Source organism: Blennius ocellaris (assembly GCF_963422515.1).
Source record: "Blennius ocellaris genome assembly, chromosome: 23".
Classification (NCBI taxonomy): domain Eukaryota; kingdom Metazoa; phylum Chordata; class Actinopteri; order Blenniiformes; family Blenniidae; genus Blennius; species Blennius ocellaris.
Genome location: NC_137672.1, coordinates 7,339,993 through 7,412,081, shown reverse-complemented (window position 1 = coordinate 7,412,081; position 72,089 = coordinate 7,339,993). Strand labels below are relative to the sequence as shown.

At 42.6% G+C, this 72,089-nt stretch overlaps 2 protein-coding genes across 4 annotated transcripts in view; one reads left to right on the top strand and one right to left on the bottom strand.

The window, feature by feature from the left end:
- alpk1 (alpha-kinase 1) overlaps window positions 1-4,042 on the bottom strand; it is an 11,129-nt gene extending 7,087 nt beyond the window's left edge. The window contains exons 1-9 of the mRNA XM_080518730.1: window positions 3,958-4,042; window positions 2,903-3,108; window positions 2,119-2,273; window positions 1,821-2,019; window positions 1,666-1,725; window positions 1,500-1,586; window positions 1,323-1,399; window positions 1,121-1,216; window positions 936-1,040 (exon numbers count right to left, since the gene is read on the bottom strand). Of these exons, the coding sequence (XP_080374856.1) occupies window positions 936-1,040; window positions 1,121-1,216; window positions 1,323-1,399; window positions 1,500-1,586; window positions 1,666-1,725; window positions 1,821-2,019; window positions 2,119-2,273; window positions 2,903-3,017 (894 nt within the window). The 5' untranslated portion in view covers window positions 3,018-3,108; window positions 3,958-4,042. The remainder of the gene's footprint in view (window positions 1-935; window positions 1,041-1,120; window positions 1,217-1,322; window positions 1,400-1,499; window positions 1,587-1,665; window positions 1,726-1,820; window positions 2,020-2,118; window positions 2,274-2,902; window positions 3,109-3,957) is intronic.
- An 18,527-nt stretch (window positions 4,043-22,569) lies between these two features.
- Window positions 22,570-57,962, top strand: LOC308146971 (RAS guanyl-releasing protein 2-like). Of its 3 annotated transcripts, none has more exons than XM_080519000.1 (16): window positions 22,570-22,688; window positions 22,792-22,894; window positions 23,089-23,145; window positions 23,735-23,866; window positions 24,229-24,379; window positions 25,449-25,622; window positions 29,780-29,896; window positions 30,292-30,573; window positions 38,013-38,087; window positions 38,186-38,305; window positions 39,555-39,670; window positions 39,774-39,915; window positions 47,568-47,604; window positions 53,138-53,296; window positions 55,045-55,107; window positions 56,647-57,962. In XM_080519000.1, exons 1-15 carry the CDS (start codon window positions 22,619-22,621, stop codon window positions 55,101-55,103), a joined length of 1,794 nt encoding a protein of 597 aa, XP_080375126.1. In that variant the 5' UTR covers window positions 22,570-22,618; the 3' UTR covers window positions 55,104-55,107; window positions 56,647-57,962. The 3 variants fall into 3 exon arrangements, with proteins under 3 accessions (XP_080375126.1, XP_080375125.1, XP_080375127.1); XM_080518999.1 differs by having other exon boundaries at window positions 38,183-38,305; XM_080519001.1 differs by lacking the exons at window positions 53,138-53,296; window positions 55,045-55,107; window positions 56,647-57,962 and adding an exon at window positions 47,674-52,904 and having other exon boundaries at window positions 38,183-38,305.
- Window positions 57,963-72,089: the final 14,127 nt, after the last annotated feature.

Genomic DNA, 72,089 nt, shown 5'->3' with positions numbered 1-72,089 from the left:
CTTAATTCTTAAAAATATGTTTACGGTCTATTCTTGTTTAAAAATGGTCTGTATTTCTTTCTCTTCATGGGGCATCTTTATAACCCATAGGCAAGGGGAAATGGAAATCAGGTTCCCATTTTCCATAATAACAGTCGCGCCACATTTCATTATGTAATAATGCTGCATTTTGTAAAAACTTGTTACATATTGCAACAGTTATTACTAAATGTGGTTGTTCCACTTTAATAATTTGGTGCATTATGTAACAAAGTTGGCCATTTATCCATATATGTGGTTCTATGTTTAATAATGAAAAAAAAAAAATCAAGATTCAGTTTACTAAAATTATATGTTACTCTTTTATGTTGCTCATGATCTGCCAACACAGTAATGGTTGAACGCAGGGCTCTGAATCAGGTTTACCTTTTCAGATTACCTGCCATTGTGGCTGGTAGATCTTTAAAGTTACAAGCCAATCAGTACTTCCACCAACCATTTCTATTTTCTTGAAGAAATTAAACCAGACTGTAAGTGCCAATGAGTACATTTGATCATTTTAACCCCACATTTCACAACAACTGTTGCAAAACAACTGTTGCAAAATGTCACAAGTTATTCCAAAATGCAGCAGATTACGACAAAATGTGGTGTTATTACATAATGAGTTGAAAATGTATTTACAGTTTTACACATGCACACCCGAATACATTATATCGGGGGTGTCAGGCTATTTTAAGTTCAGGGACCACAAACAGTTTCATCATGAGTGGGCGGGACTAGTAAAATAGTGCTTCAATAGAGTTTTTAATTGAGTTTTTCTTTGCAATACGTGATGAAAATGTTTGTATTTTGACTGTCACGACACAAAATGACTACAATCTGAACGTAAAGCCAACTTAAAGACAATTTCTGTATTGCGGCACTGTCAGTTGTCGGTTTCCCACAAGACTTACCACGTTGGTCAACACGTACAGTGACGTGTACTGACTGTACACCACGGCCATCTTCGCTGCCTGGGCGGCTGAGAGGAGGCGGTGGCTCCCATCCCCGAGTAAAGACTGTGCAAATGCAAAAAAAACCCAACTATAATTCAGAGTATAAAGAATAAAAAAAAAACCACAATTTCACTCAGACTTACAAAATCAATATTGGGATTGGTGCTGAAAGCACGGAAGTCCTCATCACTCATAGACACCAGGATGTTGGCCAGAATCCCCAGCGAGGTCCCGATGCCCTTTGAAGTCAACAGCAATGCAAAAACAAAGGTTTATAACCGTGTTAGCAAAGTTTACAGCCTCGCGGTATTAAAAAAACAAAATAAAAAGCCAACCCTCAGTGACCTTTTTATCAGGTTGAGGAAGTGAGTAGTAGCCAACTAGAGACGCCCAGATTAGGTCTGCTGCTTCTCGCCACAGGCCTGGAGAGAAGAAAAAAAAAAAGAAAGATCAGAAAGAAGCATAAAACAGAACCGACTCGATTGTAAAGATGCAGTAAAAAAAAATTAAAAATGATCTCACCCAGCTTTTGAAGAGTCATTCCTCGCACTTGCACGCTGACGGCCTGCACCAGCGCCTGCTCGCTTTCCGACTGGTACGCCCAGCAACCTGCAGCAGTGGGGCGCTCGTTCAGCTCGCAGTTCGCCGCCAGACGCCGTTAAGCGTGAGGGTAAGAGGGGATTTTTACCTGTCGTCCCGCGGTTATTGATCAAGCTGCTCAGGATGTACTCGGCCTTCTGCAGCTTGCCTGAAGGACCACGATGAGACGAGAGGACATGAATACATAACAAACCAATCAATCAATAAAAAAAAAAAAAAAAAATACATAAAGTGTCGCCGTACCGGAGTTGAGGTAGACCCTGGCCTGCCTGATGACCAGCTGCGGGGCGATCGGGGCGTCCCGGTGGCGCTCGTGCAGCAGCTTGGCGATCTTCAGCAACCTGCTGGATTCGTCGATCCAGTAGAGGAAGCGGTCCACGAGGAAGACCACCGCCAGCGCCGTGCGCGCCTCCTGGGCCAGGATGGAGGATTTCAGGACGGCCTGGCGGCAACAGGAAACACACACACACACACACACACACCGGTCCCAATGTGCTTTTCCTTTATAACATGACGTTCGGAGCAGGATGGGTTTTGGTACCAGGAGCTGGGGCAGGTGCTCGGCGATGAGATCGCTGAGGTTGGTCTTGTCAGCGGCGCTGACCGAGTGCTTGTACTGCCACTTCTCCGGCACAAAGGGCCACTTCATGTCCTCGGCCTCCTGCAGCAGAGAGGCCAGCTCTGCACACAGGGAGTCTGCAGGCCGAGGAAGAGGAGTGCTTTTAATCAAGAGTAATCACTTAATCAGTTAAAAACTGGAACTTCATATATAGAGGATTTTTTTTTTGGTCAAATACCATTTTTTTAATACACCATATATATTAGGATGAATGCTAAATGCTTATTTTAAGGTTCTACCGTCAATCATTCAATCAGTTAAATTTTTAAAAAATATTTTAAAATGGCTTAGATTTAAATAACAGGGTATTATATACAGAAACACACAGACAGGTGTAGAAAATACTTGAAGAAAACTCTTAAATCAAAAGTGTTGGAAAAACTACATATAATAACTATCTAAATTATTTAAATCAATCCTCAAATATGTATTATAGATTGAATCAAACACATACAATAAATAAAATGATAGCAACCGAAGAGTCAGAATGGTAAATAATAATGTTTTTTTTCTACTTTATTTCCATTTCATGTTTTTCAGTTGAATAAACAATACAAAAATCATGTCTTCTCCTTATACTACATTTCAATGGGAGAAGGTGTGTTGAAATGAGGGCACATAGAAAGAAAAAAGAATAAAATAAAACCCTCTCTGCTTCAGGTCCCGGGTTTAAACTGTGGCCGCACAGCACCACCTGGTGTCTGACCTTTGCAACTGCAGTGTTGGAGCCTGTGAGCCTCTGACAGCTGGTGGTCGTCCTGAAGTGTCCCTGCGGCCGTGAGGCACTCCTCCAGCAGAACCCCCACCTCCTCACTGTCCATTCCAGTCAACACGTGCGCTGCTTCTTGCCAGTACTGGGGGGGGGGGGGGGGGGGGGGGGGTTTCCGACTCTTATGCTGCTCTGCCCACTTCCTGTGTAATTAGAGGATTTCAAGGAGGGCGATTAGTCAGCAGGGATTTCACAATCTGGTCTGTTTTGCACATTTCAACATGCAAGAATATATCATCAGTTAACAAATTCCATTTAAAATAGCCTTAAAAGCACGACATCGTCTATATTATAGCTAAATGTACATTTCAAATAGATTAATATGCTTTATGCTTGAAATTATACAAATACAACTAAATTGGATTATTTTCCAGAGTGAAATTGAATTACACATTATTTGTATGTGAAGCAAGAATAATGACAACGTATTTAATAACTGGAGAAAAAAAACCACACCTGAAAGCTGAAACTGGGAACCTCCCATTGTGAAACTGGGAAGTGTCTTACAGTTCTCAGAAGTGAGTATGACGTCACTCATTATAATGCTAATGCAAATAAAAATGAACTCAAAACATGATAAATATAATTTGAAAAAGACAGACTAAGATAAACACCAGTATGTTTACAGGTGAGCAACTTCTGTAGATAATGTTGACTTCACAAGCATAATTTAGTTCATGTGTTAGATTAAAGGTGTGATTACAGTGTTATCTGACATTTTATCTACCTGTTTTGTTATTGTTATAGAAACACTCCAAACTAGGGAATTTGTACTTCATCAACTGGGAATGTTATGAGTTGCTGCACCATAAAACAGCATAATGTACAGGAGGAAGGTTTTAATTCATTTATAACAATTGCGAACTGAAAAAGACATATATTACGTCTACATCCATCTAGTATTTTATAGTATTCCATTTGACCTGTTCTAACGTTTTAAAAGAAATACTTTTTGCCGAAAAGAGTAATCAACCAGTGTGAAACAAACTTACTGTCAGGTGAGCCAACACGACTATAGTTATAGTCAAATAGGTGTTTATGATCGGTCGTCGCAGGAAATAACTATTAAAAACAAACAAACACGGACGCGTGTATCCCCTAAATGAATAATTAGTAGAGTAAAACGAAAGAGTGGAGGATTTAAAGTGTGTTTCTTCCTGAAGGGGCTGGATCACATCGTGCCGCGTTCATGGACCGTCGGAAATATCTCAATTCGACATGGGCTGCGTTTAAAGGCGAAGAAAGGTTAAACATACAACTACAAAAAAATTTAATTTATCCCACAAATATGAAGCAAAGCTCTGAACTTTGACTTGTTTTGGTGAATTCTTTCTTCATTCACTCTTTAGTCTTTGTCATTTGAGGAAGAGGTCATAAACAAGAATCTGTTTTACAATGCCTCCATAAAAATGACAAACTAAACAGATTGTTCAAGTATAACACACACACGCCAAAAGAAATACGTTGCATTTTTTCAAATGGGTGTTTCACATAACTATTAATTAAAATATTCCATACAATGATATATTTGTGTTTTTCTTTAATTATTAATATCTTTAATCTTTTTTATTATAGCTTATTTGCCTTAATGGTATTAGATTGTGATCTATCTATCTATCTATCTATCTATCTATCTATCTATCTATCTATCTATCATGATGATTCGGTTCATTATGGCTTTGAACGTATTTTCCTGTGGGGCTGAACGCAACATGTGACGATGCCTGCAGCAACAGGTAGCTGGACTCTCTGTGTGTGTGTGTGTGTGTGTGTGTGTGTGTGTGTGTGTGTGTGTGTGTGTGTGTGTGTGTGTGTGTGTGTGTGTGTGTGTGTGTGTGTGTGTGTGTGGGTGTGTTGAGAAATGAAATCCAATATGACAACCTGAAGAAAAATGCTGCACATTTTCCCTCTTTGCGCAATGTAACCTGTAACCTGGTGCATCACGTCCCTGGAAACAAACGCACACACCTGTGCAGTGTCACACACACAGTCCCCGGGCTCCGCATGGCTGGAGGTTGTGATGGCACCATTAATACTGAACATGCAGATGCAGCACTAATGAGGCATCATGTGTCTGATGGCGCAGAGCTCATTGTGATGGTGCGCAACGGCGCGCGTCTCCCTTCTCCCCCGCGCTGCACCACGAGCGCGCGCGCGCGCGTGTGTGTGTGTGTGTGTGTGTGAGTCCGGGGCTGTGGTGTTGCTGTGATACTACCAATAGGCGGGACTGTGGCTCTGCAGTGTGATGGTGTGTGCGCCGCACAGCTGGATCGCGCGCAGTAGAAGGTCTGGCACGCGGCTGTCCGCTCCAGCTGCGGACACAACGATCCGCTGTTTTGTTGTTGTTGTTGTTGCTTTTTCTTCTTCTGCCGCAACTTGCGCGCCTGGATGCGACTTTTGCGAAGACGTTGACGGCATCACCAGTTTCCAGATCGTCTACAAGACGGATCGTGTCGCGACGTCTTCTCTCACGACTTCTGGAGCACTTGAGATACTTGCTGATGTGAGGTCCCCCCCCCCACCAACCCCCCACCCCCCCTTCCCACCCCGCCACCCGGGTAACGCGCACCACCGCAGCCTCCCCCTGTCAGAGCATGGGACCCTCGGAACTCTCTAAAGGTAAGAGGAATGTGCGCGCGGGCGCGGCTCATTTTTGGACATTTTTACGCACGGCAGTTGGCCGCCGCGGTGAGACGCCGCGTCGGAGCTCTGTTGTTCGTCGTCCTCGCGATCGACTCGCGCGCGTCGGTATTTGTTGCAACAAAAGACCCATCGTGGTCCTGAGCGGACTTGTCGGATTGCGACAGGCAGCCCGTGGCCTCGCGCTCCTCGCCTCGACTCAGTGCGGAGTTATGAGAAAGTCGTTCCAGCTGTTTGTGTGCAGACGCGCAGCTGTGTGAGACGTTCGACTTGTTGAGTGGAGTCGGTGGTGATGAAGCTCGGGATGGATTGGGAGAATCGGTGCTCTTTTGCGGCTTAAAAGTTGCTTCAGCCACGGGCGACACGTTAAAAAGCTGCGTTGTACTGATGTGCAGACACGCACACACACGCGCGCACACACACACACACAGAAAGGAGGAGCATCGCCCGCTGTGCAGAGGAGGATGGAGGAATGTTCCTCCTGTTCCTAAATTTAGCCCGAGGGAGTGGCAGGCTCTTCATCCTGGTTCGGCTTGATGGTTCACGAAAGTCTGATGGTGACGTCACAATGTCAGGCCGATTAAGATTCAATAGGTCAGAGGTCACCATTACCTGGTCCCTAATGAGAGCTGCAGCAGCATCAGGGGTTTAGAACGTCTCCCGGTGCAGCGCTGCTGATTGCTGCCTCCTGTTTTAGTGTCACAGCAGCAGTATTTGACCAGTAAGCCGGCGCTGGCGGCCCGGGCTGGACATTTTGTGAGCTCTCGCAGCTCAGGTTTTGACGATTTCCTTCACCAGTGAGGGATTATTGGATTTGACACTGTGTAATGGAGTTTTAGTTGAACTGTCCTGCCACATCACATGATCACAGCGCACAATGTTTATTTTCCTCGTAAACTTTGAATGAATTGCTCTCACATTTTGGGCTATTTTCCCCCTCTTTCATTTATGTTTTCTTCATTTTTAACTCGGGCATCTTTTTTTTTGCATTTTCGGACACCCAGATACCCAAAACGGTTTGAAAGTTTTTCACTTCCACTTGAGTCGTGTGAACTGGGCCTCAGACAACTTCAAAACATATCGCACAGCATGAAGGTGTATTAAGCATTGAAATGTACAATAGAAGGCTTTTAATTTGGAATATGGGCTTATACTCTGGAAAAACCAAACGACTTTTGCTTGAAATATAGACTTTTCTCTCTTCTGAAACACTTTTAATTGTATCCGTTGACTTTTATAACTGAAATGAAGAGTGTGTTTGGTTTCAGCTGAATAAATAAGAACATTTAAAATCTCTGCATCTGGTGGAAGGGGGGGGCTTTTGTTTTTGAAATTCAATTTCAAACGCATTCCTTCTTGCATGAAACCATTGGAGGCTTTTGATGTGAAAGTTGGAGTTTTATTCCTCAATCTGAGACTGTGTGCAATTCGAACTTTGGCCACAGGATGCATTTTTTTGTTTCTTTTACTTTTTTTCAGTTCTGCGGACCAACTTCAACCCATTATTCTCACTCTTACTACAATCAGATGTGATTTTAAATGTCAATGAATTTGGCCCCGTTCCTGACGTCTTACACAGAGGAGGCAAAATGCTCACGAGTGATCGCGTCAATATTTGCCATGAGGTCAAATCGTGAAAACGGCGTTTTGCAGGAGCCACCTTATTGTTCTCAGTTTGGCCGATTTGAATATTGCACAGTGCTTCTTTTGTGCACTTGCCTCCAGCAGAGCAGATCCTGATCCCGGTGAGCGTCAGGCCTGTCAGCGCGCCACACGATCAATAACTCAAATAAGCCCAAAGTTCATTTTATCGCACGCCGTCTCATTTGACGGTCCGTCTCTTCAAAGTCACCCCCCCCCCCCCCGTGGCCTCTGTGATCTCACGCAGCCGACGACTGAAGTGGCGCTTTAAAACGGAGAGATGTTAGGGCTTTGAAAGAGACGGGATTTCAAGGATTAGAGCGGCCGTAGAATGGTGGAAAATTCAAGTAGCGGAGATTAGAAAAGAAAAGAAAAAAAGAAAAAAGAAAACCTCTGCATTGTCTGCTCTGCCTTGCTCTCTCTCTCTCTCTCTCTCTCTCTCTCTCCCTCTCCCCCCTGCTGCCGCAGTGCAATTACTCCTGGCCTCCTGAGCGGCCGCTCTTGATGTTTAGCATCACTTCCAGTCGCCTCCTGCACCTCGACCTGCAGCACTGTTGCACTTATCAGAGGAGCGAGCTGTAATTGCGAGAGCAACCAAGGCAAAAAACAAACAAAAAAAAAAAAAACTAACACAGGGACAGAGCGAGGAAGAGGATAACAACTCCACCAAAAAAAAAAGAAAAAAAAAAAGTCAAGCAGAGAGGAGAATAATTACAGGGAGCAGACAAAGACATGTGTGCTGGATAGTGGCCATGACGGGGGGCGAACGGTCCACTGCACCTTCTGCCTTTTCAGAAGCTCGTCTATTCATTTGGCGGTCCCGTGTCCTGCACTTTATATTATCGACACCGAGGCTGCCTGTTATTCATCTGTTTAGAGGAACTTTTAACGGCCCCCGTTGTGCAACATCAATGTTTACACTTGGGTGGTGGAGGCTGTGGAGGAGAAGCAGGTCATGTTGCATCCCAGTTGAAATCGCATAGCGATTGGCTGACATCAAACTCAAAGATGTGCAATGAAGGCCTCCTGGACAATTCACCGCAATATATTAGCGACTTCACTTCCACAGCATCTGAAGCAGGCGGCTTTGTTCCAACTGGCTGACGAGCCCACGCCGTTGATCTTGGTCACCTCTTCTTGACTTGTGTGTCTTTAGCCACCAGGTAAGCCATATTTGTAGAAGTGAAATAGGATCCACTGCTTCTCTTATGTGTCTGAAAGGAGCCGCGGTGCTTCTCGAGGAAACGAGAGGGTTATTTATAACAGCGGCAACTCACTTCGAGTTCTGTGGTTTACTTTTACGATTAAATGCACATTTCTCAAGAGATATTTCCCCTCTTGCAGTCAAGAGATCACTAAAGATCACTAAATCAACTTAAAGCCCACAAATGAGTTTGTTTTAATTGGAACAAGCTCGCCGTTGCAAACTAAAGTCTCGTTTTCTTCCCTCTGTGCCGCTCCAGCCACATGGCAGGGAAACATACTGCTCTTTATTTTAGGCGTCGAGAACACAATTCTCAGTCACATGCCATTACAACCAGAAGTTTATGCAAGTAGTTTTTAATAATATCCCCCCCCCCCCCCCTGCTAATAGTGCTCTTCAAATCAAACAGATTGGCACTATAGCTCATTAAAACGCCACAAAAGAGATTGTGAAGTGTACCGAGTAGGCAGAGCTGGACTCAAACGTGAACTGACTCCCACTTACTTGGAAGGACAACAGCAGTTTGGAAATTGTGGCGACTAACAACCCGATTGTAAATCTTGGCAAATAGGGTTTCTTGTCTGGCTCGTTTTGGAGAATGGGGCATCTTACATTGGCAAAGTCGCCGGTTCCCCCCCCCCCACACACACACACTTTCCACATCAGAGAGTCTCTGGAGGAAGAAGATGAACCCCAAGTTCCTCCCAGCACGGCAGCCATTACAAACATGTTGCTGCAGAAGCAGTGACAAAAAAATGCTGCATTAGTGAAATCTATTTACCTTTAATTGCGTATCAACCTTTCTTTTTCAAGTCGGGTCATGAAAGTTGAACTTTGTATATAAACTGCCTTGAATCTATCGTCTCTATCTCTATCGTCACCTCTCCGACGCGTTAAAAGCCATACAGACAAACCTGCGGGGGTCAGAACCGGCCCACCAGACGATCTAATCCGGCCCACCATGGGATTTTTGAAGTGTGAAGTATAAAAATGAAAACTGACAAGAGGCTGATCTAAAAACACTCGATTGGCAAAAATGACATTCAAAACCACCCTTGGTCAGAATTTGACTCCCAACATTAATGCATCTGTGGAGGTCACATGACGCAACACCTTTCACAGTAAAACAACGAGTCCAATTTATGTGAAGTGATACTTTAGACACATAAACTCAAAGCAATTTCCAGATGATGACAAATTGTTTTAATCCTGAATAAAAGTATGACATCCAGACACAGGTGACTAAGGGCTTTTTTGTGCTTTTTTTTGCAAACATAATAGTATCTGATTTCCTTTAATATGTATATTTCAGAATAGACTGGCAAATTCTTGCAGTTACAAAAGGATCAAAAGAAGGAAAGACTTTGACATTTGTCCATATCTGCAGTTTAACATGTTCTGTTTGACTTGTTCGGCCCTCCAGAGGTCAGATTAGGGTGGATGTGGCCCCTCAACTAAAATGAGTTTGACACCCCTGCTTTAGAGCCTTAAACTAGTTCGGAAAGGAAAAGTGTGGCAGCGGTAAATTTGTCTTTGTCTTGAATGGAATTGGGGGGGAAACTGGATCGTGGAGGGACCTGCTGGGTGGGAGGTGGTGAGTGATCGGTGACAGCCGTAGGGTTTGCTAATACTCTGTGGCGGGAGGCCTGTTTCCATTTCACAAAACACAACCGAAACCTTGCGGTGGAGTCCTGCAGATGCAGTCGTTTCTTTACCTTTGTTTTCGTAATGTTTGCCGTCTGTCTTCTCGCAAGCTCTCTTTTGTGCGAATGTGGATAATTATTAGTGTGTTATGAATGCAGGAAATTGAGGGTTTTTTTGGGGGGGGGGTACCGCTTAGGGACACGGGCTGTTTTTGTGCGGAGGAAAACACAAACAGGAACTTGACTGGGGCTGTTAGAAAGCCTGCCGGCGGTAATGAAGACGCAGCCGAATGTGAAACTTCCAAAATTTGCGAACAAAAGCGGCACAGAGCGAGTGTTGTGTAAAACCACTTTGCACAGCTCAGTGAGCACAACTCTGACGGGCAGGAGGAAGTGAGGAAGATAAACGCTGTGCGAGGGAGAAATTAGCCTGCAGATGTTGTGCCTTATTCAGCGACAAACCACAGATGTTCTCTATAAAAAAAAAACAAAAACCCAAGTTTGTAAAATTAAAGGAATTCCACTTTGCTCAGAGGCTTATCTCTATCCAGAGGCTGTTGTTGGGTCTGACATTTTCCTGCAAGGGCAACAGCCGTGCCTCCATCTTCCTCCTCCACGAAGGATTGGAGGACGATTCCTTTGGGCAATGAGAAATCATAAATATTTACCTACAGCAAGCAACAGTTTGCACAAGAACATTTAAACTGCTAACATTCCTTTAGTAAGTCTACAATAATTGTACTACAAGACTGACGCAGAAAGTGTAGCTGTAACTTGACAGGGTTATTGTTATTTTTGTTCTTGTCATAGGTTGTAGTGGTTAGGACTCTTTTTTTCCCCCTGTTGTGCACCAGATATTGATAAATCCGTTGACGTAAAGTCTGAGTTAGATTGTTCAGTCACTCATAGTGAAAGTGGTGGCTGTCAAACAGTCATAAACCGGCTCGCAAGAGGCTCAAATCAGACCAAACCACTGAAGCAAATTGTAAAAATCTCAAGGAAAGCATCGTATTTTCAGAAGAATTCCAAAGAGTGGTGGACACAACACAACACCGAGACCTGAGCTGAGACATCGATGCTGCTGCTCTGAAAGTTTACTCCCTTGAAGCAAAAATGCAAACAAGAATTCATCTCAGAGTCAAAGCCATGGTGTCAGGGTGAGTTCATAAAAACATGCATAATGCAACAGCTATAACAAGTTTATTTATTTATTTATATCATCATTTCAAAAAAAAAAAATGTGTATTTTGCACAAGGAGATATCATTAAAATTGAGATTGTGGTCATTTTCGATGGTAATTTTCCAAACGTATAGACATTTTCATCACATATAGTCTGTACATAACAGAAAAACTTTAACGCTTAAATCTGAAGGTCATTTTGACACTATTTTACGGGTAAAATGGGCTGAATGTGAAAGGGGAGTTTTAACCTGCTGATGTTTTACTGCTGCAGGAGTCATTCTGTGTGATCGGATTTGCGTTAAAATACATTCACAAGATACATTTGTTTATTCAGTCTTCCAGTGAACTAGTGTTATGAACTGTTGAGTGATACGGGCATATCGTCTGCATAATAGTTGAGCAACGATATGGATAAATATACCTGATGAAGGGAAATCCACTTTCTTTATATCTGCACATAACTCATTGGAAAACAAGCTACAAGCCTTGTAGTCTTGACAATATCATCAGATGTCAGACAATAAATGAAATACTAAACTCCCCGCGTGAAGAATTGTTGCATTCACTCTCCAGATATGACTCAGACAATATTTGAATCCGTGGATGATATGCCTGTTGCTTTAAATTTGGGGCCACAGATGAAGCTCTCTGTAACAACAGGATGTGAGATTCCTGACTTCAGCATTGCACCAGAATATGAACCCTGACCGTGGCTCCAGTTCATAAACGGCTGGCAGGGTGTTCCCTGGGTGGGACAACCCCTCAAACGCACTGTTGCGACAGGCAACAAATGTCTGTGTGTGTCACATTTGATCTTTTGCAACTCGGGTTGCAACACCAGGGCTGCCCATCAGTCAACCGGGGGCTTGAAGGGGGGAAGCTGCGTGAGGAGATAATCCACAAATGGAGGCCGGAGCTGGATGTTGAAGGAAAAAAAAAAAAAGTAATGATGCCGTGGTCGTCACATTTAGGAGAAAGGCCGAACGCAGTGCAAGAGCGTGTGTGATGCGGAGTGTGGACACACGCCCCTTTTGCCACATTTGACATAAACATACCAACACACCCTTCCGGTATTTGTTGTGGAGCAAACGTTCACATCTGGTAAGGAACGGCAGACGTTTGAGCAGGAAGCCTCCAAACAAAGCTTAGAAAACAATCTGATACAATGACACAGTGTGTGTGTGTGTGTGTGTGTGTGTGTGTGGGTAGGGGTCAGGAGGAGGTGTATTGTATTGAATATACAGCAGTGCCCTTTGAGCCTCCCACATGACACTTTTTTTTATTTGAAGTCGGAGATGTGAGATATGAGAAGGTGCCAGATGTGGAACAGGATGCATGGCTTGTCTTTCATTTCGGAGGACGTAATAAAACATTAGACTCTGGCAGCTGCTGCGTCCTCGTAAGAAGCGAGTAAAACATCGCTGTTCTTTTCAGTCTGTGTCAGTGAACGAGCACCTCTTAACTCCTTCAAAGCTTTCCGAGGAACACTCCACTTCTTCTCAGACATGTTGCAGTTTTTGGTGTTTTCCGTCAATACCCCCCCACCCACCCCCCCAATCGTCTTGTTTCTTCAGCCAGCCCAATCTGTCTGCGTTTGACTGAGCTGGAACGCACTTTTCCTTCCCTCCCAGTCTCTTTATCTATCATCCTCCATCCCTCCCTCCCTCCCTCCCTCCCTCCCTCCCTCGCTCGCTCCCTCCCCGAGGAGCAACCGTAGCCGCTAATCTCAGTTTGCAGCCGGTGCCCCCCCGCCGATGTGGCATTCTGCGTGTCCAAGGAAAAGGAAACGTTACCCTTCCTGCTCCCAGTGCCCCCGCAGCCTGTAAATAGTGCCTTCCACCAGCTCCCCCACCTACCCCCCCGGGAGAACTATATCTGTCCCATCATGCAGCACCCGAGCTACAACTTCCTGCAACAAACGGAGGGGTGTCGGGCAGCAGATAAGGCGGGAGTATCATGTGAAAAAGAAAGGTGGGGGTGGGGGTGTCTATGTGTTTACCATCTGTGAAGGAGAGAATAATGAGAATTCATCCCACTCACTTTGTCATCTTTTGTCAAAACTCCCAGATTCATCTGAAGAAGAGGCGAGTGTTTTTTGTTGGGGCTCTCCTGCCTGATCTTCTTTCCTCCCTTTAGTTCTGTGAACAAATTGTGACCACAGGAGGGTAAAACTAGAGTTGTCGCTCTGTCGTTTAACTTCCCAGCACGTAACTGTGGCATGCTAAACGCTACATGCTACATGCTACATGCTAAACACTTTCAGGGCTCCCACAAGAGGGATGCAAAATGCTAAATATGATTAAAGTATGACTGATGCACTCATTAACAGCGAGCTCGGTCCACAGTACACATGGTAGCACGCAGCTGGATGATACACACTACCCTCTGCGTTGTTGCTGCTTGCTATGCTTTTACAAGAGAACATGCGTTACGTAATCATAATAATAAGTGCTCCTATTGGTATTCAGCAAATAGCTAAAGAATAGCACTCATACTCTAAAAGTGCAGTCATACTTTAAAAAGTGGTATTGATGCATCCCTTGATAAAACTATTAATTATCTTATGAAAACAAACTCTTTTAGAACTGAATTCATTGGAAATATGATGGAAGCAAATCCATTGAAACCTCAGGTTTTCAACCTTCATTTCTCTAAATCTATAAAACAGTCGCAGCGACTGAAAACTACTTGAGATGAAGTGTGTGTGTGTGTGTGTGTGTGTGTGTGTGTGTGTGTGTGTGTGTGTGTGTGTGTGTGTGTTTGGAGAGCCACACTTTTAAAACCCCTGATTTATTCTCTCTTGTTAAAAAAACATTGCTCTGTCAGTTTATTTAAGGAAGTACATTGACTGGAAATGTTAATGTTAATGACAAAGTTCATTTTAAGATGGAAATCAAAGTCTGCTAGTTGAAGAAATTGTTTTGCTGACTTCACTTAGAACCTTTTGAAAGATGCACTCCGAAATGTGTTGAAGAATCAGACCATTCGATGTCTATAAATGAGAAGTTTGATCAGAAAAGTGGTTGCATAACATTTCACAGTCAATTCTACATTCGCAGGAATACATATATAGTCTCATATTTGCATATCTACTATGATTTGTTTCAAAGTCCTTTAACTTCTGCCACCATAACTTATTCTTTGAAGAAACTTCATCAGATATGCATTTGAAGTTTTTATATTTGCCTCATGCAGCACTTGAAGTTATAAACTATTTGTTGAGTTCGAAAAGCTTCAGCAGGTTGTGTTTGTTATTCTGAATCTACTTGTACTTTCTGGCTTTGGCACACGATTAAAGGAAAAACCCATTGACAGCGCAAATTATACTCAAGAGTAAAGTGAACTGTGGGAAAATGGAAAATGGAATAATAACAGTGAACAGGATAGAGATAAGAGGAAAAACACAGTCTGTCACTGAAAGAAATGTGGTTAATGGGAAATGTTTTGCTTTTTTTTTGTTTTTATAAAGAAAACCAAGCACAAGGTCGAAATTGTTATATTGTTTTTACTCATGGCCACAACCTGAATACTACCAGCCTGTAATCATGGGGAATCACTTCATATAGAAGTTCTGTACGATTTGTCAAAAACAAACTGCCTAATACCCGTTAAGATTTTCTGTGGTTTCAAACAGAGAAAATAACAGCAGATTCTTATAATTGATCGCACAGATTTCCAGTCATACTACAATCTAATTGAATTTGAAGGCTGATTAGCGGTTTATTATGCTGCTGAAAGAGCAGGTACATAGACTGTCCCAGTCCAGACGTGGCTCTCCAGCACCTGAAAAGGGTTAAAAATAAAAAAAAGGCGAAATAGGTAAACACAGAATTACACAATTAATACAAAATAAAAAAAAAAATACAAGAAAAACTGAAATGGCTACAAACAACTTGATTAAAAGGAAAAACAGCTAAAAAGGGTTAAACAGTTTAGATTCCTAAACCAGCTTAAACTGAGAGAACAAAAAAAGTCAGAATCAAAGAGCGAAAAAGAGTCAAAATGTTTGAAACTGTTAAAAACCTGTTAAAATGTTTACATTCTAAATTTTACTACTGAAACTTCAATACAACCAAAGACAGTTAATGCAACACGAGACAGGGTTTTTCCAGAAATGGTAAAAATATACAACTTCATGCACTGTGTTATCATGAAGAAGTTTACCATGTTAACATTTGATATGATAGGGAAAAAAACATCTCCTTTGGGCATAAAAGTTGCAGACCTCTAATCTCAGTCAGGTTGGTTTTATGTGTTAAAGTCTCACTGACATGAACATGAAGTTTTCGGAGTAGAACTTTAACCAGCCGAGCTCCAGCTGGTCTTCTAATCTCAAGCTTGCTGGGTTCATCTCCCTCTTTGCACGTTCCAGTGTGAAGCACTGATACTTGTACTCCTTCTTTAAAAAGTGGTATTGGTGCATCCATGGGTCAGATCCTTATATATGACCAATTTATTCACTTTCATTACAAAACCTTCAACAATGCTTCCTTGTCAGCACTTTCCACCAGTCATCCATGACGTTATGTTCCCCTATCGATGCAACTGGACCTGGTCTCACGTCTGGGAAGAGACTGAGATGCCTCCTACATGGACAAATGAGAATATGTGTAGACACACAATGACCACTGACCGGTGGAGTGAATAACACTGATTATCTCTTCACCGTGACACCTTTCAGCTTAGGTGATATATTTGGCAACATTTCCAAAGTGTGAAATTTAGAAAGCAAGCCTGAGTGTTTGAGCGAGTTTTGACCAAGACCAGTCAGATCATCTCCTCTCATTCATACACATTGTCCCTTGGAGGGCAAAACGCACAACTCAAGTCCAGGAAAAAGGATTCAGACGGTGCATTGAGAGCACAAACCGAAAAGGTTGGGAGTAATCCAACACTCAGGCAGCAGGACAAAGGGGGAACCTGAGAAGCGAGGTTAAAAGGCAGGCATGGAGGTGATGTGGATAAGAGATGCTGGAACGAAATATGCACAAGATGCAGTGAAGTATAGCCTGGTCAGTGTTAGCATGAGAATAGATATAACCTCTTTGAACCACGCGTTATACTCATTCAATCTGAAGAGATTATCATATTTGACTTGAATAAAGGTACTGACTCTTTTCGTATCGTCTAATATTGGAGAATTTATTTGGGCATTAACTTGGATGAATCAAACAGGTTTGACAGGTGTATATCTATTACCTGCTATCGACTCAACATTGGTGTACTTAAATGCTTTGAATAGGCACTTTCATGAAAAACGCTAAAATAAAATACATGCTTAAATCAGTGGGCAACCTCATATCTATTAACATGCTGTTTAGCAAGTTTAATAAGTCTGTTTATCAGGCAGTGTGCTTGTAGCTGACGCCAGTGAGAAATGGGGGTAATTATAATTCATCCAGAGTCGGCGATGACCCCATTTTTATGGCTCCGCCCCCCTTCAGTGTGCCGGCGGTGGCCGAGGGAAAGGTCGGGAGGATTAACCAAGTCATTAGTAAACATCAGCTGAGGCTTTTACAAAACTGCTGATCCATTCACGCACTCAAGTCCAGACCAAAGTAGTAAAACCACCAGCAAACCGACGAAAAAAGCCTGGACGTCGACCACAAACCAAGCAAAGGTGTGTCGGGCACGAGGAAAACAACTTGTATGTGTGTGTTTTGGTGTCTAATCACAGTGAATACAATTATAAATTTTTTGGCTCATGGCTGTTGTCCATGAGGAACAAAAAAAACTAAACTGGCTTTTTTCTTAAATGCCAGGTAGAGAGGACGGGAGCGAAATCAATGGCTGCAAGGAGACTGCGCATTAGCATCGGGGTATTTACCAGCATAGAAATGAGCCCATTATGGAGACGTCAATAGCGGGATGAATGTCATTATCTGCTTGCGTGTCAATGTCTCATCATCAGTCAGTGCGGGTGTCAGTGTCAGGGCAGGAAAAAGCCGTGAAGATTTATACCCCCAGCTTGGCTTTAATGCCATGGAAAAAGCTGGATTTGGCGTGTTCTCGCAGCCTTTAGACATGAAAAGAAGAGGGTTTATTTCGTTTGAACTCCCAGTTTAATTCTGATCAGCTAAAAAGCTCAAAATATTTGCAATTTGAATGTTTTGAGTTTTGCTTGTATGATATAAACACTTGTTTTTGTCGCGATATTGTCTCATCAAGGCTCAGAATTAGAATTAGGTAGAACATGCAAACCCCCACGCAAAATAATGATGAATAGGATGAATAATTCCTATTATTGTATAATATACTATTGTTTTTTCTGGTTAACTAATAAATCCAGAGTTAGTGAACTGTTGGTTTGTAACCTGCCTCAGTCAGAAAACGGTGAACTCTCCTCTTAATTATTATAATTTTTTTCAAATTTAAGCTCACTGAAATAGGCCAGCAGGAAAAAAGCGTTACCATTTTTTGCAAACCAGATGACGGGTAATGTACAAATGCTTGCGGTTCATATCCTTTTTTTTTTTCAAGCAAAAAGCTGAAAAGTTGAACAAAAATCTATATTTCTATTATAAATCAATTTGAAATGAAAGTATTGGTGTTTCAGTTATATTCTTTATAAGTAGAAGACACGCCCTGTGATTTTAACCAGTATTTATTGTTTAAATAGGCCTTTACAGCTTTGTTCACATTTACCTTTCACTTATTTGCAACACATTTTGAAAAATGATGAATTTGAACTCAGTCATGTAAAGCAATGATCACTTTACAGAGAGATTTTCAACGTATTACCTGTTTTACAGCGCAAGTGATAAACAACCCATGTTGATTTTCATGCCATGTCTTTGATGTATAAACGAACACGTTATCATCGTTGCTATTGTAATACCAACAAAAAGACCTATTAAAGTTTTGCACTTTTAAAAACCAGTGCAAACATGATAATGTGCACACACACTGTGGAAGCGCCGAAGCACATTTACTGTGTTGGTGTAGAATACTTCATGTTTATTCTCAGAGATTGATGAGCAATACATAATAGGATTTACTGTGTGTCACTTTTTTTCTTCTTTTTTTTGCTCTATCTGATTTAATAACTTTAATGAACTTAATATCTTCCTCCACCAACGTGTCCGTCTCCTCATTATAGCTCCATTCAATCACTTCACGGTGAAGACAAGTAAATTAACACAGAAGCAATTCAGTTTCAATTAGACTGCTCTTGTGGAAACGGGGTCGAGTGCACGGAAAACCATGGTGTCACATTTCTCAGTAATTCACCCGCAGAATGCACACAAAGTGGCAGCACAATATTATTGTGTGTAATCTCACACTCACGCTGCAGGATCCCAGTAAATCATGCCTTGACATTAATAATATTATGAATATTTTACTTTCTTCTGCTACTGCGGGAACTGCTGCATTTGACAAACTAGGCGTGTTCAAACCTCTGTGACAGTGTACACACACACGTGTCAGAAATGGCGAACCATTTTAATTTCTATGGTCAAAAATTCTTCAGGCTGCGGCAGCTTGGCGAGAATCTGATTGTTCGGCGTGAACAGGAAATGACGTGTAACTCTGCTCAACAGGCTGCAATGGGCCTAAAAATGTGTAGGTTTAATCAAAGACCTCTCTCAATCAAATCCATAAGCCAATATCCATACACTGAGATAGCGCCTCCTGCTGGCAACATGAAAAGCATGTTTGGACGGACAGACACAAGGCACAGAATTTGACATTTTTGACACCTGGGTGTCACAGTTAGCCCACATTTCCAGCGCACTCTGACCTGCACCAGACCTCAACATGCACCACATTCCAACCTGCGTGGGTGTGAGAGAACCGATTCAACGCCGCTTCAATTAGAATTGCAGCAGGAGCCACAAAACTAGAAAGCACCTGGCTAGACTTTCGTATAAAACACTATTTAAAACTTTGTCTTTTCTAGTTGGGTGTCTGTAAAGTGAGAAACGAGGAGAGCATAAATAGTTGCAATGTGGCTGTCGAGCAGGAAGGATGTGACCTTTTCACTGGCCAGTAAGGCAGCGGCGCTCTGCGGCTTCAGGATTGACCAGGCACCCGTCAGCTTCCCTTTATCCCCGCTGTGCCCCCATACCGCCCCCTAATCTGGCTGATCGATGGCCCCGGGCCGCCGTCACCAAGCAACCAAAGATGACACCAAAGCGCTCCCGGTGTGCCGCTACTTAACAATCAATCCGCCCGCTTCACGGCTATAGAAACAGTGTCGGAAATAACGCGGACGGGGGAAAACACTCGGAGAAAGGATAAAAAAAAAAAAAAAAAAGGCAGGAGCGGATAAATCAGTCTCGGAGAAAAGCCGCAGAATGAATCGCTCTCCGGGGTGAAGCCGAGTGCCCCCGTCAGCGGAGGTGATGAATGGCGTGTTCACGTGGAATAGTCAGATGGTATCACCATAATCAGAGCAGCCGCAGCCTGTGCTCCAGCTCAGACTGTAGTTAAAACCAGACACAGGTGGCACCAACAGACACTTTGCCCTCACATTTACAATCAGGGTAAATACAGTGATGCCCCTGCAGGAAAAAAAAAAACCCAACGGTGCTCGGATTACTCGATTTGAAGGATTGGATCTCAAAGTATATTCGACACATTTGGAAGGATTATCAAGTGTATTTGACATAAAAAACACAAGATATATCAATATATTTGACGCAATAATAAGGCGCTTCATACATGACTGCGGTGAGTGATGCGTTCAGGTGCTCGTTAACGTGTCGAAAACCTGCGTTGTGGCAATTTAACCAGCCGCGGGGCTCCTAGACTCGCAGTGCTATTGATATCAGTGCCATATAACACATTTTTAATGGATAATTAAAGGTTTTATTTCCTCCTCTGAACTGCCATAAGATCTGTCGCGGTCGCCGCCATCTTGGATGTTTTCCCTCCATGTCAAAAGAAGATCATTCCTCGTGAGAATAAAAACCCATATGATACGATACTGAATATATATGGACATACACAACATATATGAAACGTACTGTATATAAAATGTCGATTAGAAATAATATGTAAAGGTACATTGTACAGGATATATTTTCTCCCCAAAATCCTGAAATCGCATCCGTGGACGAGTTGTCCTCGAACCAAAAAAATAGGAGTCTCTCATCCGTGCTGTCAAAATGAAGACGTGGAAGTCATTCTGTCTGATCTTGATGAGTCTCTATTAATCATGGCTCTCATAAGATGGAAGGTCCGGTTCTATTCATGCTCTGTAAAGTGGTTGCATCTGTTTTCTTGGTGTGCAAATGAGATTAGATACAATCACATGCTGCAGTTGGCTGGTTGGTTGTTTTTTTAATTGTATTTAACATTATCAGGTAAATGCCACACAAAGGTAACTGTGTGGTTTGTGTTGAGGTCTGTGAAAAGTGATTCTTGGACAAAGATAGTTAGATAGACAGAAAGTTTACAATATTTTTATCCGTCCACCTTCTATGCTGCTTCCATCACATGTTGCTCTATTCATTCATTTCAATTGTAAAAACACGGTCAGCGAATCAGTTTCACGTCTTGTTTGCTTGATGATGTTTCACAAAGACGAAGGTAGAAGGATTTATCTACTCATTCACACATGTTGCAGACGTGTATTCTGTGTGTCATTCTGAGGGAGGTGCTGCAGGTTTTAGAGTTCGGCTCTGAAGCTGCTCTCTGGCTTGAACCGACTTCCTGCGGTGACCCCGGCGCCCCACCCCACCAACTTTCATGTCTATTTATAACCAGCGCTGCATCATTTGGGATCGCCCGTCACTTCTCTACACTTTATCTCCTCAGGCACAGATTGGAAGATTAATCCCACTTCCTCCTCATCAACATTGCTGCTCAGGGATTATAATTCCATGACTTTACCCCCCCCCCCCCCCCCCCCCCCCCCCCCAACATCTCTTTTCCATGTTCTCCTCCATCCCTGCAGAAGCGAGACAGCGCCGTGAAGCCTGTAATTGAGTGTGTCCACCCACCGTGCTGCGGCAGAGACAGTGCAGTGAAAGGCTTCATTGTGTCAGGAACAATGGATGCGTACACACACTCATCACGACCCTTCTGACACTCAGGGAGCCACAACATTCTGGAGCCATTAAGGCGATGGTGTTCAAGTGCGGGTATCTTGTTGCAGTGCTTCGCAGCCTAATAATGCCACCCGGGCGTCACATTAACTCATCAGCAATGCACAGAGGCAGAGCGATTGCGTGAATGCCGATTGGTGAAAAGTGAAAGGGACGACGCACGTGTTTTCGAGCGCTAAATAAACAGCATTTCAACGGCTCAGACAGGAACTGAGAAAAGCTGATGTACTTGGCTTTTTTTGCTCATCCTTTCATTACTGTGTACAACATGACATATGCAAACATGTCAAGAAGAGATAAATGGTGGTTTCCTGCTGATTGGGCCTGTGGTTTACTATCAGTCTCTCTTTAAAGCCACACGGCGGGGTGCCGGGTGTTCACCACGCCTCGCTGTAAAGTTCATGGTTGTGAAGAGTGGCTCTAAATGGGACCTCTGTAACTGTCACATAGCTGATATTTATCTCCAAGTTTTGTCTGCCGTTCTTTATCACTGAACTGATTCTTAATTTCTCTTTTAAGATTTTCTGCCGCCACCATACAGTGCTTTAACCCTCCCGGTGTCTTGAGGACAATTGAGACAATAAGGACATTAATGTCTCTTCTTTGGCCACTTTAACTTGTCTGTTAGTCAACTTCATATGGAGGAAATACTGCTTGAAAGCCTTGAGCAGTTTGATTTTGTTCGCCACAGGTCAAAGGTCAGGGCGGCTTCTTGATCGGGTGCCAGCTACATTTCACTGAATGGAAGTTGTTTTGCACCACGAGTGTGAAGCGTTGCACTTACAATTGTTAATATGGGTCTCGCTTATCAGAGATTAAAGAGTCCCAACAAAATAGTTCATCCGGGAGTGTCAGACATGAGGCCCGTGAGCCAAATCCGGCCTGCAAGATGCTTCAATCAGGCCAAAAAACACCAAGGTTTGAAAGAAAACGTTGATTTTTAACAGATAACGACACTGAGACCCGAGCTGAGGTGTCGGAGATGCTGCCATGTGCTTCTTCAAGTGGAACGCTTTCCGTCTCATCCTGACGTCTCTGTTTATTGAATTTTTTTTTTGGGTGGGGGGGTCAAACTGAGCTATCACGCAAGCAGTGGGTGACAGCGACAGACAGATCTGTGGAAAACAGCTCCACAGCATTACAGGCAGAGCAAACAGTTCATTACAGTTCGCCGCAAACGTCGAGCCTCTCTCAGCTTCGCTTTTACTCCCTTTTTGATCTCTTCCTCTCTTGTGTTTTCAGTGAGAGGCAACAAACCAACCACACAAGGGGGGGAATAAACAGCGACGATGGAGTCTATATTGTCAGAGCAGTCGGCCACGGTGGACGAGCTGGTGGAAGCGTGCATCCAAGCCTTCGGTTGGTCTTTTCAAAGCGTCGCTTCTTTCTCATGTATATTTAATTTGTACTACGGAAATCTTCCCGGTGATGAGTGACTACGTGTTTTTTCTTCCGTTTACAGATGAAAAGGGCACTTTGAAGGATGCGGCCGTGGTCCGGATGTTCCTAATGATGCACCCTTGGTACATCCCTTCGACAGAAATGGCGAAGAAGCTGGTGCTCAAGTATCCTTATGACCAGTCAAAGAATCGCTTGTTCTTTGAGGGTTCCAGTGATTATTTCTCCAGGCAACACAGAGCATTAGAATTAAAGTCACGTTTTGCTTTTTCCTTTCCTGTTTCCGTTGAGGTGGTCGTAGTGCTGATCACAAAACTAAACATTTCGACAAAGCCAGGTTGCACCTTGACTCGTGGATCAGATCTCAAGACGAGAGCTGCACCGCAGAGCGCCGGACGAGAATATGCCACCTCGTCAAGTAATAACTGCATAGTTCTAGTTCTAGTTAATTTATCAGCGTTGTCTTTTCTTCTGTTCAGACTTTGCTTGCAACATATGTTTTTGACACATTTTGCATCTCTTTATTATTTCTACCTGTATGCTGGGATCTGAAGGAGACCAAGATTAAATGTGAAGTCAACGGAGTAGATCATACAAACTAACGCCTCCAGGAGAGACCCCAGCTTGTTGAACCTCTTTTCTGGAATAAACCCCCCAGACTTCCCCTCGTATTTTTCCACAGATCGTCGAAGCACAGTGAAGATAGTTGTTGTCCTCGAGCTGTTTGTTTGAAAACACAAATCCCCTTTAAACCCGATTTTCCTTTATTTGGAGCAAAACTTCAATAATTCTAGGTTATCCAACCTGAAACACTGCGATTCCCAGTGGATAAAAGAAGACAAGCAGTCAACTCTGTTGCGTGGGTTCTTTATTCGCAGAAGAAAATTCAAGCTGATCCAAAATAGCTGACTGAAGCGTGTAGTGTTTGGAATCGTGTGGCCTGTAAACAACTTTACCTCCCTTTATCTGTCCTCTCTCTCTGAGTCTCCCTTTGTTCTCTCCTCCAGGTACTGGATTTCTGAGTTTCCTGCGGAGTTCAATCTGAACCCGGAGCTGGTGGACCAGATCAAAGACTATAAAGACCTCCTGACCACGGAGGGCAACGCGCGGCAGAGTCAGCTCATTGACCTGGACAGCGTGTGAGTGGAGAGTTGTGCCGTTGACAGCGTGACTGAACGCCTCCGTCTGCCTCTGTTTGTCTCAGCTCCGCCTTTTATTGGCCCGCTGCTGTGCTATGCCGGGTCAGCGACTCGTTCTTTCCCCATAAAATCCACTTCAGTGGGACTTAAAGTTCCCTTTAGTGCCCCATCAGAGGAGGCCTTTGTCGAGCTGAGCCTCGGTCAGAGAAGGATAACCTCCATGTTATGGGCTTGGCAGGAATTGTGGGACTTTTTGTAATGACGTTTCTTGCTTTGATTTCAAACTATCAATGCCCTTCTCAGTTCCTCATATAATCTATCATGGCTCGTATGAAGAATAAACTGCTCTCTCGCCCTCTCAGGCCGTCCTATAAATGGAAGCGGCAGGTTACTCAGCGGGTGCCGTCCGTGTCCAAGAAAAGGAAAATGTCTTTGCTGTTCGACCACCTGGACTCCTGCGAGCTGGCCGAGCACCTCACCTACCTGGAGTACAAATCCTTCTGCAAGATCCTGGTCAGTCAGTCAACTTTTAAATGTTTCAAGTTCATGGTGCCTCGGAGGAAATAGGAGTAAAAATCTACTTTTTAGTGGGTACTGGCCATCTCTGTCATCCATAAACAGTTTTGTCTTTGAGCTTTATCTTGGGAAGCAAAGACAAAGAGAAAGACAAAGCAAAGACAGGCACAGAAAGTGGTTAGAGGATGGAACAAAAAAGAAAAAGAGGTGAAAGGTATTGAGGCAAGTCTTAGCTATGTATCGTTACTTATGTAATAAACAATGTATTTCATGTATTTTGATTTGCAGCAAATAAATCTCGTAATCATCAAAAGTTTGTGCATGTTTTGTGCACAACTTTCAAGTAAAAATGCATCGTTTTTGAGTTTCCCGTTTACACGGCAACGTTTTGAAAACGATGTCCGTTTACACTGAAAAATGGCAGGAATGCATTTAACATGCAGAGTCACTAGTAGTGCTGCTTGTTTGTTGGTTTTTGTATTGAAACCACACACACTGCGCGAAGAGAACAACAAGCTATAATCATAAAAAATGGGAGAACACGGACATTCTAGTGGACAGACGCCCGAGTTGGATTGTTATTACTGCCGACTATAAAACTATCAAGTCCCAGGAGAATATGGACCGGCAGCCATCACAATCTGGAGGCAAACATTGTTATAGTCAGTCCAGTCCTGCATGTGCAGAAGAACTTTTTACCACGGCTGTGGTGAACAGCAGCAAAAATTGGTGGTCATGGGTATTACTTTGTTTTTACATTTTTTGTTTTTGAAAGAAAATGTTTTTTTTTTTTTATAAAGCAGAGTAAAATTAATAATTCCTTTCCTCAAACTTCTATACGTGAAATGATTGGAAGGATTGATCTACTAAAATATTAAAATGATCACCCAACTGCTGTGACAGTTGCAGACCATTTATAAAGATTTGTCAGGAAATTAATATCATTCCTTTAAAAACCTGTCCAATTATTATTTTTTTGTATGTCTCATGATGAGTAAAAGGATTTATTATATTTTAATTGGTGTAATAATAAGTACATCAGGTTTAAATGCCCCTCTCTGTTCAGTTCCAGGACTACCACAGCTTCGTGATGCACGGCTGCACGGTGGATAACCCCATCCTGGAGCGCTTCATCACGCTCTTCAACAGCGTCTCCCAGTGGATCCAGCTCATGGTGCTCAGCAAGCCCACCGCCCCACAGCGAGCCGCCGTCATCTCCCACTTCATCAGAGTGGCACAGGTCGGTCCGCCGCCACGGCTCAGACCCACGTTACAGAAAACTTGCAGCAAAAACAAGGGTGAACAGCTATGGTGCGTCTTTAATGGATCGCAGAAACACACTCAGTCGTGTCTGAATTCCCATTATGTGGCAGAGATTGTGGGGTGAGAAAAATGACAAAAAATGTGGTATAATGATGCTGCTGTCAGGGGAAAACCTTGCATCTCAAAATAGAGAAAAAAAAAAAAGCCAGCTGCTCCGCCGAGTGATGATACAGTGTTAGCATTATTCAAAGGCTGTTTCTACAGTTAAACCGTCTCCAGTAACATGTGTGTGTGTGGTGTATGTTTCACCGGTTGAAGCAGTTGCATATTCAGCCACGGAGACACACGAATGAGGATCTTTCGCCACGGCGTGACGTTGCTTCCTCATTACAGATGCACACATCACATCGGACCGTAGGGAGATCTTAACTCTTCAACTAAAACCTCAATCAAAGTACGACTGTCTTATATTCACAAATTCTAATAAACTACACTCATTTGCAATGTTGTGTAAAAATCATCAGTTAATATTTAGTAGAAGATGAGAAACGTCACCCTTTGGTAAAGTAGCGTACGTATATACGATCAAGCTTTGCAATCCAATATGGCTGCCATCTCATGAGGTAACAATATGCAAATTGAACGAGTGAATTTAATTCCATCGTCAACTTACATTGAAGATTTCTGTCATTTATACTCAAATAAAAAAAAAAAACCTGAATATGTTCCTGAAAGAAAGGCTGTTTTGAGACATTCGATTATGCTAATGCTAAAGCTAACAGAGAGCCGCTCTACAGTTGCGTCACTCGTAATCAGCTCGAAGCTTATTAAAGTCAGTAACTTGTTACCTTCTAAAAGCTAACCCAAACACGGTTTTTCAGTCAGTCTGCACGCTTCTAATCCTAATCTCAACCTCATCTCCCACAAATTCCTCCACGACGCTGCCAGCTCGCCGCCTTATAAGGCTCCCGGAGCATCTGTCTGGAGACTGTCATGCCTCCACTACAAAAACATCCCTTTAAACGGCATCCTGGGCTTCACAGTAATTGATTTGCTTTCAGCTTGATGTTATCATTTGCTTCAGTGTGCCAGATGGTCGGAGTTTTTCCTTCACTCGTCTCCACGGCGGAGCGGAGCGGGAGCTTCAGTCAGCCGGAGAGAGCCAGAGGAAGGATTTCTTTTTTTCTTTTTTCCTTCTTCTTTTTTTCCTTTTTTCATCTTAAAAGCGAGCAGCTGAAAGCTTCCTCATTACTGATTGCAAGCATACTTTGGAACTTGCCACGTTTAATGTTTTCATTCAGAATACGCGCCTTGTTATTTATTCATCATCAGGTTTCCTCGCTCCGCTCTGTCTGGGGTGGTGGGGGTGGTATCCCCCCCCCCCCCCCAGCACAGCCCCCTCTGACTGTTTCACACTCATTGATGCTCAGCACTTGGACTTGTTCCAGTGTTTCATGTCCCTGTGACACTGCGGAGGTGAGGACTGATACTGATAGTGAGCAGCTCTGCAGAAAGAACGACTTGCCAGGCTGCAACTTTTTTTCTACTCGGGGAGATTTTTAAATTGCCTCCGTGGCATTTGCACTGGTGGCAAAACAGTGACCTTCGTGCTTTTGACTGGAATATCTGCCTGGCTCCTTGATGGACTGTTGTGACATTTCCCGCAGATTTTCAGGTTCTGTTTTAATAACTTGGCGCTGATCTCCTGACTTTTCCCTCCGAGCCACCGTGGTTCAGTTCGCCCACTCCCACTGGGCTCAACCTCACCTTGTATTCAACTCTAATTAACACATTTTAGCACGCTGACATTTTAAGGTAAAGACGTGAAGCGGGATAATATCCACAGCCCAGGATCTGTGAAACATCACATTATTAGCTTCCTCCCTGTGACCCTGTTATCATTCTGCCAGCAGCATTTACCAAAGATCACAGACCCCTGCAGGTACAAACTGGCAATGCAAACACACCCCTGATTAGTAAGAACATCAAGCCACAACTCCATAAAAGGGTACATAGGAATCCATTATTTTGAAAAATAACCATTTAATGGGGGGGGAAAATGCTCATTTAGAGTCTGATGGCAGCAACAAATCACAACCAAAGCCTTGAAAAGAAGCTTAAAAGAGCACTTTAGGGAGTTTAAGTTAAGCAGGGTTAACTGCCATCTTTAAAACTGCAGTTAAGCATCAGAAAATCTGCACAGCAGTGTTACCAAGTGAACCAGTCCCTGAAAACTGAACTGACATGGTCCATTATCTTGGAGCCACTTTTGGTTTTCTTGTACTGCAAAGCCAGGCCACATTCAATCATCGCACAGTAACCAATGCAACACAGAAACCTCACATAAAGTCAGTTTTTTGCTCATGTAAAGCCACTGTTATAATCTCACCGCTCTGTTTATCGTCGATGCTATTGTGAAGACCAGCTTTTGTCTCTTCGCTCCTATTATTGCAGGGATGTGGAGAAAAGAAGTTCCCCGCAGAAGCGTGTTGACAGCACATGACACGTCAATGGGAAAGCACAGATTGTTAAAATATGAAACAACAGGAATAAGTAGGTCGCCAATAATGACGACAATATCGAGTATTTGCAAGTTGTGAAAGACTGATCAGTGAGGAGGCGCATGTCATTACATTCAGCTTTTTTGTTTAATCATTGATGGGTGCAGCAGTGATCCGGTATGGGTATCAGCCACCGTGACACGTTACCTGCACAGACTTCGGAATCAATTCTGCACCTGAACTTAACCTGCGACTGTAAAACCTGACCTGACCTGTAATTAAGTACTGGCTCAGAGCTGCTGCAGAGTGCAGGAGCCACAGGGGGAGCAAACGCTCAAGGTAATAAAGGCGCGACAAAAATAACTCAAAGAAAGCAAAGATCACCGTAAACGGCTTTCACCCTCATCTGTTGCTGCCTGCGACGTGTTTAATGTTTCTAAAGACTCTCCTTGGCTCCACCTGTTGATCTTGTATTGCTTCCACTAGTGGATGTGTACTGCGAACACATTCAGCTTGCAAACTGCTCCAACCCATCTCAGTTTGTCCCCCCCCCCTGCAACGCCCCCCCCCCCCTCCCCCCCCACCCGGGGATTTGGCTCATGCACTGTTTGATAATGACAAGCCGCTCCCTCCACCCCGACTCTCAAGTGGTGCCGCTGATGCAGAAAGTCATTTCGGCACATACATATAAGGGAGCTCATCAGTGCCGAAAACATGCACATTAATTCTGTGCCAATTTAAAACACCTCAACTTCTGACAGTTGGAGGCGCACGCAGGGACAGAAATTACACTCAAGCTGATTTCAAATGCATTCGGAGGCAGCGCAGAGGGGTAGTCTTAATGTACTTGACATTTCCCAAAGCTTCCCTCAGGGTGCGCCGGCCGCGTTCCATTTCAAGCTACCTATTGGGAGCACGCTGCGGATGACTCATGTTCATTACTTCTCTCTCTCTCTCTCTCTCTCTATCTCTCTCTCTTTTTTTGTTTTGACTCTGCAGACTTGCATTATAATTCAAAACTGCAAACATGAATCTTTCTTTCCGATCACAAAGCTCAGTTCGGGTTCATTTGCACATTGTTCTCTGTGAAAGGGGGCCTTTGATAAACGACCGGTGCCCGATAATACACGTTTATATTTATACCTTTTGTCAAACTGTTGTACTTGCTCCCACCGTGCCGACGGGTGAAACCTTTCCCACGACTCAGTGACAGCCACATGCAAGACAGCTATTCTCTGCAAATACCAGCTGCTCTTCCACTCTGCTCTGCAGATTGATTGGAAAGGGTGTTTGAGGCGAATCAAATGATCCCCTCTGGCAGCCCTCCCACGCAGCTGCAGCCCCATTGATTTCCAGTGAGGTGCCAGCAGGCTGAAGGGCAGCGTGGAGCCCTGCAGAGAGCCATTCACAAAGAGTTCGCCCAAGTTTGACACAGGCCTGTTGACAACATCATTGCTCATGAGCACGTTGTTCGTGTCCACTCCCAAACTTTCAACCAATCTCGATTCCTTTGGCGTTTGTTATTCACGTGGATCTCTTCGCTTTCGCTGATTTTGGGCACAGACTCACACTTGGACAAACTTTCTCCAACTTCCACCCTGACTCCACATATTCTGCCTTCCTCCGTCGACAGAAGCTGCTCCAGCTGCAGAACTTTAACACCCTGATGGCGGTGGTGGGCGGCCTGAGCAACAGCTCCATCTCTCGTCTCAAAGACACGGAAACCCACATCAGCGCGGAGACCAACAAGGTGCAGTGGCCGCTACCCTTAAAAAATTTTTTTTTTTTTAACCTCCATCTGGTCTAGCTGTCCTCAGGCCAATTCAATGTTCACCGCATGTACTTTGCAAAGAAGTTATGCCGAGTCTCTCCTCCCAGTGCTGCCAAGCTTCTAATCTGTGCCCATTACACCTACATACACGCTGCCTTTTTAAGACTATCAATTTCGAGCCACAGAGTTGAAATCAGCGGTTTGGGGGAGTTACAGTCTCTTTTCAGTTATGTAAGTCCATCTGGAGCAGAGATTTACACAACGTTTGTGATTCCTTTAATCTCTTGAGAGCAGCTTTGTCTTTCCTGCCAACTCCCATGTCCACCCCTTTCTCCTCCGACGCCTGTCTTCTTGTTTCATCTGCTCACCTTCAGGTTTTCAACAACTTGATTGAGCTGGTGACGTCGTGCGGGAACTACAGCCAGTACCGCAAGCGTTTCTCCGAGTGCTCGGGCTTCAGGTTCCCCATCCTTGGCGTGCACCTGAAGGACCTGATCGCGGTGCACGTGGCGCTGCCCGACTGGGCCGACAAGGAGAAGACGCGGGTGAACCTGGCCAAAACGCAGCAGCTCTACGCCATCCTCCAAGAGCTGGCGCTCATCCAGACCACACCCCCGAACGTCGACGCCAACACAGACCTGCTCAACTTGCTTACAGTGAGTTTAGAGAAAAAATAAGCGCTGCGATTCAACTGTTTGTTGAAGTAGAAGGAAGCACGACGGACGGACACATTGTGTGCAGACAGTGTAACGGGTCGCCTCTTTCATGCTCTTTCTCCTGCTGTGATTTGACTGGATGCTGGTCAAAAGGGACCGTCGCAGCCAAATGGGAGAGAAATCCATGAATAGACAAAAGCCGGAGAAAAGATGTCACCAAAAGGATTCAAAATGTGAACCTTTGAGCTCTAGAGTGAGAGACAGTTATCCACTATTTCAATTTTAGCACATAGATTGATACGAACAACAAAGCTTTATATGCAACAGATTTATATAGTTGTTTTTTTCCCCCCACCAGAATCTGTGCAGTCATAGATAAGCTGTTGTGGTCAAGAATTATGTAACAATGAAGAACAAAAATATTCTGTTTTCTAACTAACCTTCAGCTGGATTACAATGCTCATTGGTTTTCACTTAACACATTTTCAACTGTTTTGCTAATCCCAAAGCGCTTTATTACATTATGTCCCCATTCACATGCTCATAATGATGTATATCCACCTTCTTATTGATGAACTCTTCAACAAATTGGCACTGGGAGATGAGAGATGGATGGATGAATAGTTTGCGTGCAGTAGGATGAGTTATTTATGAGGCGATAGAAACACTTTCTGGTGACAATATATTATTTCTACAGAAACTAATGGAAAAAGGAAATGATCATAAAATTATAAATATGAACACTGATATATCTGAGACTTTGGGGAAAATTTCTTCTGAACGACTGAATATTTTTCATGTTGCGTGCTGAAAGCAGGCGGTAAAGATAAGGTTGAGGATGAAGAAACATTCACTCGGCTCTTGAGTTTTCAGATTGTAACACGAAGTAGCTTTGTTCGTTCGCACAATATAAATCAGCAGTTCCCAACCTGGGGCCCACAAAGTGCTTGTTAAAATTAGAAGTGCTCAAGTCACATAAAACTATAATGAGACACTTTCTTGAATCTTCGGCAGACCTATGAAACTGCTCAGTGCTCCTGCTTCTGGATTTGCTTCACTGTTGTGTTTTCACAACATAACAGATCAAAGATCCACAGCAGGCAGGGGGTCAAATAGAAGAGGCTCCAATCTTGCCGAACCACCAAGGAAATGGTAACGATGTCAAAGAGTACACTTGCTTTTGGACATTTCATGTATTTTGCACCAGAAGGTTCCATGAAAATTGGCTTTATGTTGAGTAATTGCTCAGTTTTGTGAAAACACTTCAATCACGTTATGCAGTGTGTTACAACAAAATGATCATGGCACTATTTTACCAGTTAGACCCCATAAAGGTGAACTTGAGCTTTTCTGTGACCCCTGAAATAAAACATGTTTGACACTCCTGATCTACAGCCTTTATCAGAGGAAGTCTGGAGGAGGATCCAATAAAAAAAAAAAAAAGGGTTGTGAAAACTCACTTGACAAAACAACCACTTTAAAGACTGGAGTGGACTATTTCTGTTTTTGAGAGCAGAAGAAATTATACAATCATTTTCTGGCTCCGGAAATTGAACTTTATGCTTAAAAAAGGGTGAGAGCCCTTTTCCATTTACACTCAAAGGATGGAAAGAGTGGGTTTTTTTTTTTCATGTTTTCTATTGCCACAATAATCATACTCTCATCCAGAACAAAGCGTCCTCACCGCTGAACTTTAAATTGTTAACCTGCGCCGAAACCTTTTCGACCATTCCGGTTCCCCATTGAACACTGGAGGGCTTCGCATGTCGGCTCTGAAACGACCCCGGGAGCCATTGCAGAGCAGATCACCTCTGTTACAGTGAAGCCTTCCACAAATAGCTCGCTTCAACCCATTCATCCTGTGTTTCCTGAAGTATTTAGTTTCAAATTGCTGGAGGAACAAAGTGGTGAGTTTAAAACCCTCACAGCCAAACTGTACTGTAGTTTTACTCGCTCAGTGTGAGAATCACAGCTGAAAAACCAAAAAGAACAATGGCGAAAAAAGGTTTAATGAATGTTCCTGAAACAAGTTTTAAGTTACTGCAAGCTACACTAATATCTATTACGAAATAAATATAAATAACAGTGCAAATATGGCATAGTTACAGTCATGGCAGTGGTGAGCTCTGCAAAAATCAGTGGACTATTTAAAAAGCATTTTTCAGTCAATAGACTGTAGCAGAGGCACGTTAAAAGCATCGTTCCTCCATCTCGCCGTAATAAACCAGCTCTTTACTGTACCCTTTGTTGGAAAAATATCAACGACTCTCTCAGGAGGGGGACTAATAGTCCATGTGTGTTTACATGTGTGGTATAGATTCACAATGACCCCGCTGCCCTCACTGACTGTGCCAGATAATGAAAGGATCATTGTGTTTCACTCCGTGGTATTTTCAGGGACACTGAGCGTGTCCACAAGTAGTGGATGGCCTTTGTTTTTCTGCAACACAATATTATTATATCATTAAGAAGCTCACATTTAATGAAACATCTTTTTACAAAACGTGACTAACTTTGAACGAGAGAACTGCAATATTCCAACATTATGCTTCAGTTCACCATCTGCTTACAGGTCACAGCAAATTTCTCTGACACTATTTGCACCTTCAAAGGTGTAAAACATTAATTCACATATAGCAGGAACTCAAAAAGTTGTTAAATTATGGAAATCATCTTTATAGTAGACACATTTCTACGTCAGTGTGGAAATGCTGGTCACCTGAAATGACTCACGTCATACAAACGGAATTGGAAATAAAGTAAGCCACGCCCCTGGTGGTCAAATTAATATATTGCAGTTAATCCCATAATTTTGATAATTAATTTCTCAAGTTTAACTTGGATTGGACTCAAATCATACATTTGACGAGAGGTGGTGTGTGTGAAGCGTTTGTAGGTGTGAGTTTCTGTCTCTCTTTGCTCTGAGGATTACTGCCGATTGTTTGCACTCCAGCTTGAAATCTGAGAAAGGCCACGTATTCACTTTTTTTTTTAATGTGTACACTTTTTTGCACAGACACTGATAAGAATTCCCAGAATTAGAGGAGGAAGGCTTCGGAGTGGTTGAAACAATCCCAAGAGATCAATTTCTCCATCTGAGTGAAGGTGTTGGTGTAAGATTGCAGCTGCTGTCTAGTTTTTTTTTTTTTTTTTTTTTGCCTCTTCTGCAAAGACAACTTGACTGGGTTTTGGAGCAAAGGGGCACAGAGCAGGTCTGCAGGACGGAGTCAATAACCAATTATCTTATTCCTGTGCTTATTGGAGTTGATCTAGTTTGAGTCCGGTTCGGCTGGCATAAGATGGAAAGAAAGTCAATAAAACCCACAAAATAATGAAAACAGGAAGGCGCGTGTGCAAAGAGGATGAAGATAATCCAACCGTGAAGGTTTTACTTCTAGTTTTTTCTCCTAGTTTTTTCTCTTTTCAATAATCATGATCAGTTTTTCTCCTAAAATTGTTCAGTCTTGAACAAGGTGAGTTGCTTTGTGTCAACGTCTGGCCTGAAATAGTGTAAGCACCATAAAATCAGTACGTCCAGACAAGGACGAAAACCCTTTGTCCTTCCGCGTTTACTTGTTCAACTCAATAAAAGACAGGAAACACAATTACCGTAAGAGAATGGCTCACAGGAAAGCAATTTCAGGCCAACAATGGATGCGGCGGACGATTGTTTGTGGCTGTTGGTTCCAACGTCTTAACAGGTGGGAGAAAATAAATGTGGCTCTCTCACCTGTTGCCATAGTGCTTAACATAATGGCTTCAGTTGTAAAAAACCCCCAAATGAACCAAAAAACCAAACATATGATGTACCTCAGAAATGAAGCCGATGGTGTGGTCTCAAGAAATACATTTAGGTTCAAGACAGACCTTTATGGACACGAGCTGATAATTCAGAAAGGGGCAACTCTCTCACATATTGAATAATTTCTTTGGAATTAGAATATGTATATATATATATTTTTAAGATGCAAATAGTTCTTTTGGCTTAATTTAACACAATTTGTAGAAATCTCATACATGGCCTTACTACAGGACAACAGAAATGAACTCAATTCTTGTACAATATATCATTTTCAGTAAGGATGCACAGATACCAGCATTCTTTATCAGGCAGGGAGTACTTGTACTTGTGAAAACTCATCAATACAACCTGTTGAGTACGACCTGACGTCATGAGTCAGCAACGTTGCCCGCAGGTACACAAGAGAGCATGAGCCATGTCAGCGGTTTAGAGATTGTTTAGTATGAATGGAAATGACAAAAGTAAGAAAGACTGTAAATTATGTTTTGGCAAAATGTGGAAAGGAGGTGAAAAATAGTTGATAGATTGATTGATAGATTTGGACCGGCAGAATTAGCCCGATGCCGCTCATTGTATCGGATTTGAGTCCGTGCTACATGCTACATGCTACATGCTAAAGAGTTTCCGGGCTCACGCACCCGCTGTGCTACATGCTAAACATAATTAAAGTACTGTATGACTGATACACTAAACAAGTTGGAGCATTTGTGCTGCACACAGCGAGCTTGGTCCCTCAGTCTACGCTACACAGTACAGTACACAGTACAGTCTACACTACACAGTACAGTCTACACTACACAGTACACTACACAGTACAGTCTACACTACACAGTACACATAAGCCAGTGTGTAGACAGACCCTGTGCGTACTGTACGGCTATTGGAGGTGTGTGTAGCATCGACACTGAGGTTGTGTGGAAGTGGTTCTTGGCGATGCATAACCTTTGCATATCGCTAGTGTATAGCGTATGAAATGGGCTTTATGACATTTAATAAGTACTCATATTGGTACTCAGTATCAGCTAAATGTTAGTACCCTTTAGAAAATTGTTGTAGGTGCATCCATAATTTTCAGGGTGAGCGAACATAATGAAGTCCAAAAGCATATATTCCAGTGCAAGAACACATTAAGTTGCAGGAGTTGTGTGTGTGCTCAATCCCAGCTCTTTATTTGACTACTTTACGAACCCAATTAAGAAATTAAATAATCAACATCCAGCAAACATCTCTGTCATTTTCAGATATTTGCTTGTTTGTCGGGCACATTTAAGCACGTTTCAAGTGAAAACACATATTTATTTCCATTTTTGTTCCAAAAAAGTTTCACGTTTACACGGCAAACCGAAATGGCAGAAACGCATACAATTATGTAACTTTCCTCTTGGGCCACTAGTGGGCGCTGTTGGCTGCATTTGCAATGAAACTATACACACTTGTGTGATCACCGTTAACAACGGCGAGTGGACAGACGTCCGTATGGACAGACGACCAAGTTGGATTGTTATTGCGGTGACTGCCAGCGACTAAACGACCGAGCCCCAGGAGAATATGGCCTGGGAGTCATGACAACCTGGAGGTAAACATTATTGTTATCGTCCCATCGACTCAGAGCGTTTTCCACAAGTTCCATCTTGGAAGCCGTTTTCAAAAAAGTTGTGATTTCAGTAGCTCCTGCCCACAAAATGCAATGAAAGTTTTCCGTTGTCACTTGAAAATGTTGCGTAAACAAGGCCCAAGTCTAAAACAAAGGGGCGATGAGCCACATGTAATAAGCAGGCTCGCGATAACATATAGAAATCCCACCAGTCTGCTCTGGTATGACAACTGGTAGAATGCAGGTTCCTAACAGAGCTTGACCCGTTCAGGACGCCACTGGACCTCTAAAGGTGTGCTGTGGTATCTAACACATGGATGTTAACAGTAAATCCTGAGAAGTAGCAAGGTGGGGCCTCAACAAACATGAACAAGACTCTTTATGCCGTTTTACTTCTTCTTGGACTTCATTTTTGTCTCCTGTCCAACACATCCAACATGTTCTCTTGATGTCTGCTATATATCACCAACACGTAGTACAGGTGCTATGATAACGAGTTCATTTCTTCATCTGTCAGTGGCTCTAGTGACATGGCCAATCTTTGTATATCGTGCACTCATGCTTTTCATTAAAGGTCACTCACTACCTGTGTGTGTCTCTCCAATTGGAATGTCTTTGGAAGTATCATCTGAGCAGCTTCATCCATTTATGTTTCTCTTATAAGATCAGCATTGGAATAGTTTTAGTGCAATTTATCCACCCATCTTTAAAGGGGACATATTATGAAAAACAAATGTAGTTTTTTTTTTTATGGATCATACACATATAATATGGCCTCTTGGCTGTCAAACTTTGAAAAAATATTTCTAAACTATGACTAAGAAAAATTACATGTGTTATTTTACACTGTTGAGTTGGGACACTTTCCATTGAATTACATTTTACGTATGATGAGACTGTCCTGGCAATTGAAGGCAAAAGCCTGTAAGTGTCCCCACACTGACTCCATCTCTAAGCTCTGTAGCTCAGGATGTTTTTAGACAATAAGACGTTCCAAGTCATTGTAAATCTCTTCATTTTGATCTCGTAAACAGCAGTTTATGTATTCTAACCTCTTCCCGTCAATTCTGGGCCGAAACATGTTGTTTGTTGTCCTGCAGCCTTATTACCTGACCGAAATATACCGGTTGCCATGGGGACAAAAACACTTTCCCTGCACAGGGTGTGTCGTTGAAATTGATGCTGTTGACATTCATCCTTTAGAGTTTTGGCTCAAAGCCGGTTACTAACATTTTATGAGGACAAAGAGTCATTTTTTGCATTTGACGACTGTTAAATGTTACAAGAAACGGCACAGGCAGTCAGAGATGGCGGCCAACAATCCTTTTAGAAGGTTTCGTTGCATTCTAATGTGACCAGGGTTTGAATGTGTGTGTGTGTGTGTGTTGGTGTGTGATTGATTGACAAAGCAAGTGGTGGGCGCTGATTGAGCTGGCACACGGCAGCCGAGGATTGGCTCTATGCATATCAGAGTTTTTTTTTTTTTTTAAACAATCAGCTGCCAGAAGCTCTCGGCTCCCTTTCACCTCTCCACCGCCAGCGGAGCCAGTGTGCAGGTGGTGCGTCTGTTGTGTGTGTTCTCGTGTGCAAATACCTGCGGAAAGCAAGTTAGTGTGACGACAACTGAATTAAACAGAGGATTGAGGCATTTAGTGTTAATTAGTTGTTTCTTTCAGCGCTGCACATAGTGCTCTGTCAGCAGTTTTTGTCATTGTCAAGGATTTAGTTTAGTGAATTGTCTTTTTTTTTTTTTTAAAGGAATTTCAAGGCCCACAAGTGTAATTTATTGTTTGTTTATTGTTTTTGGGCACCGCTCAGTTCTGAAGCCAAGGAAACTGCTGACTTTGTTATTTAAGACCGGTGCGGCTGGCCTTCTTGGGAGTGGGGAGAGCGATGAGCCCGAATCGTGTTATGTCTCGGTTCTCCTACCCAGGGGGACATAACAAACGGGAGTTTGCGCGTAAACAACTAGCAATACTTGATTTGTCTGCATTGGCTCTATGCAGAGACTCATACAATGTGGCGGTTCTCCACATCTCGCAGGTTTCTCTGGACCAGTACCACACAGAGGAGGAGATCTACCAGATGTCTCTCCAGCGAGAGCCGCGCAAGCCGGCGGTGAGAGGAGATGTCCCTCCTGCGATCCGACCTTTGACCCCCGCTCCACCGTTCTCTCCCGAGTCACGTTTGTGTGGTTTCCTCCCTCGCTGCAGCAGAACTCCAGCCCCGCCCCCGCGCCCGACCCCAAGCCCACCATGATCGATGAGTGGGCCGTGTCCGTGAAGCCCAACGCCGACCCGACAATCATCAAGAAGCACATCGAGAAGATGGTCGAGGTTCGTCTTCTGACGGCCGTGTGTCACCGGAAAGACCTCCTCAACCATTCGCCATTGTCATGAATTCATTTATTTCATTGAAAAACCAACCCTGCCACCTTTTTGGAGGTTTTATTTCCACGCTTTTTCTCAAACGAAAGAATTAGATGTCTCACAAGGGATTAAAACTTTATTAAACCTTAAATCCGTTCCTGACCCATGAGAAAATGCGAACAATATGTGGCTGTCAATCCAACGGCCAAGACGTGACGCACACTTTATGAGGTCTATCCGTCAATATGAGGGAATCCAACACGACACCTCTGCCGTGGATTCAGCTTTATGAAGCTTAGATTGGTTCTGTTTTCATTGAGCCTGTGTGTTATAGGGAGGGACTTTCATTTGGGAAACGGGTTTTCTAACATTTCAATCAAATCTGAACATAATAAAAGACCTTGAACTGTAGCGAAGCCCAGGTCAACATATGAATGTGCGGTTTAGGAAGCGAAACCTGTAAATATGTGGGGTGACTGTGTGTGTGTGTGTGTGTGTGTGTGTGTGTGTGTGTGTGTGTGTGTGTGTGTGTGTGTGTGTGTGTGTGTGTGTGTGTGTGTGTGTGTGTGTGTGTGTGTGTGTGTGTGTGTGTGTGTGTGTGTGTCTTTGTGTGTTAGCCTCAAGGCTAACTAAGGAACTGTATCTACTCAGAATGATAAGACAAAGTGTACACAAAAAAATAGAACAGGCACATATCAGTTATATTCCCAATCACACTCATGGCCTGTCATACATCTCCACATTGTTTTCAGTATTTCTGCAGTTGCTGCACGTAAACGGACATAATTTTCTTTCTTTTATTTATTTCAATCATGTTTTTTTACTTCGTCTTATGTTTCATGAAAATCTTCCATTGTTTGTTTACATAATTGAAGCACAAAGCAGATAAAACTTTTACACTTTACATCATGTAAATGGGGTCACGGAGAACATTGGATTTTTGGGGTTTTTAATTTATTTTACTACGTCACTTGACTTTTCAACACTTTGATATTGAAAGTTGCTTCAAATTCAGTCTTTCTGGAGAAAGTTGTGGTTTTGTTTCCTAACTTGCAGTCCAGTGAGTTCTATGACAGAACCTTTCTTGTAAATGTAGTAATGAGTAAAAGCAGTTGGGCAGTGCCGTCCTATATGTAATGGATCGACATAGGAATTGTTGTTTTGCTGCAATAGGTCACACTTTTCTTTGAGTTTGTCAATCTTTCTTTGCCCGCAGTCAGTTTTCAAGAACTTCGACACGGATGGTGACGGTCACATCTCCAGGGACGAGTTCGAGGCGATCCGGAACAACTTCCCTTACCTCAGCAAGTTTGGAGAACTGGACAAGAACCAGTGAGCAGATTTTATTGATCGCTCACACACCCAGCCCGGCCACGGTCTGTCTCCGACGGAACAGCTCACCTTCGTCTTTTTGTTTTTTCTTTTTTACCCACAGAGACGGGCAGATCAGCAGAGAGGAGATGATCGACTACTTTATACAAGCCAGCTCTCTGCTCAACTGCAAGATGGGCTTCATCCACACTTTCACTGAGGCCACCTACGTGAAGCCCACATTCTGCGAGCACTGCGCCGGCTTTGTGAGTTCACGCCCACCACTCACATGTGAACGTCGTCTTTGGGGGGGATTCTATGTCATTTGAAGGTTTTTTTTTTAATCTGAGCTGATTCTAAAATGACATAAAATAGTGAAATTAAAGCATTTTTAATAATCAGTATGCTTGGTTGGGGGATATCGTTACAGTTGGTTGTATCCCTTGTATCTCAAACTCAGTGAATAACTCACAAGATCAAACAAAGAAAAAGAAAAACTATTTATCATCTCGAGGTCTGAAAGTCTATTAATAATCCCAAACTATACTCAGTGAGGCTTCTTTTGCAAGGCATTAATGTCGTTGGACATTATTAATAAATGTATATTAAAAAGAACATGTTATTGAGAATGTGAAAATGATGCATGTTGCATTTTAAATGAATAATATACTAACAAATGGTAAGGGCCCGTTTATTCAGTTATGTGTTCAAGTAAAAACAACACATTTTCCTTGCTCTGACCTTGTCTCCATGGAAACGGGGTAAAAGACAACTTTTTGAAAGCACTCCGTCTGTCTATTACTGTCCCACTGCGCTCGTGGAAGTTTAGCACTTGGCTAGTATGAGTGAATGATTCGCTGCACGATATATAAACGCTTCTTAACCAAATACTGATCTTTTTCTTGACTTGCTATCAGATGCATTGATTCTCTTTATGTATCGATCGAGGGCCACGGGGTGAGTTCTGTGTTCATCCCACACATTCACCTGCTGCCACAGAATATTTACACTTTAATGTGTGTGTCGGCGGCGCGTGACGGCGCATTTCTCCCAGGCTCCTCCTGTCAGGTCAGGGCGACGCCAATTACTGCCAGCTACAGACACTCAAGGTGCATTCTGGGAAATAGGGGAGGAAGGTAATTGGGCAAGATGATAACAGTTGCATCTGTTCGACTGTGTGTGTGTGTGTGTGTGTGTGTGTGTGTGGGCCTCAGCATTCCCAAAAGTGTGGAAAAGCAGCTCTTGTGTTATTCAGACAGCGAGTCAGCGGTAATGAGAACAGGAAGGGAGCTCGTGTATCGACCCGGACGCCCCGTTTGTTCTTCTGCACTCCGTACAACCTACACACTGCTCAGAAGAGGCACACAGCGCAGATTATTTGTATGGGCTTTTATTAACATAGTCATGTCCTCCGGGAGAAACTGGGATTTACAACCGGCTCGATGGAGAAGCAGCAGGGAAAGGTGAGGTTTGGGAATATATCTATATATCTGTATGTATGTGTGGTTGAGGTTAGAAAAGCCAGGCACTTCCTCGCCCGCCTGCTTTGTACTTTTACGTCTGGCTTCTGTGGAAAAAAACAATGTTTTCCTTGTAAACCTCTTCGGTAATCCACAATGGTTACTCACCTCAAGTTCATCACATTTAGCCTCGGTGAGCTTTGCTAAATGTTTTGCATGTTTGGAGGATGCAGCGTGACTTTATCTGGAAGCTCCTTTTTTTTTTTTTTTCCCCTAACATACTGCAAGCAAGTATTTCCAGTTTGTGGAAATGTGCAGGGCAGAATACGAGGCCAGGCGATTCCAAGCTCGTTGTCAAGACTTCATTTTGCTGCAAAACTGTCAATTAGAGAACTTTACACAGTATTTGTACCTACAGGCTCTCTCTGTAGACATTACATATAAAAATAAAGCGAGAAATACATTGAGATTGCACTTGATGTTTAAAATTGTCAATTTTCTAATCAATAGCAAGTCACATACTCTTTTGTTTTTTTTGCAGACCTACTATTCTTCTGCACGCTAAAATACTTCAATCGATGTGTGTAGCGTGATATGAGTGGACCAGTATGCTAATATGACAATAGCAACACAGTCGCAGTATATTGGGCAACTTTATTAATGACTGTGCTTTGCAGGATTTGTCTGGTGAATATATAGGATCTCAATTCAAGCCAAGTTGGGATGCTGCATGAAATGTCAAAATAAGGCGAATGTAACATGTTTTTAAATGTATATTTAGGTGAAACTAAAAGAATGAGAATTAAATAAAATAAACTTTAATATGAGCATTTTAAATTCGACACCTTCCAAGGCTCCTCAATGGTAAAACACAGAGCTAATGGAAAGTATAGGACAGCTAATCAGGTCGATGCCAAACAGGTTAGCAACTTAAATGAGCTTCAGAATCAATATTTTCGAGGCAAAGTCACCCCAAAGTAAGTATAAGGAAGAGTTCATTATTCTGTCACACAGACAGCAAAGATAAATAAGTCGTGCAACAAATCAAGATTAGGATTTAAATTGGATTATCATCTATTTCTGGAGCGAGATCACCTCTAAGCGAGGCGGCAGATTCGGGCGAATGCACCGACTCTTAAATATGTGGAAATCTAATTCAGACAACCTCGGAGCAGGAAGATTGTGAACTTCCAATTGATGTTGTATAGCGTGGATAATTAGTCACTGACTCTGGTGATTGTGTTCGTTCTACTCTTAGACGTAACCGCTGCTTTTAGCACGGTGAACGAGAACAGTTTAATCTTGTGTCTGGAACAATGGGTGGGCATCAGGGGCACAGCAGCCGAGTGGTTCAGGTCCTCCCTCCAGAACTCTCTGTGTGTGTCAGCCTTGGAGACACCGTGTCCCTCTCGTGCGGCGTCCCACAAGGCTCAGTGTTCAGCCCTCATTCAGCACTTCATTCCATCGTTGTCAGATTTATGTGCCGCCCACAAAGAAAGAGCCATTTTCTGCAAGGCTATTATCAGAGTGTCTTGGCGACCTAAAGGCCCGAATGGTACTGAACTTTTTACATTTCGATCAAAAACAATACAGAAGTGACAGATTTTGTTGGCACCACTGGAACCCATCCCAGAGATCTGGGACATTTGGCTCAATGTTCTATTAAATGTGCGAACAGCCTTGCCCCACCCTACCTCCCTGACCTCATTCAGGTTTCCATTTGTATTTTGCACGATAGATGTCATTTCAATCTGGGGCTCCATGCTCTTCTTGAATAATACTGACCAAAGCCACACATGAGGCCTTGCAGTGAGAAGAAACACATTTAGGAGTCGATCAAAGAATATTCCATCACAGTAAAAGAGTCTAGGTGCTGAACTGGTTTGACGCAGTCTACCTTGAGAACATTTAAAATCCTGATTTACTGAGATCCTGTTTAAAGAGTGCTCAATCGCATGTTCAGGCAAATAGATTTTCAATTTACATCAACTAATAAAACCAAGACAGAGAAAAAAAACACAATATAGGAGATGATTTGACGCTCTGGGGAAAAGATCAGCAAAAGAGAAGCTTGAGAAAAGACTCCAATGGGTACAACACTGAAATTATCTTTGAAAAAAAAAAATCTACAAAGAGAAGTCACAAGGGGCCAGTTGAGGAAATGCCTCTCATCATGAAAACAGCACCTTCTCTGCTCAAGACGGAGCTGATTTGCATCTCTTTTACAATCAAGTTAAAAACAAAACAACATTTTACAATGAGCAATTTGGTTTCTTCAGTTCACATGCTCTTTGTTCGTGGTGAATTCGCTCCGTCCCAGGCTTTTTGGAATTATAGATATGTAGCATGCAGACTGGGGTCCGGGGGCTGTAACCATCCTCGCTCTTAAATCTCACTAATGACCGTACTATAGCTCACACATAAACCCAGTGAGTTGTGTTTTAGCAGAGATGATAAACTCTTTCTTGGCCCGGTGGTAGAGTTTCCGCGAGAACGCCTGACAAAATGTGGTAATTAGAGCCGGTCTGAGACACCGCTGGGCTACTATAATTGATTTTTCTTTTTTTTTTCAGTCATCCTAATTGGCTGCTGGCTGCAGTGTCACGTCTTACACGCAGATAGAGTAGAAATACCAGCATTTGTGTAGTGAATCAAAAATAAGAGTGAAAGACAGACTTTTTTTCTGGAAGAGAAAGGCTCATTAAATAGTCTGAAAGCACACAGAGCCTGTGTCGGGAAGTAAAGCATTAGCAGGGGGTGAACGCGGCGCATTTCATTCATGAAAGAACAATAATTGAACACGAATCCACTGAAGCTTCTGCAGGTCTTCAGATTCAGGCTGCTAACATTTATTAAAATGCCGAATAATAGGTAAAACACACAATTTACCCACTCCTGCTCTGAAGAAAAGAGGTCATTATAAAGTGATGAAGTCACAATACAGCAGATCTTTCTAGTTTTTTTTTCTTTTTTCTTCCCCCCACAATCCTGGTAATGATTGAAATGTCACTGTGTCCTCGGAAAACTGTCTATTGGCTCATTTTAAAACCCATTACTGAAAAAGAACCGAGTGAATTCAGCAAGTGGAAACTTTCCAAACTGTGTAAAAGTGTAATTTTACCATCTTGCGCTTTTTTTTTTGTCATTGGGACAGGATGACACGTCAGTATTTTATTTTTCCACAGATAAGGTTTGTAAGCTTAAGCATGAGATCTGTTTTTAGAAATGTACTATATTAAAAAAAAAATATATATATATATATATATATATATACCAAGTTTAAACAGGTTTTGATGAAAGACGAGGACAAGACAAACCTCGGATAAGGAGTTTGAGTGCTTGTGTAGCTCGAACGGTGGTGAGTTTGCAGCTTTGGAAATGCCTAACTCTAAAGCAATCGCCAAGATCTGCAGTCCATCATCTTAGTATTCAGCATTCAGATGCTTCCTGGAAGGGAAAGAAATTGAAATATCAATGAGAGAAATGTGTAAAGACTGAAAACAGGAGGCAGGACATAGAAACTCGTAGTCGAGCTACATCTCTGCCTTTCCCATGCAATAACTCATAATGTTGCTTTGTAAACACAAAACTTTTCTGAAATGTCTTTTTTTTACTTGAAACGTCGTCGTGTAAACGGGACCTTAAAGAAATGGACAGAAAGTGAGAGAAGCACCAGTCGGAGGGAATGTTCTCCCAACTCTTTGGCAATGTAAGAAAGGAACCCAGTGTAAAACACGGAGGAGGCACCATCATGCCGTAGGGCTGCTTTACCGCTATGGTATTATAGACTTTAAAAAAAGTCAGTGACTCATTTCAGTGAAAGATGTGTTACATCCAGCAGCTCAAGACAAAACATAGATTCTGTCGTCTTGACCAAAATCTTCAACTGCGGGATAAAACGATGTTTAGAGAGCGTCGGTGCTGCAAAAGGAGTCTGCAACCGAAAGTTAGTGAAGGATAGCAAAAAAACTGTGTAAAGGGACTCACATCCTGTTTGGATTATTTTCCTGCTCCCTCTCAAGATAAGCTCTGGGTTGGAGTGTCAGTTATATACAGCCCAGTGTTTGCCCTCATTCACTTCCAACAGTCTGCTTCAAAAGCACACACCTGTAAATACCCAACACAAACATCCCACTGGGATGTGAAAAGCTGAGCGTTAACAGTGCAACAGTCCAAATGCTGCCCCCAAAAAAGATAAATAAGTAAAAAAAACAACAAACAAACAAAACATGGTCAAAGTAAGAAGTCGATGTGTTTCCAGCTCTGGGTTTTTTGGTGCATTGTGTGTTTTCTCAGTCTACAGAGACACTAAAGGTCAGTCAGTGTAGGCAGAGCGGAGATGATAGTCCTGTTCAGATGTGTGTGTGTGTGTGTGTGTGTGTGTGTGTGTGTGTGTGTGTGTGTGTGTGTGTGTGTGTGTGTGTGTGTGTGTGTGTGTGTGTGTGTGTGTGTGTGTGTGTGAGAAGAGGTCAGGATATTTGGTGCCCCCTCAGATGTGCCAGTGCAGTGTGTGATCTCCACTCCGGCTCTTTCATGTCATTGTTCCCCCCCACTGCTGCATCCCGCTTGATGTCCCCCCCCCCCCCCCAATCCCCATCCCTCCGTCAACCTCCTCTTTCTCCCCCTCTCCCTTCCCCTCTCACACCGTCCCCCCATTCTTCTCGCCGTGAGGTACTAAAACAGGAAGTGAATGGGTGTTTCAACGTGCTTTAGCCCATAAATTGCTAATTGTGTATACCTTCATTTTTACTGCAAGCCGCTTTCCAATGCATTAATTTTTGGATGAATTCTCTCTCTCTCTAGGATTATGTTATCAGTGCCAATTCATTTAATTTCAACACAAGTTGGAGAATATCGTAAAAACAAAATTGGTTTTGATTTTTATTTCCTTTAAAGCAATAAAGCAGATTTAGGTACCATCAAATTCAAAAAGCCATTAAATTCTCAGCGTGCCACAGGCAGCAAGACGGCTCTTTGAGGTACCTGCACTCGCTTTACATGTTGATCATTTCAAACTGCTTTAAGCTTTAAAACTTAAAATGACATCACTGGAACTCCCTGCTGTGTCAGCCAGAGACCAGCCAGCCAATCAAAAGAGAGGATTGCCGACATCAGCGTGACCACATGTCGTGGCTCCTGCTTTTACTGCCAAACATATCACTGGTACTGGTCACAATTTGATTAACGCAACAAAAAATAAGACACTTTGTTGATTATTGAGAAAACCTGGAAACGATCCAGTGCTTCCATGTTGAAGTGGGAGTCAGACAGACTTCACTGTCATGTTTTGGAACAATCAGCCCTTTTTGAAAGGCAATGTGGGCGGACAAGATGGACAAGATGGGAAATAATCCACGCCGATCGAACTTTTATTGTGGCGATCAGACACCATTTCAAGTTAATTTAGTCTTGAACGGAATGTATATTAATCAAAGCACAGTAACAATAATTTATTAAATTTGATCATGCTTAATTAACAGTAGTGAATTAGAAGAAGAGCATATAGACTTTAGCGAGTTATAATATTAGTTATCCTCAGTGTGAATATATAAATTAGAATGCGCTTTAAATGATAAATAAACTAATTTTGTGACTTTAATAGACTTGGATGCTGTTTTAAAGCAACACAAAGAGTGAATAATTTGGCATCAAGTAATTAAATAAACTTGCGTGAATTATTTATGGTGTCAGTTTAGCAGCCTTAAGGTGTCTTTTTAAGATGTGCACATTTATTTCAGTACATTAAAACACTCAAATTAAATTTTTTATAGAAACATGTTAACTCGATTCCATTATTCATCCTCTATGTTAAATTTCCTATGTTTATATGAAATGATGTCAATTTATGAATTTTAAACAATTATCTTTACAGGACTTTTCACTGTGTTAGAAGTTGAAGTCTTGTCTTCAGAAAAAATGAATTAAATGTCTACATGAAAGGTTTTGTATTATTTTTGGGGTCACTTTACATGAAAACGTTGCTTCGTTGTCTGTCTATATGAATGTATATGTGTATTTGCATCGTTAATGTTTATAGCGTATATTATCTGTCTGGTGGTTTCATTATGTGAAAGCAATCAACAGCTCCTACTAGTGGCCCATCATGCTAACTACAACCTATTTCAGTATTCAAAATGATACCCAGTCATTATTTACAGCTGTTGTCACCACTAAAAGTCTTCGAAGATTTAAATTAAATTCTAGTAAAAGATCTATCTTCTTGAAAATCTGATGGAAAATACGATGAAATGTCTCTTTCTCAAATTGAAACAGTGTGATCCATCAGTAGCTTGTGCTAAAAATAGAATTAAATGTGTTATTTGCATCTTTTACAGGTTTGTGAGGCCAGATTAAAACCCCTGTTGGGGCCATATCTCAAACGGTGCGCTCTTGTGTCACTGGAACTAAAACGACTCGAACTGATCAGTTCCATTTCCCTCTTTTTTCCCTCTTCCTAGATATGGGGTTTCTACAAGCAGGGCTACAAGTGTAAAGGTAAGCTCACCTCCATCTCAAAGAGCTCCACTGTTCACAGAGTGAGTTTTTGACTCCGACCATCTCCAGATAACCACCTCCGGCTCAGAAGAGCTGAGTAAACGTCTCATCCAAGCCACGGCAAACAGTCGACCGCCCTCTTTTCAGCCTCTGTCTACACCAAAAAGCTCTGTTCACTAACAGTTGGAGGAGCTCCATCAGCTGAGGCAACACTGCACACACACACGCACACACACACCGGGTAATTATTTGTCCTCGCCGGCTCTCAGAAGTGAAGCGAGAGTTTGAAGAAGCCGCTTCGTTTCACAAATGCACATACAGTCCACCTCCTGGTCATTAGCTCGGTAAACACACGCCCGGCTGGCCGCGGATCCTCCGTGGAGGTGCCGCCAGCGGCCCGTGCCGGCGGCCGTAAAGCAAGGAGCGATAATCTGCAGGCGTCACGCTCTCGAAATAACTACGGATGCCTCCCTCCAGATGTCGGGCGGAGGAAGTGTGGGAATGGCGCCAGGTCTGGAATGCAAATGGAGGGCGGGTTCCCATCTGCCGGCGTCCTGATCGATTAGAGCGCGGCCCCTCAGGAACCAGGGCAGGTCGTTCACACACGCGTCGTTCTGATATCAGCGTGCGCTCCTCACTCACGAAGTCAGACCGCCAGCGATTTCTTCCTCTCCGGAGGATTTTTGCGAAGATGAGATTGGTTTGCTGATTTCCAACATTCCCTGATATGTCGCTCTGATGGCATGACGATGCCAACGGTGGCGTTCGGTCTTCATGTGAAAACGGTGCTCAGAACCACTGAGGCCTTTTTTTTTTTTTTTTTTTCCAAAAAGCTGCATTTTCAGTGGTTGAATTTTTCGTAAAAGTTCCGTCGCCATGGAAATGCAGGAAAATACAACTTTTTAAAAATAAAAACGCTGCTACTCCACATGTGCACCACGGCCATAGTCAATAGTTTGACAAAAACAAATAACAGTACCCACTAGTGGTGCCACGTGAAATCGACATTGTTTTCGTGTAAACGAACATCATTTTCCAAACTTTGCTGTGTAAACGCAAAACGGGGCCTATATTTAGAACAAGACATCTATTCTGGGCCCGATTTTCACAATATATATTGACCTACGATCATCTGTAAATACCAATATTAAATAAATCTGACCTTTCAACAGGTCTTTATTTTGAAATTCACTGATTTCTCACATGGAGGAATCTGCTATTGTCCAACCCGTAGCATGAAGGTCTATTATTTGGTTTAGGTTCACTTATTTCAAATCAGAGGCTTTGGGATGAGGTGGAAATTATGAAACACTATATATATTTTAATGGGTGAAAAGTGACTGTGTGGGATAATGTTCATGATTACTGTAGTGATTCCCATAGATTCTCAGTAAAAAGTCAAAAGCCCTTGAAAATACAATAAAAAAATAAGTAGCAACACCATTAGCAGATAAAAAAAAAGAAAGAAAAAAGAAGCTGTCAGAATGACTGTAAATACTGTGAATTTCCATCAAAAGACATTCGCAAACATTTCTTGGTAATCCAACACACCAGTGCCGCCGGTTGCATTCAGGTTCTTCTTATTCTCTCCTTTAAACAAGTGGAACATCCGTCACCGGCCCTGTTTTGCCCATTCCCAGGTTCATTATTCCTGCTTCCTCATTTGTTCAGGCTTTCAGGTCCACCAAACCGCTGCCTTTTCTCATCAAACATCGGAGTTGCATGGCAACAAGGCTAATTAATGCTCCTTTGGGCCTTTGAGGTTGTTACTTGCAGCCTTCGCAGCCTCGCGTGTGAGGGGAAAAGGAACAAAGGCATCTGTCACAGAGTCATTTGCTAATTAGCGGCGGGCGGCCCAATTTTGACGTTTTACCCTTAAAGTGAAAGAAAGTCAGCAAGTTAGGAAAAGACGAAACAGGGCCAGGCGGTTAACGACAGGATCAATGGCGGGGGCACACGCAGAGGGAATAGGGCATTTCTCGGCATCAAGTTAAAAAAACACACACACACACCTGTCCCCTCTCACGTCCACGTCACCGTTCGGTGTGCAAGTCTGGCTGTTTGAGGCTTGTTCCATTAAAGAGAGTAGAGGAAGTCAATGAGAGAACCCCACAGCCATTCATCCCCATTACTACTGCTTGACCGTGCGCTGGGAGGCAGACGGAGCGGCGGGAGCATAATTGAAATGAATCACCCACTGCGGCGCGCCAGTGCAGTGCAGTAAAGTGTGTGGGCAGCTGGATGTGTGCCGCGGGGCATCAGATATTTAGACGTCCGTGTGCGAGAGGGTTCAGCTCTGTCAGAACGCCGATACTCCAACTCTCACGTCGTCAATACGAGACATGCAAACTCTCCCGTTGTCTTTTTCCATTAATTTTGATTTTGATTTTTTTTTTTTGTCCAGAAGTTCAACTTCTTCTTTTGTATCTTCGAGATGGATTTATGTCGCTCTCATATCTGTTTGTGAACCTTGAGGCTCCAGCCAATTGGACAATAGTTGTACAGTACAGCTGGCATAGAAAGGGGCACCACGGTGCAAGAGCCCGGAACACAAATGCAAAAGAGGCTACACAAATACGAAGCAACACAAGGACATTAGTCACAGCATAGATACAAAACTCTACAATTATGGAAACTAATACAGCTAGAAGCTACAATATAATACAAAAGCCAAATTATAATACAAAAGCCACAACATATTATCAAAGTTGCAAAATAATACAAAATCCACTTTATAATGCAAAAGCTGCAATATAATACAAAAGCAAAAACATGAACACAAAAGCTACACCATCAAGGCCGAAGCTGCAACACAAGGCAAAAGCAACAATATAATACAAAAGCAACAATATAATACAAAAGCAACAATATAATACAAAAGCAACAATATAATACAAAAGCAATAATATGATACAAAAGCAACAATATAATACAAAAGCCACAACATATTATCAAAGTTGCAAAATAATATAAAATCCACAATATAATACAAAAGCAAAAACACAAAAGCTACACCACACAGCCAAAGCTGCAACACAAGGCAAACGCAACAATATAATATAAAAGCCACAACATAGTGCAAAAGCCCACAAAAAGAAAAGGCCAGGACGCGACTACAAAACGCCACAGATGCTAAAGTAACAGCCAAAACATAAAAACACGCAACATTAACACAATAAAACCCACAACTGCAAAAGCCACAGCCACAAGGGATTTACAACACGAAGCAAGATCATTAAATTAATCAATCCAACAGCTGCAAAAGTCACATATTTCTTCTCTGGCTTCTATATTTGTGCTGTTCCTCCTGGACCAACTTAACATTCAGCACATATTGAAGCATTACACATTTAAAAACACATTAATCCCAAAGTACTCTTTGTTTCTGAGTTAGTTTTAATTATAATCAACATTTTCTGTCAACAAGTATTAACACCCATAGAGAGAACAGTTTACTGCCGCTAATTCCCTCATTTATTATTAACTACTAAAAACCCGAGGCAACTTTTCTCAAGGATGTTGGTGAAAGTCTGCTTGTCGAGCTGAACGCAATAAGATTCCTCATGCATTTATTATATTTTTTTGATTTAAGTGTTTTTTTTATTCGCTCTTTTCCAAACAACACAAATCATCTCGAGGTATTTTAAAATGCACTATATTACCCTTTAAAAAAAAAGAAAAAAAAAGAAACAACAACTCCTTTTTCACTCATTTTCTAAGTGTCTGAGTCACTTTGACCCAGTTTGTGTCACGGATACGGACAGGACCCAAGTGCAGGACTCTGGAGGCAGGCTGGGTTCAATCAAGTCTTTTATTATAATGACAGCACAGACCGATGATTCACAGGTTGCTCCTTGACGTGAGGAGCACAGCAGACTTGACTCCAACGCCCTGGACAGACCGGACGAGACATGGACGACTAACACTGGACCGGACGGACAGGACATCGATAACAAACAAACCAACACTGAACAAACACACAGACAGGACATATATAGGGCAGGGTGATTACAAGAAGTGGCCACAGGTGAGGTGCTGACAGCCCAGACCTATGGCCCGCCCACTCTTAAAGGGGACCTCACCCTACACCCTGACAGTTTGCAGGTTCACAAAGACGTTCAAAGAGTCATTCATCACTTTCAGCTTGACCTGACGGTCTAATAAGACTGAGCTATAAAAAGCCATATATTCATCTTACTTTACATCGACGTGACAGTCGGATCGCTTTAACCTCACGTCAAAACCGTCATTAACCTCCACAAACAAAGAGTTTAAATATTTATTTAGCATTAATTTGAGTTCAATTCAATGATAAACACTTCATAAGCACAGTGACCAAATATTAAATGCAAAATATAAGGTGAGAGGGTCATCAGCTACAATCAAGGGGGTCAATAATAGCAACTGAGCCTGAGCAGAGTTTCATTGATCACAACAGCCCATTTAAAGATCAGACGAGGAGCAAATTGATCATTTTAACTAACAAGGTGTTGCTAAAGAGGGATTTCCATCCTTGAAGAGAAAAAAAAAGCCAACGTAAATAAACTGATGACAGATATTTTACTATATCTAGATAAAAAGTGCTTTTACAGGTGTATTACACATTATATAGTCTGTGCTTTAATCTCCAGAGCTCAGATGTCTCCTTCAGGGACTCAACTGTAAAATGGATATGTTTTATTCTTTCATTTAAGAAATGTTTTTGGGGCTTTATCTAAGCTCTTGTCCACTGTGTGTGACCTTTAACAGGCCGGTTGGGTTTTGCCTGCATATTGATTGAAATCGCAAATGGTTTGTGAAATCTGCAAGTATCCAACACCGCCTTTCCCAAAATTGCCAGAAATACGTCTCGTTGCATCTTAAAGCAAACGCAAAATAGGACTTCAGCAGACTTACTGTGTCTTTTAAAATCAACATCTATTTGGATGTATTTTATACGTGTTCTGACAGAGTTTATCACATTTTTTTCACGTGCAACGGGGGTGAAGCACTTGCAAAATATCTCGTTTTCACTCATTCGGGTTAGAAAAAGCATCATTTTTGCGTTTTCATTTTGTCGCGGTGTTGCGACAAACATTTTTCCCGTTTCAAACTCTCGGCAAAGACTCGACTGGCTGCCCCCCCCCCCCCCTTCCTGGACAGACTGGTGTAAATGTCCTGTGTTTTCTCGCTGCCTTGCTGGATGACGCCCTGCCCCCCGCCACCCCCCCCGGGTCCCTCTCAGACCCCCCCCAGCTCACAGAGTTGTTGTCGGGCGCCCTGGGCCTCACCGTGTGTGTGTGCCAGTGCGCCTGTGTCTGCATGGCGTGTCAAAGCAAGTTTCTGTCGCCGCTGGCGCTCCCGTTCGCCCCCATGTTCCTGTTTGCCCCTCTGTCTGACCCGCTCTCCCCCCCCTCCTCCCCTTCCCCCCCGTCCCGCCTCCTCTCTCGCCGGTTCTCCCTCCCGTCCCTCCGCCGCCGTCCCCTCCTCCTCTCCCGCCACCTCTCCCTGCCGTCGTCCTTCTCCCTCCGCATGGCCGCCTCCCGGGACGCAGCCTGCGGGGTCAACTGCCACAAGGCCTGCCGGAGCCGCCTGGCCGTGGAGTGCCGCAAGAGGACCAAGAGCATCAGCCACGAGACGCCGCCGGCCCTGCAGGCGCGGTCCTACAGCTTCCCGCCGCCCGCCAACACCCCACCCAGCCTGCAGAACACGGGTGAGAACACAGCGTGTCGTTAAAAAAATACTTTCCCCGGAGAGATTAGAGCCACACCCATGCGCTGAAAACGTGAAAAAAGTTTAAAATACCATATTGTCTGGACTATAAGTCGCATCTGTCAAAACAATCAACAACAATTTGCAATTATTTCTTGATCTTTCTGATCACCTGTTTAAATCTTTCTGGGGAAAGTAACCATATATGAGCATTTACTCCTTTTTTGTTGTTTCTTTGACAAGTTGATTACAGACATGTCACTTTTTTGTTAAACACGTGTTTCTGAACCCTTCCTGCTGCCCCGTTTCTCCTTTTTCCTGCATATTTGTTCATTTTGGGTTTAAAACTCACTGTGTAGCATTTTATTAGCCAAAAAATTAATACAAAGTGTCACTTATAGTTTGGAAAATACGGTAATTGAAAAAAAAAAAAAATAATTTCTCGTGATGAGGGTCTTACTTGATTGAAGTTACTAGTTACTTTCCTTTCCTTTATAGCAGTGATTTAACATTTTATTGCATTAAACAGGGGTGTCAATCATAATGCGATGAGGGGGCAATACTCCAACAGCTATAAGAGAAGTTTTTTAGTTTTTTAAAAATATTTGCACCACAATTTTTCATTAAAATTGGCTTCATTTTGAGATTGTAGTCATTTTTTGTTTGTAATTGTTTGGGTTGTGTGAAAATATAGACATTTTCACCACGTATACTCCACAACAACAACAAAGAAAAACGTTGAATTTAAAATTTAAAGGTTACCATGGCTCTTTTTTGTGTGATTTCTGAACTAAAATCAGTTTGACACGCATTGGTGTAAAATATTATCTGGTATTTTATATAATTGTTTATTAATGAGTGTTGGTGTCTGTGGGGGGGTGAACCTGAGCAACTTCCTGTAAAGGACCAATAAAATTCTATTTTATTGTCAATATTATAAATAATGAGATTACACACTTGCTACTTTAGAAAGTAGCCTTAGGAGCTAAAGTAAATTCTGTAAAATCCAACATAAACACACGTGTTGTTTTGGGTCTTATCACCTAAATTGTACTTGGCACGTCTACATGCAGCACAGAGAAATCTGACTATTCTTATCCTGGTACACGTGATTAATATGTAAAGTAGCATCCTGGTTGCCGGTTACTGTTTTATATCTGCACAGGCCTCGAATTTCACTGCTGTACAAACTACAGTCTGTATAAACTGACAACAGAGCTGCCGAGGAAAAAGCAATATTGTAAATTCACTCATAAAACGCCAGCAACTTTCATTTGGAACGGTAATATCACAACAAAGCCACTTTCTGTCTTCCCTGCTTGCTGACTCTGCAGGTATTCGGCCACTCAAACTAGTTTGGAAACTTTTTAAAAGCTAGATTTTTTTTTTTCTCGCACGTTGAAGTGTGAATAATTGCGTTCTTCCCACGGGCGCCTTGGCGCTGCAAATGCCTCCACGGTCCGAAGGCCGCCTCGGTCTCCCCCCAGACTCCTGCAGCGCTGACATTTGGAGAGAGCGCCTCCGACAATAGAGAGTCATTTGCAATGGAAATGTAATTGGGCGGCGGCGGCGGAGAGGCCGGCGACTCACCGAGGACGTGTTTTCATCCAACATTAGCCAAAGTGCCGTCCCGCCTGGCTCCGTTTCACGTGAACCTGCCGGATCAGTGGGCGAGACGGGCGCTGAAGGTTGCAAACATTTTTCATGTGATTGACCGACCTGCTCTCTTTGTCTCTCTGCGGCCGTCAGTCATCGCCGAGGAAGACATCGAGTCGGTGGAGGAAGGGGTATTCGATGTCCATCTATAACCAGGTGAGAGACGTGCAGGCTTGCTCACATTAGTGACGGTGTTTGGTTTGTTTGTTTGTTTGTTTTGACTAATATCCCAGATTTAACCGCCTGTTTTCCCCCAGAAGGTTTTCTGAACATAACATGGAAAAAAAAATACAGACTCAACTCTAACTTTTGCCCTGACTGTGCACTGGGTGGCAGTAGTGAGTCGTACTGACGTCCCTCTTTCCTCTGACATCACGGGGTTAAGGAAAGGTGGATGGGAAAGGAAATAGGACGGACTATTAGGACACACCCTCAGTCTTCCCTGCTGGTCTTCTGGCAGCTTAGATTTTATTGATTTCCAAATGTTTCCATTGTCTTTTCCTCTCTTGAGGACTCAATACACCATCTTGCGGCACAAAGTGGTATTACAACACTAAAAATGCTTGAAATGATGCTGCAGCTCCCCTTCCTCTTATATTTATTGTTATTATTGAAAACCACAAAATGTGCCTTTAAACAGAGTTTAATGCAAAAATTCAGAACGGCTCTCAATGTATAGTTCATTGTGGAGTGAATATTGTGTCAGAATAATGAGTGCAAGCAGCTAATGCATCACATTTTGTTGAGATATTGCCTTTTAATTGCAAATGCTTTAATAAATAAACCACTGAGATTTAATTTAGGGGCCATTAAGTGTATCAATATGGTCCCGTGACTAAGATTAGTCATTTCCCCATTGAGGACTTCAGTCACGAGGCAATATTTCCCAAACTACTGATTTATTCCTTAGAAAATGATCAAAATAAAAAATATGAGTACCATAAGAAGTGGAGCTGCACAAGAAAAACCCTGAAGTGTTTTAATGTAACAGCCTTTTCTGCCTTGTGATCCTCTGAAAAAACATCAGTGCCTTTTACAACCTGGAATCACAGTTTTAATACGACATGTATTATAGAGGCCTGCAGGACTTAAACTCATCAGTGTTGTGGAAGAAATTAGCAGATAAGGATGAAAGGGACATTCAGGCCTTATTCTATTTGTTTGTTTTTTCTCTTGATATCTTTTACTGCCTGAGATTAATGAGGAAATCTGACTAATTACAATAATACAAGCATCACAGCAGAACAGTCCAGCCACTAAGCTATTAAACCCGTGGAGGCAACAGACATTTAAAACAGATACAGTGCAGAAAAGAATTGAATTAATATACATTTGTCTTTAAAATGTAAATGTGGACTTTGGACACATGTCTTTAGTGTTGCTGAAACAGCTTGAACATCGACTTTATCTGGAAAAAAAATGCATAATTGAGCCTAAAACTGAGAAATAACAAGTCCAGATAACAAAAAAAAAAAAAACTACAATAAGATAAATAAATAAGAAGAAGCACATTGATAAAATGGTAAACAATAACAGAAAATAATAATATTTTGCAGTATGCAAAACGTAAATAATAGGTTCTTTCCAGGTATTTATTTATAAATTTAGTTATATATTTGTTACTTTATCAGACTGATTGCAGAAAATGTTGAAGTTGAACTATTGACAGTCGCCATCTTTCCTTCTCTTCTTCAGAGTCTCTCCTCCAGTTTTGTGCACGAGGAGCCAAATGAGCGTCGGTCTGGAGAGAGAGAGCGAGAGAAAGAGAGAGAGAGAGCGAGAGAGGAGAGCCACATGTCTTCTCTTTCACTGAGGAGAGAGAGAGAGAGAGAGAGAGACCACTGAACACCTACACACTGCCACCCAGTGGACACACACTGCAGCTGCACCCGTCCTCTCAAAGCATTCAAGTGTTAAATGTAAAATCTTACGGTGTATTTTGAAAAAAAAAAAAAGAAAAATCCATGAAATTGTATTTTCTTGGTGGAATGTTACAGTTTGTAGTTTGAGCAGACTGTGAGTGATTGGCATGACAGTTTCTTTTGTTTTTTTGTTTTTTGCATTTTTATATTTCTTTCTCTGAAACACAGAAGAATGTCAAGCAGTTTGAGTTCCCCTGCTTCTGTTTTCCATCTTGTTTCTCCAAATCCATTCCAGCTGACCAATGATGGGACCAATTTTTTCGTCGGATTGAAAAAAAAAAAAAAAAAAGAATTGTTAATTTGTGATGATCTTTATTGATGTGTGATGAGAAAAGCAGCCGTTTAGTTAAGAAAAAAAAAAAACAAGAGGGAAAAAATAAAATAAAATAAAAAAGCTGCACCGGACTTTAAACAATGGTATATTTTTGTCACGTGTATCTGGATATCAGTGCGTTGCTGTGGTGTAGTTCTCAATGTACAGGACTGATAGATGACCCAACCTCTTGCAGTGACTGTGAATGTAGAGGAAAAAAACAAACAAACAAACAAACAAACAAAACAAATAATCAAAGAAAATGAGGCTTTTTTATGTGACAGCAGCTCAACAAAACATCCCGAGAATCTGTTTTAATGCAACTTGTTTTTTTTTTTTTAAATCTGCATGCTTCCTTCCTTAATTCTTTTTTTTTTTTTTTTTACTTTTTTAACTCTCTTGATGTAGCACGCCCAATTACAATTAATTTAGAGACAGGAAATGTTTCTCTGTGCCTGTGGAGACATGAATTCAGATGTTTGAGTGCCATATTAATAACCGCGGGTTTGTCATCGAACGAGACGCCTCACGTTGCTCGTATTTATATAGATATCATTCTTCTGTTTCCTGTACAAACGGCTGCGTAGACGTGGGCCCGTCCTCCGTGTCGCCACGCCCTGCCTTGCCGAAGGACGTTTTCTTCTTGTCGTTAATCCGGGTCAAAGTCATGCTATTCATCGCAAGTCTAATCCCGGGTTGATTCCTCAGTATTAAAAGCAGCGGACATCGTATTAACGTGTTTGTGTTGAACATCTCTGTGTTTAATAAGAATGAAACTGGAAACGCACATGTGGGTTTTGTCTTTTTTTCCTCCTGCCTTTAAAATGTACAGAAATGTGCAAAAACACCAAAACATCCGATCCTGTTGCCTAATTATTGCCACCAATAGATCAAAGTTAACATTATATAGTTATTATATATTAGTACATGAAGTCCCCCGAAGTTTATTCATTATTTTTTGTTAGTTAGAAGGTATTTGCTTGATTTGGCGCCAAAACTAATTGTACACAACTGAATTACTTTTTAGTCTTTTGTTTGAAACAACCTGATTTTTTTCTTCTTGAAACAATAAAGTGTCAATTAAAGTCTTGTGGAAATCCGACCACAGTGTACAAAGTTTTCGGAAATACATCTAATCCTATTTATTCCCATTCCCAAATGAGGAACTGCAGCTGCTTTGGCACTAAAATATCTTTTGACGTCTTAGTTGCTTTTTACATCTTTGGAAAATGTTGCTCTCCCGTGCAAGTCCGCAAAATTGAAAATACAATATAGTGGCCGAGCTGAATTAAACATGAGGCAAAGACGCGTGAGAGTAAAGGAGGTGCGTGAGGATTTAGTTGACACCGACTGCAGAGCTGCTTAATAGCCGAACATTTTCCCTGCATTTAATACAAAATAGCCCGTTTTAATAGAGCTTGTATAGCCTGTAGCACATTAAAACACTGATGCAACCATTTTTTTTTTTTTTCCCTCCACACTATTTTCCCAGCAGTCTGAGAAAATTAAAAACTATTTGAGCCACGGCCAGTCAAGGAAGGAGACTCGCTCGCTACCCTCTGCGCGACCATGATCCGCTGCCCTCTGCCTGTCTATTACAGGCATTAATAACCAGGCCTGAATGAGCCTCGGAGTCGATGCCACATCTAATTACTTTCAGAGATGAAGTCAGTCTAGGTCTCTGATTGCCCCGGCCCCCACTGTACTCTCCCGCTCAATGGGAGGACATTGATCTGGTTATAGCCAGCCTTTTGAGTCGGCTCATATCTCCTCCAGAGCTGTGATACCACTAAACGCTCTCATGTGAGACCGTGTCGGTTAACAATGGTCTGATGGACTGCAGGGGTGACGTGTTCAGAACTCGGCCTATAGACCTCGCTCGCGCAAAAATAAGGTCCTTTCACTGTTGTGGAGACGGCAAACAGAAAAAAAAAAACGTGTCTCGGGCGTCAAAAGTCGGCACAACTACTACAAGCGTTACTGATTATTTCAATCAAAGGTGGGGGACCTTTGAGCCATTTGGTTGGATAACGTTTATGCGACCGACCGACCGACCAACCAGCCAAGTTGCTACAAGCACCATAATGGTACGAGCAACGTAATGCTACAAGCAAGCAACCAAGCAACCAACCTAAAGCTACAAGCAACCAAGCACCATAATGGTACGAGCAACCAACAAACCAACCAACCGAATGCTACAAGCAACCAAGCAACATGCTACAAACAACGTAATGCTACAAGCAACCAAGCAACATGCTACAAACAACGTAATGCTACAAGCAACCAAGCAACATGCTACAAACAACGTAATGCTACAAGCAACCAACCGAATGCTACAAGCAACCAAGCAACATAATGGTACGAGCAACGTAATGCTACAAGCAACCAACAAACCAACCAACCTAAAGCTACAAGCAAGCAAGCAACATGCTACGAACCACGTGCTACAAGCAACCAACCAAGCAACCGACCAACAAACCAACATACCTAATGCTACAAGCAACCCACCAACCAAGCAACCCACCAACCAAGCAGCCAACGAACAGTTGCTACCAAGCAAGCAAGCAATCATTGCAGAGAAGCATCAACATCAAAGCCATAACATGAGCATGAATTTGCGAAACCTCCCAACTGGAATCCACAAATACGCTTCAATATTGATGTTACACTTATTTTCTTTCAAACTTTTTTATAGATTTTAGGTCATTATGCTCAGTGGCTCACTATGTTGGTCTGTATGTGCAATGAAACGACCTGACACCTCCGGTTCGATACCTTCATTGTGCAGCGACATGCTGGTGAAATTGGCCACAATGACACTCACTCTGGGAGTGCTTGAGGTGATGTTTGCTATTCCACTAAACTCCTGTTTACTGGAGGAGAAAGGCCTCATTAATTCAGAACCACCTCTGCAAGCAACACGAGCCGACGTCTCAGCGTTAATTGCACATTTATACAAGTGTTTGAGCACTCTGGGCTTGTCGCCTGTTGTTCTCCCAGCAAGGACGTCCACCTCCGATAAAAGGATAGAAAAAACACACACAAAAAACTCCAACACACCTGTGCCTAATTTCCCTCTCATCACTGGAGCTGATTTGCATGCCGAGGTGCCACGAAGACGTTCACAAAGGGAAGGGAAACACAAAAGGAAGCGACGCCGCCGACTCCGCACCGGCCGACAAACAACCCCGGTGGCAGGGCGCCGGTGCGAACGCGACTCTCCCCCGCCTGAGATATCACACCCCTGCCTGCACATTTACACCCACCGCTGTTCCTCCACAGCCTCTGCAATCGCTCCTTGAAGTGTGTGTGTGTGTGTGTGTGTATGTGTGTATGTGTGCCGCCATTGCCCACCACGGCATCGAACATCTCTTTTCGCCCGGTGATTGATACCTCCCATTCAGCTATAGAAAAGCCCTCCTTGCAGCACAGGCCATTTAGCCGGCAGCCTGAGTGATATTGATCTGCAAAGTCTGAAATGAGGGGAAATTGAATAGCACCACGGCTAATTGCATAGTAATGAAGGCGGCGGATTGGGGAGTGTGTGTGTGTGTGTGGGGGGGGGTGTGCAAATAACCTCACACATTGTTAGTACTCACCATGACCTTGATTGCTGTGAGAAGGAATGAAAAAGATTTGGGGGACTGATAGTTGAAAGACTGATAGTTGAAAGACTGATAGTTGAAAGGGGGGGGGTTGGGGTTGTGGTCCACCGTTATCGGTGGGTATTCATGGTTTTAGCTGCGACAGAAACGCATAAACGGACTCGGCACGATGAGTAAGTACATGCGATATTGATTCTCCAAGCAGCAGATCACTCTTAGATTTTCTCATGTAGGACTAATGAACCCATTATCGATTTGATGTCGGCTCATCATAAAAAAAAAGAAGAAGGCTGGCCAATCTCCACCGACGATGTGACGTCTACTCATTTTTTTCTGAACCGGGCCGTGACACCTGCCTCTGCGGCGCCGTCCCCCAGCGGCGGCGGCGGCATCGGCAGTGGCGGCGGCGCTGACTGCAAGCATCTGGAGCCGTCAACCTCCACGTGGCGGGCCGGGGGCTCCTGGCCACGCTTCGCCACTTGGTGGTAATGTTGAGCTGCTGCATTGGAGGTGCAGCCGGGGAAAGGGGCTCTGGTTGGGAGATAGACGGGTGGGGAGGGGTGGGGGTGCGCTGCCAGTGATGTGGCAAAAAAAAAACCCAACAAAAAACAACAACATCAACAAAAAAAAAACAAAAAAAAAAAACAGAGCCTGTCAGGGTTTATGGTGAATCACAATGCAGCATCACAATGCAGATAAGAGTGCAACATTTCTCCCTCGTTTACATGTTGCTCCTCATAAAAATCAAACCTATGCACAGGCAGAAGAGGAGACATACTGTAAATCCAATGAAATGTTGCTTCAGACTAGTTTTTCATGAACTGTCAGTTACCCCCCCCCCCCCCCCCTCTCTATCGCTCTAGTTCTTTTTTTCTTCTTCGCCCACACACAAAAACAAGCCAAGATAGAAGACCTTCTGATAGCGTTTCAGCTGGAAAATGCTTTTACCTTCATGGTGCGCAGGTGTCTCGACTTTTGCAGAGATAAAGTAATGCATTTGTTCATTTTTCTTTAAAAAAACAAAACAACAAAAAACACAAGTGTATTAAAACCTACACGTGCCTCTTTAAACAGCAAGAAAGGGCAAGTACATTATTCAGCCATAACTTTATGGCCACCGACAGGAGACGCGAGTGATCATGGCGCCTGCTTGTGGGCGGGATACACGAGAGAGCGAATGAAAGGTTTTGTCGTCAACCTCAGTGTGCTCGACGTGGGGAAAAAAAACCCGGCAAGTGGAGAGTTTGACAAACTCCATTGATGACAGGGTGAGAGGGTCACAGAGTGCAAGACAGGTAACACTCTTTCTTATTCTTTAACTCGCCTTCAAACATGACAGTGATGACGGTCAAGCGTCATTCTGAGGCGATGCTCTTTACACAGCAGTGTTATCATCAGGAATCACATATTGAAGAAGCAGCAGTTCAGTCAGGCAGCAGCCAGGTGGCAGGAAACAGCTTCATAATTTTCATATTTAAATGGAAAAAAAAACCCCCAACCAAAAACACAGATTTGTCTAAAAAATAGGAATAACCATGTGAATATTTCCATTTTAACATAAGAATCCATCAAAAAAAAACAGACACATATGGCTTCCGTGTGAAATCTGGATATCAGGTTTATGCTTAGTAGTAAAAGTAATAGAATCCACTGGTCATAATGTTATGGCTGATGGCCGTAGAAACACGTCAAGGAGGCCGTGGAGTTTGGTGCCCTTGATTCTCCGGCTCGGCTCGTGTCTGATTTTGTCGACATTTAAGAGGCAACTGAGCGCACAGTGGAGGCAGTCTTAATTATATTAAGCCCATTGCAGACTCTGGTGAAGCACTCGGCACTGTAGGGGGGAGGTGGGGGGGGGGGGGGGGGGGGGGGGGGGGTAGGGGAGGAGGGGGGAGGGGGTTGGTGGGGTGGGGGGGGTGAAATCCTCATTAGAGGGGATTCAGTTAATATTGCTTTAAGAAAATTTCACTCATGCCAAAGAAACCCAGTGGGATTCAACCTCGGGCTGTACGGTACGACTTCTAAAATTCAAAGCGCGCTTGTTGCCGTCGGGGTCGACGGGCCCCACGTTCCAACACTCTCTGGGCTTTTTAACAACCTTCCAAATTAAAGGGAACAAGCGACAGCAACCAAGGTTATGTGTCTCACCTCGACTTCGGGGGATGGATACCAAATATCACCCAAACTATTCAAAATCAGAAAAAAAAAAAAGGGCTTCTCCGTCTCTCATGCCTGGAGAAAGGCTCATTTAGTCGTTTCTTCCCGGATTGGCACAAAATCAATGTCTTTGCATCTGCAGCGAGGAACATTTAATATTACTGAAGCGGACCGGACGCCGGGGCGGAGAGGAGGGGGGAGGAGTGAACCTCAGCCGCCGGCAGGTTTGTCCTGACTGATGGGCTCGTAGATGCTATCTGGTGACCCTGGCGTCACCGATAGCCGCCGCAGACTTATCTGTGTATAACCTCCACGGCCAGGTCGCCGCTGTTTGTTAAGAGTCCCCATAAAAAGAAAAAGGGGGAATGAGCTTATACCCCGGTGTACTTTACGGGTCCCTTTACCTTTCTTTCCCTCGGCGCTTTTGAAGATTAAAAAGCAGCACTTCAGAGTACACAACATTCTGCCTTTGAGGTATTCATGAAAGCGCAGATATGATAGGCTATAAAAGTGTGCATGCACAAATGACTGCAATAAAGTGCTTTCTCTAAATGCAGGCAGTGAAAGGTGAGTTATATTTCATCGCTGAATGCATCAAATAGTCTAGTTTCAGTCCCGAGCGCCTCGACACTCCTGCCATTTCTCCTGCCCTTTGTGTGGTTTTTTTGTCCTTCTCTCATTCATGCGCTTGTGTGGCGCTGCTAATGCCTTCAATGGAGGTTACTCGTTTTATTTATGCCTGAAGGACATAAATTTGTTTTTTCTTTAAAAAAAAAAACATTTGCTAACTTTGTGGATTTGTGTTGTAGTTTGGATACATTTGAAGGAAACAAAAAAAAGTGATCCCATTGAGAGCAATAAAATCAACAAAAAGGCCGAGATGAAAAACTATGTTTAAAGAGGCAAAGAAACACGTAACATAGCACAAACATTAAATGGGTCACAGTATCCAGCTCAACACTTTCACATGGTCTCATTGGTCCACAAACTTTGCATTTAAAGTTTATTGTCTCAGACGCGGCTTTTCTTTGATTTTCACCCATTTGAATATTGGATCATTGGAGCTACATTCAGTATCTGCTGTGTCTGTGTGAGCTGGACTGGCTCCGCCCACACATGCCCATCAATGGGGAGCGGAGGAAGTACTTCCTCTCGTGGTGCCATGTGCCAGAGCAGAGCTGCCTCATTGTGGGAGGAGTCAAAGTGGGAGGAGCCTACCTTGATTGGGATTGGCTGAGCCCCCTATGACACTATAGAGGGTTTGATTTCTGATTAGCTCGTCGGAGCAACACACTTTAAAAAAAAAAAAATTAAACAAGCCAGAGAGAGAGATGAAACACTTTCTTCACTTCTGGGGCGTCGTTTCATGGTATAAGGATGCATATTACTGTTGGAAAACCATTAGAAAGTGAATTTTGCACAATATGACCCCTTTAAGGATTTTTTGGTTTGGACGTTTACTTCTCAAAGGTGATATTGATTCTTTTACTTCATTACTAAGACAATCCTTTGTGTAATGAATACATTGCTGACTTGCCAATATACTTCTTTAGTTGACATCAATCAATACATCCAAACAACACCAAATTAGATTCATCGGCAGAATATGAACGATTCCAAAATGTGTTTTAATGGCCAAATCTTGCCCATATATTTTAATATGGGATTTTAAAAAATAAGAAATATTTATGATGTATGATTAGTTTTGGATTATTTGTCATTAACTGATCTTTGAAGAGGAAAAAAACAAGCAAAATGTCCAGTTTTTCACATATTTTGTTTTTGTAAATAATTATTCAAGATTAATGTATTAAAGCCTCAACCCAAATAACATTTTGTAGCTGGCTTGAAAACAGAAATTTGGCAAAGTACGAGCTGCAATGAGTGTAATTCTGAAGCTGTTCTGATGATAAATCATCAAAATAATCAAAGGCACATGAGTTTCTTACAAACAAATCGTCATGGTGATCAGTATGGGTCGTATCGGACACTTCTATACCGGCTTTGCAGACGAGGATCACGTTGTCCTGTTGCCTGATGCCTGATGCATCCTCTATAGGTCACAAGAGTCCATCACAAGGCGAACACACATCATCATTCCGCCAAGGAATCAGAGTCACCAATCAACCTCCACGGATCCTGGAAGGAAGTATTTGAAGAGAAAACCCTCCAATCCATGTCAATTTAAAATATATAAATATTTCACTTCTTTATATCAATGTGCAACACAAAGGATTCGACCAGCACTGTTTCAACACTGTGACACAGTGTTGACCACATTGACTCACAGCTCATTTCTTCCTAAAACCTCCTGGTGGACAAAGCTGTTGAGCTGAAAAGCTGAACAATGTTCCTTTTTCTTTTTTCTTTTTCTTTTCCGAGGGGCTGGATATCCTTGAGAGGTCCCTGGGTAATTTCAAAGGCTGCAAGTGTATGTGGCTGTTGTAGAAAAAAAAAGAAAAGAAAAGAAAATCTGACCTGAAAACTTGCCAAAGGTTCAGGATGTTATGGAAAATATTTTCTGGCAAATGATGAGCGGAGACCGAAAGCGCAGGTCGGGTATTTTCAGCAGAAGATGAGATGTGACGACTGCAACTCAAAACAAAAAGAGCAAAACGTAAAAGTCAACGTCCCCCGTCGTGGGCAAAAAACCATCCCAACTAAAACAACACAGGAGGAATGATCACAGAAATGGCTTTTTATGCTACATGTGCTTTGTTTAATTACAGGATTTCACGTTTTCCAACTACAGAGAAGAAATTACCAGCTGTTGATGAGACCATTAGCAGTTACAAGCAAACTCTTTACGCCTTTAATTTAATGTCATGGCTTCAGTTTTATGTTCCTTTCTTTGGGTTTCATTTGTTGCCATGCTTGTGTCGCCCTTGTGTGTCTCCCCCTCACAGTTCCTCCTCTTTCTAGAAACGGATATTTATGATTCATGGTTCTGCTTTTGCTTCTTGAGTTCTGGTTTCACGTCAAGTCGATACGATGTCGTTTTCCATGTCTTATATATTTACACTGAGGTTTTCTGGTCCGTTGTGCACTTTGTTACAACATCTTCCAAGGTGGAACTCTTCAAAAATGCAAGAACCTTTCCCTGTTTACGCGACATTTCAAGTGAGAACGAATCTGATTTTTTTGGCATTTTTGTTTCAGCAGTTCCACCTGTGGCTCATCAAATCCTGTATCCCAGTGCGTGTGTTTAAACCCCGTTAGAGCCCAAAATGTCACGAAATATAATGTAACAAAAACCAGAAATGTCACAACTGGTCGTTAGCGACGACAGTGGAGTGAGGGAGCGATACAGGGGACTGTGTGGAATGCCTCCCATGACTTTGTTTGGCCGTTGCCATGGCTACGCATTGTAGTTCCGTGTTCCAGTTATTGTGTTACTGTTTGTTTTCGTTCCTTAATCATTCTCATGTCTTTGTTGGTGCATTCTGAATGGACTGGTGTGGCACTGTTAGTTGAGGGTGACAACATCCCTCCGTGTGGAGAGTATCAAAATAAAACACATTTTGGACTAATTACATCCGTATCACCCTTCCTATTGGCGCACTCTTCAGTAATTACATACAATATGACAAACTGAAAATGTAATAACTGGTCAATAAGGAGTAAAGATTAAACAATAATTTGTATGTGATTTTATTACGTTTAATGCTTATTTAATACAGATTTTGTACCAATGATTGGAAATGTAGATTATAGATTACAGATTGTTAGAGAACAGAAGAGATAAATGACTTGGGTAACAGTAATTACACATACATAACATAAACTGCATATAGACATAAGTATAAACAAATTGTCCAAACTTTTAGAACTCATTCTTTCAGCATTAATCAAGTTGATGCAATTCAAGTTCAAGTCCAAACCATAAATCCTTGACCCGCTTCATGACGTAATAAAACTATAAGAGTCAAAATATTTAGCTTCCCCCTTAATGTGATATTGAGACGTTTTTAAGTTTTGGGATCAGCGTCTTGTTACATTATCAATTAGTTAGAACATTCCAGGTTTTATTACTTTATGTTTGAACAATTCAGGTCGTTGTTACATTTCAGGTGCTAATGAGTCTTTGTTGCTTTCAGCTTTGATCCTGAGGTTTTTTTCTTTTCCTCGCTCTAATGAGAAATAAACATCATTTCTCAGTCCTCTCTCTCGTCCTTTCTGACATTTAAGTAATGTTCTAAGTCTTTACATATAGTCTGTGTCGTCATTACATTACATTTCTTTGGGCACTAATGCTTTTAATATGTTGGTAGTATTAGCATTTAACTATTTCTCTTGCCTTTCTTCTGATTTATTCCAGTTTAAACACGTATTGCTATCAAATTCTCTTTCAAAGTTGCATTCGGTCACGAGGGAGGTCCAAACAGTGGCGTGCGCTCTCTCTTTGTGGAGACGCCCAGAGGGAGCGCAGCTCAGGACGGTCAGAAGTTGAGATCATTTGCGGGGGGAAAAAAAATAAAATAAATAAATGACTGAGTTTCCCCGGAACGCTTTCTGGAAGAAGTGCTGTCTGGGTTTTCTGTTTGGGTGGAGGCCCTCTGGCAGTCCCCGGGCTCTCTGGAGGGATTACATGTCTTGTTTGGAAGCCCCCCGGGATCCCCCGGAGCGGAGGGGGAGGATTCGGACCGTTGACATCGAGACGTGAATGTACATAAACAAATAACGGCAGGTGTAATATACACTAGTTGTGAATAAATATCTTCGATAATACACAGAAAGGTTTACCGATTCTCTTCTGTGTTTGTTTTGGGTTTGTTTAGTTTTTTTTCTTCTATCCTGGAGGCAAACCATCTCCTCCTTTATATCCATCTCCTCGGAGGTGAACGCAGGCACTCTGCCCGAAATAGTTGCTCTGTCTCAGACGGTTGCGTAACCCGCCTCGACGGTGGGCACAGAACGGCGAAAGCGGTGGAACTAATATACGCATCATGATGTCTCAATTTCAGGCGGGCAGCGCTCGTCAGTTCTTCGCAGATCCGTCTCGTTCTCCGCGTTTTCCTCTCTGATCAAATCAAGCTCACAACAAATACAATCATCGATGACGAGTGACAAAGACGAATGGAAAGCGCATTGGGAGAGACGATACGAGGGTAACGGGGTGTGCCAGAAGAGAGCATCTTCCGAGGGCAATCACAGAGGGCTTTATGAGGCTCCTGAAGGCGCAATAAAGTCTTCCAAAGATGTTATTATTGTCATTGTGGCCAGAGCAGGATGCAAAGGATTTACAGGCCCATAAGTGAGGATGATTCGCCAAAAACCTTTCAGGTTTTTTATGAGAAAACGCCCGAGAGGCATGTAAAGCCCACCTTTATTAAAGAGCACTTAAGCCGCATTTATGATGCCTAACAGCATCTTCTGATGGATATGGGCTTAACCCTGCCCCACGCGCGTTTACGAGGTTTACGACTCACGGGGAGAACGGCTCGGACAAGTTTCCGTTTCAGGATGTAACAGGAGCGCTTGAGTGCTGCCGAGCGGGTCGAAGCTTTCGGCCGGCTTTAGGCTAATGTGGCCAGACACGGTGCCGATACTGATCTGTTTTTGTCCGACCAGTCATTCCATCTGAGACGCTGTTGAGGGCTGAAAAATATCCCAGCATGTGGGCTGTGGGCGTGTAAACACCCTGCAGGGGCTGCCAATATATCAGCGGATAAACATAAACGAGATGATGGAGGAGATAATCCTTAAAGCTCATATCCGGGACACACCATATAAACATCTTCCCAAGGTGTTTGACATAAATTTAGACCCCTTTGAAGTTTCTATAGATTAAACCCCGTTTTGTTTTTAAAAACATATGACACATGTGAGGAGAATTACTACTGACAGCTTTTTCGTTGCGTGTTCGGATTTGGAAGGACGAGACAATTTATTTTGGTTTTTATGGAGTCAGATGTGAAGTTGGCTCGGCTCGACGAGCAGAAGGAGCCCCGGACGGAGAATTCGCAGAGCTTTTATGCTTCTCAGGGAGGGTCAGGCCCCCCCCCACCCCCCACGAGACAGAGTTTCCCTAAGAGATGTAAACCAGAATAATATGAATAATGGGAAAAAAAAACCAAAATGTTAACATACTCATGCATGTGTATTTTCTACACTTATTTAAACGTTTCTCTCACAGTGAGAGTGTGGTTTCTATCGCTATTCATCCTGTGATGGACGTGTAATCTCTCCGGGGTGAATCCTGCCTTCACCTGTAATTAAGCTGTGGGACGGAGTCCGTGTGTTCCTCATTCTGACGAGTATAAATGCTTACAACATTGGCGATATACTATGAATTATTGTGAATGCTGGTGTCTGACTTAAATCTCTTCAGGATGATGAAAAATAGTGGGTTTATTTTCAGTGAATGACCAACTGATTGAGCGCTTCGAATAACTACACAAGTGGTGTCCAACCTTGAATGTAATGGCAGTGTGAAGCCTTTCATTGTAATCAGGTGTGCTGTTGAAGGTAGAGAACAACAACATGGAGGACAGGAGCTCTGGTCTGTGGTTCCCGACTCCATTGACTGACGTAAAGTAATTCCTATTGCAATTCGGTATCATTTCAGTCGATGGCTGAAAAGTCATAAAGCAGTTTAACAAAGCAATTGACGTTGACGTGTGAACGCCGAACTTTTCTGAAATGAAAATGCAATTTGGACTTGAAGCGTTGTCGTGTAAATGAGGCTTAACTGGAAACTCTGCCTTCATGTGTCATCAGCTGGGATCAGCGAATAGATCAACTCGATTCAACTGTCTGGAGAACAAACACTAGAAGTGTAGTTAATCTGTGCTCTTCTTAGATTATTGTTGAATTTAAACTTTTTTTTTTTTTTTTGAAAAAGCACCACTTTTCTTGCCCTTGTATTTTCTCCAGAACTTCTTGAGATGACTCAGAAGTGCAGGAAAGGCGAGAATCATTACTTTCGTTATGGTAACAAAATCCCCCGCAGTGGTTCGGACCCTAAAACTCAAGAGCCGGTATCCCTGACCTGGGGAGGTGGTTTTGCTCCGGGCTGCTTCTGAGTCTCCAGGGTGTGACTCCCCTCCGACCCCCCCCCCCCCACCCCCACCACCCCCCCACTCTCTTTTTCTACCGCTCCATTCATTTCTCTTCTGCTCCCATCTCCTCTCTCATAGCCTCACTTTTTAATTGCTTTTGAAGCTGAGTGCTCACCTCAGGGAGCTCAACAGGATGTTTTACAGAGCTTTGGGGAGCCTGACTATTAATAAATAATACGTCCCCTCTGTCCTCTCGCTGCACCTCGCCGCAGTGAGACGGAGAGGAAACAACAGGTCCTGGTGACCTGCAGTGCTCTCCGGCACAAGCCCAAAGAAGGACAAGCCAAACAGAGGAAATACAAAAAAAAAAAAAACTACAAGTGAGATTTTCTTCTTTTGTTCATAACAGCTACTGGGAAGATAAATACTGCAATAAAAGAAAGTTGAATGTTTTTCCGATTTTTTTTCATTTCATTTTATTCATTGTTTTGTAGCTTATATATTTCTGGCCTGTATATTATTCGCTTGTGTATTCTAGTGTTTTAACCGAGGGTGTGAGAGGAATGCCTCGATATGTGTATATATGCAGCAGAACTGACAATAAAGTCAAACTTTCAACTTTTGAACTTACTCTTCTGATATGTGCAACACATTAAATCATTACATTAAACCTAGAAATGGTCAAATTATGGCCTAATAACTGGGCTTGGGGAGCAAAAGATTACATGTAACGGCATTACGCAATTAAAAAAAAGTGCAAATGTGATCCATTACAATACAGGGAAAACCTGTGAAATCCGATTACAGGTTGTTGTTTGTTGGTGTGTTGTGTTTTCAATAAAAATGAACGTTATTTAGTAGGATGCCATTTTAAAATCCAAACTGATCCACAACAGAAAAATAAAACCGTGCACATTTCAGGACTTGACAGTACAAAATAGAGGTTTAGAAGTTGGTATCCATCCGATACTAACGTTTGTTAACATCCAGTAACCTGTAGCCTGTCCTAACAGGGTCAAAAGAGGGTATTGCTCTCTCAGTTCTTTCATTCTCGCCCCTCGACTTCAGCATTGTATAAATAGAAACTTTCCATCAACCAACATTCGCCTGCCAACGGGTGGATAACTTTATTCAGCCTCATGAACAGAGACGGATACTGCAAAATGATGGTCATCTTCACTCATTTATTAAATTGAAGATTACATTTTTGGTAATAATTTCACAATATTACAAGGTTAGATTGATTCATTATTAATGATGTAAATCACAATTTCTTTTAGGACATATTCTAGAGTTGGCCTGTGCTAAACCAGCAAATACTGCTACTGGTACTACACCGTGTTGTCCCACCAAAAGGGATGATGGATGAGCCAGCTTATACAGGCTTCTTGGGACCACAGACCCTATCGCCTGCGTAACTACAGTATTTTTACCCTGATATGTCTGCTATTACCAGATTCTCCCAATTGCACAGCCCTTTGTAGTCAGTTTCTTGGAACACAGTATGTATGGTAAACGCGCATCTTGAACTTGGCACATCGGTATTTCTTTTAACATTATCCAGCCAGTCGGTCGACTCTACCTGGAGGCAGAGAGTTATCCAGATTAAATCTTAATGGAAACGGTTTGCATAATCATGAAGGAAATAAATAAATTAATTAAACTGACGTTGCCACTTGAGCCTCATAAGCAGAACTAAATGAAAGTAACATCTGGCTCTTCTTTTACTCTTACTTACTGTATCTCTCCGTCCACGCAGAGCTTTGAGGTTTTTGCTTTGGTGCCGCTCTGCAAGGCAAGACTTCACACCCAGCTTTTACAAAGCGTGTCTCTAAAGCTTTCATCGCCGTGTTTGACCTTTGAAACAGAGCTAAACACCGAGGAAACAATGGCTCCCGAACACCCTCACTAAAAGCCGGCCCATTCACACCTTCATTCAGTTCTACCTGAAGGATAAATGATCTTGCAGGAAACAACTGAAATTATCTCAATAGATAGATGATCATAATGGGCTGAAACATGAAGAGCTCATCACTAAGATATATTTTCCCCTCGGTGGGATAGTTTTATCCAGTTTGCAGTATTTTGCCAATACAAAAAAAACAACAAAAAAAACCAAACTACAGTGGGAACAAAAAAT

Bases quoted from the DNA above. Each gene is read 5' to 3' on its own strand.
- LOC308146971 (XM_080518999.1), top strand. From the start codon at position 22,619: ATGGAGTCTATATTGTCAGAGCAGTCGGCCACGGTGGACGAGCTGGTG. The intron at 23,146-23,734 runs GTAATAACTGCA...TCTCTCCTCCAG, and splicing joins AGAATATGCCACCTCGTCAA to GTACTGGATTTCTGAGTTTC. The intron at 25,623-29,779 runs GTCGGTCCGCCG...CTCCGTCGACAG, and splicing joins ACTTCATCAGAGTGGCACAG to AAGCTGCTCCAGCTGCAGAA.